The sequence below is a fragment of the Salvia splendens genome, chromosome 22 (genome assembly GCF_004379255.2).
Source record: "Salvia splendens isolate huo1 chromosome 22, SspV2, whole genome shotgun sequence".
NCBI classification, from domain to species: Eukaryota; Viridiplantae; Streptophyta; class Magnoliopsida; order Lamiales; family Lamiaceae; genus Salvia; species Salvia splendens.
The window spans coordinates 20,438,798-20,508,683 of NC_056053.1; the positions used below are offsets into that span (position 1 = coordinate 20,438,798).

Sequence of the window (69,886 nt, forward strand, 5' to 3'; positions counted from 1 at the left end):
AGACCTAACAGAATATGTACAAGACACTAACTGCACTAACTGCGTCCCCCCTCCCACTTCATTTATGCTTGTCCCCAAGCAATCCGTATGAAGTGGAAAGCAGGCCAGTTAGTGGCGACATGAAACGAACTCAACAAAACACAAACTTCTCAGCATGCCACTTAGACCAAGCATTGGGCTAAGTGGGAGAAGGAACAACATACAACACAAAACATGTTATGACATATAACCCCTTCTCACACTTAGACCAATGCTTGGTCTAAGTGGAAGGGTTCAACACATATATACAGAACCTAGCATGCTGGCAGGTAAAACAGAAATAAAATGAAAGAACTGTTAAATAAAAGAAAGAAAAAGTTACTTGGGTTTGATGGGAAATTTAATTCGGTGTCTGGCCCCCGTGGGAGCCAAACTTTGGTGGCACCGTCGGCTGGGTCACCTTTGCTTTCTTCCTGGCCGGCATCTCCGGCTTCTCTGGTCTGTCATCAGTAGGTCGGGGTATGGCTGTCCTCAGGATCACGGGTCTAGCGGAAGAGGGGGTGATGTGAGGCCTCGGGCCTTGTGATGGCTTCTGCGCGGATACACTTCCTGGACTTAGCGTTGTAATGTTGCCGCTAGACCCAGGAATAGTTTCTGATGCATCCGGGAACTTTTTGTGCAGCCATTTCAGCATGGTCGTCATCAAAGCAACACCCTCCGCCATCCTGTTGGTTTGCTCACTTGACGAAGCCACCCAATCGGTGATACGTCCCCTCAGGACTGCGGCCTCTTCCCTGCTTTTTCCGAATTCCCTTCGGATCTCAGTCATTTCCTTGCGTACCCCGTCGATTCCTTTCCTTACCTCCTCAACTTCTTTCTGAACTCCCTGAACCATCAGCCTGACTTCGTCCTCAGTGGCTTGATCCTTTACCTCCACACCATCGGGTTCCTGCTTGACTTGTGCCTCTGACTTACCGACCTCATAAAAACACACCTCCTTCCCTCGGGCGATCAGCAACCCCTTGTTGAAAAAAAAGTCGAAATTGAAGACTTCCGGGGCTGAGCACATCTTTACTACACGGCAGGCCTTGCTGATTTTAATTACAATGTTGCGCTGCAAATAGGCCCCGAGAAGATGGCACGTGTACAGATGCCTGGACGGGTTGGAGGTGACTTGATGGCAGGCTTGGGCTAACCAATAACCCAAATGAACTCGTACTCCTGTGGCCATGCACCACGTAAAGTATAGGTCGGCGGTCGTCAGGGCGTTGTTGGCAGTGCCCATCAAGTTGTAGCTAACAAAAGTTTGGGCGAATCGCAGGACCCGATTTTCTATATGGTGTGCCTTCGAAAAACTTGTTTTAAATTGACCCACTCTTGAGTGAGTCAAGAACTCCCACGCACCTTGTGCCTGAAATCCTGGCGTCAACTTCGGCGGACCAACCATTCTGTCGTTCCACAGGCCCTCATCATCTTCTGTTCTCGTTAGCAAGCCCATCCGCAGCGTCCACTCCCGGATACTCATCCTATGTTCTTCATTAAAAAGTCTGAAAGCTATGGAATCCGTATCCAAATCGGCGGTGGATTTGAACCGGAAGGTGGAAAAGAATTCACGGGCCGCGTCGACTGGAACTTCGAAAGTGCTGTGCTTTAGTAACCAATCAAAACCGATTGCATCTATATACCCCCTGAACTCATCGTTAGAGCTAATATGTTTGAGTTCCGCCGGGTGGTACATTTTTCCGGACTTCGCCACCTTTCCCTCAGCACTATTTTCCTTGTATATGGCCACACGTTTTGGATCGTAAAATCTTCTCATATCGTCTAGCAGCTCTTTTGTAATCCAAATCTCCGTCGGCTCAAAGTTCAGTACATCCTCGTCTTGCTCCTCCTCTGAATCACTGGACCTGGCAGGATTCTCGGGCTCTGTGGCGTATGGTACCTTGGCGGGTGGAGGAAGTGGGGATTCAGTAGATTTCCCCCTCTCCTTCTCGGTCGAGGAGGAAGCAATTTGTTTCCCTTTCCTCTTCTTAGCCCTCGCGCGGCGCCCCTCTTCGTCACTCTCCCGTCCACTCGGCCTGGGGGAGTCTTCCTGCGCAGACACGGCTGTCGCTAGGTCCAGCGTATCCTTTTCCTTTTGTTGGGCAGATACGTCAATGTCATCAAGAATACTCCGACGTGTCCGTCTCCTTGTTTCCCTTAGATTAAGCTGCAAATCGGCCTCCTCAGAGACCTCAGTTAAATCCACTATCATGTTGAGTCCTGCATCGACAGTTTCTTGAGCACCCTCAGAATCGAGTGCTCCACTTTCCTCTGCTAACAATGGGGTTGCCCCCGTGATATAAACAGGGGTTTCTAACCCCGTAAGATTTCCTTCAGGTTGGGCTTCAGTGCCCACAGATTTTTCGGGAGTCCTTCCCGCATCAACATCTTCCTCAGTAAATTGGGCTTCATCGCCCCCAACTACGTCTAGGGTTTCCTTTTCTACATCCTTCTCAGAATTTAGGGCTTCTCCGCCCACTTGAACATCATCATCATCAACAACGGCATCCCTCTCAACAGACGCCTCCAGAACAGGGGTTTCCCCCTCAACCCTACTAACAGTAATAGCGGTGTCCTCAACTACCGCAACAAGAGCATCTACCCCCCCAACAACACTCTCCACCAAATTCACAGCAGAAATATCAAGGTTTACTCCCTCTGAAACACCATCACCTCCAAACTTTAAAACAGGGGTTTCCTTCTGAGAATCAGAACCTAACCTGGGTTCACTTACGGCCAATAACGTCAGTCCCGCGGCCAGATCTGTCTCTACTTCGCGAATCTCCGCAATGGGTGATCCTGGAACGGCGGGCACTGCATCGTCCTCCGGACTGGTGGCGGTTTCTGGGACTGTGTCCTGGGCAGAGGTGGTTTCTTCTGGAATAATGGTAGCAGCCTCCGGTGCGGTTTCTTGTACAGCAGTGGGTGGTGTCTCGACAACCTCCGGTTGTGTCACGGTGGTTGTTGGAACGGCTGGCATGGGTTGTCCCATTGCAAACATCGCGAACGCTTGCATCGCTTTATCGGCCCCTCCGAACTTCTGAAATAGTTCATTCATGAACTCCGCCGCACTCTTCTCGGCGGATCCAGAAGCGCTGCTGGTTCCTTGTTGGTTATCCATGGTATTCTGCAGAAAATTTTGAAAAGAACTTGGGCGAAATTTTCAGATTAGGGTTAGAGAGAGATTGAAATTAGGGGTTTTTTATTTGGGAGAGAGAATATTTGGAGAGAGAATGAGTAATGAGAAAATAAGAAGGCCAAAACCGATCATAGTGTAGGCATTGGAGAGGACAGTTTCCTTTTGCAGGCGGGTGCAGGTGGTGACGCTAGCGACCGTACGCCTCCCCATAAAGTGCTCTTTGAAATCCGGACCGGTGCCAACTCCCTCCAAAACTCTTTTACCCCACAATTCCTTGCTCAAGTAAATTCCTTCTGCCAAAACACACTAAAAGAAAACATCAAACTAAAAAAACAAATATGAAATGCCAAACTCCCCGGGTCTAGGATATGACAGCATCAAAAACATTCCCGATGGGTCTGGTGTTTCGAAAATATTTTTGGAAGAATAAAATTTTTTATTTGTTTGGATTTTTCTTGATTTAAAGAAAGCAATTAAATATTTACAAAATTGTTGTCAAGTGTTCTCAAAATTTCCTGGATCAGGGTATGGTCAAACTTTTAATTACTAGACCCAGGAGATATTTTAAAAACACTTCCTTCCTAGACTGGTTAGGTGATATCAAAGAGTGCGCGTAGTGGCACTTCGTCCACTACACACAACTCTGAGCTATCCCTAAATACCTTTATCCTATGTCCATTGACAAGAAAATGTATGGAATTTGGTGCACTTCCCTGGATTTCAACTGCTCCGTTTGCTCGAAGTCCCATGATGATGTAAGGCCCAATCCATTTAGACTTTAACTTTCCAGGCATCAACTTGAGCTTGGATTGAAACAAAAGGACTTTCTGTCCTACCCTGAGTTCCTTGACCCGGAGATTTTTATCATGCCAAAGCTTAGTTTTTTCCTTATACCACATGGCAGATTCATAAGACTCAAGCCGTAACTCTTCCAGTTCCTGGAGCTGCATCTTCCTCTCTTCTTCACAAGCCTGCGGATTCATGTTGATCTCTTTGACCGCCCAGTATGCTCTGTGTTCGATTCCCACGGGTAAGTGGCACATTTTTCCGAATACCAACCTATATGGTGACATACCAATAGGTGTCTTATAAGCTGTCCTATAAGCCCATAATGCATCATCCAGTCTCTTACTCCAATCCTTCCTAGACGGGTTCACCGTTTTTTCGAGAATGGCCTTTATCTCCCTATTTGATATTTCTGCCTGGCCGTTGGACTGAGGATGATAAGGTGTAGACAACCTATGGTGGACTCCGTATTTCTTCATGAGAGCCTCTATTGTACGGTTCTTAAAATGGGTTCCTTGGTCTGAGATGACAGCCCTAGGGATCCCGTACCTGTTGAAAATGTTAGACCGCAGAAATTTGGCTACTTCCACAGCTTCGCAGGAGGTCGTAGCTTTTGCCTCTATCCATTTCGAAACGTAGTCCACCGCCACAAGTATGTATGTATTCCCATATGAAGATGGAAATGGACCCATAAAGTCCATACCCCAAACATCGAAAATCTCACAAACAATCACCGGAACTTGTGGCATTTCGTCCCTTCTAGAAATTCCTCCAATCTGCTGACACCTTTCGCAATTCTGGCAGAATTCGAATGCATCCTTATGTAATGTAGGCCAGTAGAAACCACTGTCTAGAACCTTCCTTGCAGTCTTCCTAGGTCCAAAGTGACCCCCACAAGCTAAAGCATGGCAATGATTCAGCACATCCCTTTGCTCCCACTCCGGAATGCATCTCCTAATTACCTGGTCAGCTCCCATTTTCCACAAATACGGATCGTCCCAAAAGTAGTATTTGGCTTCACTTTTTAATTTCATCTTCTGGGCCCGGGAAATTTCGTCGGAACTGGGCACTTCTCCAGTGACCAAGTAATTTGCTAGATCAGCGAACCATGGCTCTGCATTCGCCTGGCATTTCCTTTTTTCAGCATCTCCTGGACCTGTTGCTGCCATTACTTCTTCCCAATTGATAGGTCTAGGAGAATCGTTAAAATAATAAAGATGTTCTTCCGGGAACGCATCAGGTATTGCTTCATCCGTCTCACCTTGGTAAATGCGACTCAGGTGATCAGCCACCTTGTTCTCCGTCCCCTTTTTGTCTCTGACTTCCCAGTTAAACTCCTGTAACAGTAACACCCATCGGATCAACCTTGGCTTAGACTCCTTCTTTGCCAGTAAGTACTTTATCGCAGCGTGATCTGTGAAGACTATCACCCTCGACCCGAGCAGATATGGTCGGAATTTTTCAAAAGAGTACACGACTGCCAACATTTCCTTCTCCGTGGTGTCGTAATTTTTCTGGGCTTGATTTAGCGTTTTTGACGCATAGAAAATCACGTAACTTTTTCCGTCAACTCTTTGACCTAGCACCGCCCCTACTGCATAGTCACTCGCATCGCACATGATTTCAAACGGCAAACCCCAATCAGGTGCTCTGATGATGGGGGCAGATACTAATCTGTCCTTCAGCAGCTGAAAAGCCTTAATGCACCCCTCATTAAAAACAAACTCAACATCGTTATGCAACAGATGAGTGAGTGGCTGAGCAATTTTGGCAAAATCCTTTATAAATCTCCTGTAGAATCCTGCGTGACCTAGGAATCCCCTCACTTCCTTTTGATTTGTCGGGTGGGGCAGTTTTGATATCACGTCCACTTTTGCTTGGTCCACCTGTATGCCCCTTTCCGATACTACATGCCCCAGGACAATTCCTTCAGGGACCATGAAGTGGCATTTCTCGAAATTCAAAACCAAGTGCTTCTCTTGACATCTTCTCAGCACTACATCCAAGCTCGCCAGACATGAATCAAATGAATCCCCGTATACAGTGAAGTCGTCCATAAAGATCTCGATGCAATCTTCCAGCAGGTCTGAGAAAATACTCATCATACATCGTTGAAAAGTGCCTGGTGCATTGCAAAGGCCAAACGGCATTCTCCGATATGCATACGTTCCGAACGGACACGTGAAAGTTGTCTTCTCCTGGTCCTCGGGGTCCACGTAAATTTGGAAATACCCACTATATCCGTCCAAGAAACAGAAATATTGCTTGCCTGCTAATCTCTCCAGCATCTGGTCAATGAACGGAAGGGGAAAATGGTCTTTCTTGGTTGCCTCATTCAATTTTCTGTAGTCAATGCACATCCTCCAACCGGTGACTAGCCTGGTCGGTACCAACTCATTCTTGTCGTTCTTGACAACCTGGATTCCCGACTTTTTGGGTACCATGTGTACTGGGCTAACCCATTCACTGTCTGGTATGGAATAAATGATTCCTAGGGATAACAACTTCAATACCTCCTTCAATACATCTTCCCTCATATTGGGATTCAATTTGCGTTGAGGGTCTCTGCAGGGTTTCGCTCCTTCATTTAATCGAATGTGATGCATGCACAGATCAGGGCTAATCCCTACCAAGTCAGAAAGTGTCCAACCAATAGCGTTCTTGTTCCTTCGGATGACTTTCAGCAGCTCCTCTTCCTGTTCCTTGATCAAGTTGCTGTTGATAATCACCGGAAAAGTCTCATTCGTCTCAAGGTAAGCATACTTTAGGCCTGGCGGAAGTGTTTTCAACTCCTTCTTGGGAACATCTTTTTCCTGGGGCAGGGGGTTCTTTTCTGCTGCTCCAGTCGTCATCCCCTTAGTCGATCCAGGAAGACCTTCCTTGCTTGCCCCATAAAGTGTCTCCCTCGATCTGGCTAGCTCGGGCTTGGTGCAAAATTCCAGAATTGCTTCTGCTAGCTCTTCATCTGACAACTTGCTCGTATTCATTGCTTGGCACCAACTGGCCACCTCCCTATCAACAGCATGACTCATCTCTGAGTTCTCAATCTGTCCCTGCATTAATTCAGTCTCGAGGTATTCCTGGACCAAGGGGTTAATGATATCTACAGAATGCAAATTTTCAACATCAAGTGGCTTCTTCATTGCCTCATCTATGCTGAATGTATATTTATCCCCATTGTAATCGAGACAGATAGTACCATCAAAGACATCAATGATAGTCTTAGCAGTTCGCAGGAAAGGTCTCCCCAATAATACTCCGCCAGACTCTACAGACTCATTATCGCTCATCTTAATCACATGGAAGTCAGTCGGGTACAGGAAGTCGTGTACCTTGACTATTACGTTCTCGAGCACTCCTTCAGGGCAGATGCATGACCTGTCCGCCAATTGGATCACAACCTTCGTATCCACCATACCTACTCCCACTAACCTCTTGTATATGGACAGGGGTAACACATTTATGGATGCTCCCAAGTCACACATAGCATGCTCAATTTTTACATTGCCGATGGAAATAGGCAAGGTGAACATACCTGGGTCATTGCATTTCGAAGGCATCCTCCGCTTCTGAATTACCGCGGACACATTCTCGCCTATCAAGATTTTTCCACTAGGTCTAGCCTTCCCAGCTATAAACTCTTTGATGAACTTGCTGAAAACTGGCATTTTCAAAGCCTGTAAGAAGGGTAGATTTATCTCCAGTTTCCCGAAAATATCCATAAGATCCACTGGCTCATCCTTCTTTTTCTTTGCCTCTCCTCGGTTTGGGAAAGGTTTTGGTCGTTTCCCGGTTCCGGAACATTCACCTGCTGAAGATTCATCGACTCCTTTTTTCTCTACCAATTCCGGTTCTGGATCTAGGAAAAATGGTTCGATTGTCCTGGGCAGCCGTTTCTCTATATCTCCTGCCTGAAGTTCATCTCTAACTGCAGGGTTGCTTTCAACCGAGTTTCTTGATTCAGTGGTTTTTTCCTCTGTTTCCTTATCCTTAATGGGGGTCGTGACCTCTCTGTACCTCATGACCGGCCCTTCGTACTCCTTCCCAGATCTCAGTGTGATCTGGCTAATATTGGCTTTGTCAGGTGGTCTTACCGATGCAGGAATCTTGCCCTCGTTTCCCCGCATATCACTCAAGGAAGTAGCTATTTGAGACAACTGTTTGGCCAACATATCCATTGCCGCCTTCTGTTCTTGCTGCGCATCCTGAAGCTTGTGGACCACATCATTGTTCGACTGTAAATTGTTCTGAATGTGCTGCTGGGAACTAACGAGGTCGTGAACCATCTCATCAAGGTTCCTTGGTCTAGAGCTTGGCTGACTAGGGCCTGGCCCTATATTTTGGTTTGTTCCACTTCCTTGGCCTGGGCGAATGTGCCCTTGACCTCCTGGATTGTTGTTGAAATTACTTCCTTGACCTGGGTAAGGTGCTTGGAAATTCCTTTGATGTGGTGGTACATAAGAATTCCCTTGATAATTTTGATTCTTGTTTCCCCAGGTCGAGTGATCTCCTTGATTACGGTTGTTCCAATTTCCTTGCCCCTCATGATTTCTCCAGTTACCCTGCCTCTCGGGCTATGGTGCGGACTGTATACTCAGTTGGGGTGCTGGCTGGCTTTGCTCGTTTTCAGACCATCTAAAGTTCGGGTGATTCCTCCAGGGTGCATCTCTTTGTCTTCCTTGGTTCCAACTTCCATCAGGATTCCAACTTCCCATCGCGTTCGCCTGGGCCTGGTAATCACCTTCCTGAGGTCCGTAATATTGCTGGAGTTGATTATCTACTGGACCTAACAACTTAGCCGTTTCCTTTGGTGCGGCTGTATTAGTTTTTTCGATAGCATTCAGCAAGGCTTTCTCCAGCCTATCAATCCTTGCTTCAACTTTGTCATCCTCCTGCTCCCTCAATGCATTCACAGAGCCTCTTCTCACAGCATTCCTCGTACTGTCATACGCCTTCTTGGCGTCGATTAATCTTCCCAAAATCTCTCTTGCCTCACTTCCTCTCTTTCTTGTAAAATTCCCCCCGCTCGAGGAGTTCATCAAATCCTTAGACTCGGGAGTTGCCCCTTCATAAAACAGAGAGTAGGTCTCTGCCTCTATCATCCGATGATTCGGGCATGCGTCCAGCAATCCCTTGAACCTTGACCAGTATTGGCTCAATGACTCATCGTAATCCTGCTTGCATTCCACTATCTCCTTCTTCAGAGCGTTCGTCTTGTTGGATGGAAAGAAGTAATCTAGGAACTCCAATTTAAAGTCCCTCCAGGTGCGGATAGAATCCGGGGGTAATCTCAACAACCATGTATTTGCCTCCCCCTTTAGAGTGAAAGGAATCGCGCGCAAGCGATAGTCCTCCTCTGTCGCATCATTAGGCCTCTTTTGAATGCCACATAACTTGCTAAACTCGTTCAAAAACTCGTACGGGCATTCACTCCTTCGCCCAGAAAATGTTGGCAAGACACCTAACACATTCGTTTTGATCTCAATAGATCTCTGACGTGGGTTCATCACTATTGCGTGTGCTGGCTCTCCATCGAGATGAGCCGTTAGTGACCCTATTTCTGGATCTGGGTCCGCTACGTGTGCCATCTCAACTTCCTCTTCCTCCCCTGTTTCTGACTCTGTTTCCGATTCTGGTGGGGACTCCGGATCTGTTCGTCCTGAAGATTCCCAGGATTCGTCACTCAAAAACTCAGTCGGGAACGGATCTCCCGTCGTGAACCCTGATCTGGTAGTCACGGTGGAGGTTGTATCCTTGATCTTCCAAACGAACTGACCGTATTTCCAACCAGACGAGTTACTCCGGTGGAAGCTCCTGCTCATGTACTACAAAGAAAACGGAAAGAAAAAGTAAATTAAAATTATTCACACCAAAAACTCTAGGCACTAATACAAAGTACGCCATCCATCCCCGGCAACGGCGCCATTTGAAACGAGGATTTTTTAACACGTGTGCACAGAAATAGATCACTGCAAGCGCTTGGTCAAGACACCACGCTCCTTAAATCCACTAGAGCACAAGGTCTAGGAACTTAAGAGAACATAAAGTGCTTGGTCGTTGGACACACATCGACTCCCCTTCAAAAAAATATAAATCCCTCAACCCGAATACTATGAATTAGTATAGGGAAGTGGGGTCGATCCCACAGAGATGGACTCGCAAAGTAGTGCTCAGAGACTTTGGACAGACAAATGGCTGCTGCCACGCAACAAAAGGGTTGAGAATTTTAAACTAACTCTAGACCTAGGCAGAAAATGTAAATGCTAGACCTAGGACATGTTAAACTTGTAAATTCAGACTTCGACAACAAGAAACATAACCACTTCCTAGACAGTGTAAACAACTACCTAATCTAGCTAAACAGAATATGACTGAAAGTGGGGACCATAATTCCAAAAATGGCAAGTACGGAAAGAACTGCAGATTAACAAACTCTGACGCTAGCTCGCAGCAAAATGCATCCTCTCAACCGAATTAAACTTGCAGATGAACAAAACAGAGCAAAAAGCGAGATTCGAACAGAATATAGAGATTTGGTCGTCGTTATCTTGCTGCAACTCGGAAACACATCAGATCTGCGTACACTAGACGGAATGAAAGAAAAACACGTAAACTAAGCATGAAAATCAGATCGAAACTACTCAGATTCACGTCAGAATACTTGATCCACTCCGGATCCAAGACATCCGAACCCAACAACCAACAAATCCAGCAAATCCAACCAAAATTCTTCCACAATCCAACTCCAATCTCCCGGATCTGACCATTAACCTACAATAACTCAGTAAACAGCTGCGAAACGCATCCAACTCAGACAATTTAAAACTCCAAGATCTCAATAAGCGAAACGATCAAACCAGAAATCAACACAATCGCCATAACGGAAAATCAAACTTGCATTTAAACCAGAAACTATTCGGTGAAAACAGCGAACCGAGCTTCGAACAACGAAGCTCGGCAGAGTAAGTAAAATACGGAAAGCGGAAAATAAATTGTTTCTTCGCTCCTAACAAGAGCGGTGTTACACCATATCGAAGCTAAGATGAAACCCGAACGTGCGAACTGAGATCTCCTCAAACTAGTATCAAGTGTGTGTGTGGGAAAGTGAACTAAGCAACAGGCTGTGGTGAGGTCTCCCCCCGAGAAGATCCCTCCAGCTTGCATGCTTCTGCCTTTTATAGATGTGGACATAGCCCTTGAGTCTTCGTAGAAATCCCTATTCTACCCTTCAACTCTGGAGCTTCCTCCGTCGAGCAATTCTCTTCATAATCGTTCACTAAATCGCCAGTTCCTCGACCTTGTGATTTTTTGGTCTTCTTTCCTGGACCTGGCGAATTCCTTCACACACCTGGCTTAAAACGTGCGTTAGTCCTAGTAAAATCACGAATTAAATCCCTAGACCCATGCATGAAATTAGCCTTATCAGTTAACAATTTAAGAATTCACTCGTTGACACACAATTCTGATATTCAATTTATTAGTTTAGCTTAATGATTTTGCTTTTAAATCAATACTATATGAGAAAGAATTTAGTGATCAACCTCGAAAATCCCAACAGTTTAATTTAAAAATCCGATTAAAAATAAAAAAAAAATATTTTTCCACTTCTCAAAAAATTATATCCGTTTTCTACCTACTTTTAATTTATTTTTCAATTTTTTCCCCAAAAATACAAATTTACATCTATAAATACCCTCACTTCCACACCAAAAAATTCACACCACCAAACTACACAATTCTCATCTATATTCTCTCATTTCCATTCTCAATTCTCAATCTTTCTTTCACTCTTACAACAACACAATGTCCGGCTCCGGCGATCACCCATCCGGCTCCCATGGTTGGAACCCCGATTGGTTCGGTTCACAACCGTTTTCCAGTCCGGAAATGGAATATTCGGCCCCTCCTCAAACCCAAGGTTCGCAAGTTCCGGGTGGCTACCGGCCTTACCCGATCGACGACCAAGATGCCCCCGAAGGGCAATACGAGTGGACACCCGAGCCATCCGTGCCTAGAGCGGGAGGGAGCGGCCCCTCTTAAACTCCTCCTCTTCCTACTGGCGGTGTCCGCACCCCGTACACTCCGGGGGAGATGGAACAATTGTTCAAAACGTTCTTGTCAATCTCTGAAGATCCGGAGGTTGGCACGAACCAATCCGGTGACCATTATTGGTGGCACATCTGTCGCCGGTACAATCAAAGCCGGCCGGCTGGAACAATCGAGCGCAACAAGAGTATGGTGCGCAACGCCATATACAAAGCCAACGAAGAAATCTAAGAGTTCCAGGGGGATTACCTCCAGGAAGAGCGGTCGGCGGGGAGCGGCCATAGCGAGGTCGACATCATTTGTGCCGCGTTGGCGACCTACCAATCCATCAACTACAAGCCGTTCAAGTACCTCAACATTTGGCAGAAGACGCGGTCGCATCCGAAGTATAGGGGAGGCGTATCATCCTCCTCTAGCTCCTCCTCCAAACGGTCGAGGTCAGTATCCCTATCCGACGCCGGCTCCGAAGATGTGACTAGCCAACTTGCCGGAGCTAACTTGGGTAGCCCCGACACCGGCCCGAGCGGTTCCCAACGCCGGCCACAAGGAAGGAAGAAGGCGGCGGCCAACCGCCGTCGCGCCGCAACTCCATCTGCCCCCGCTCCCGCACCCTTTGTGCCACCTCAACCCCCCCTCCCACCAACTCGTTGTGGGGGATTTTGGCCCAACTCAATTTGGCCGATAGGTCAAATATGACCCCCGAGCAACTTCGATCGCATGTGGCGATGATACGGGGTCTCCAAAGAACGTTGGGGGTAGAGCCGGATGAATAGTATTCCACGGGGGTATTTTTAGGCTTAATTATGTAATTTTTATTTTTTTGGAGTTTCATTATGTAATTTTTAATTTTTAGGATTTTAATTATGTAATTTTTATTTTTTTGGAGTTTCATTATGTAATTTTTAATTTTTAGGATTTTAATTACGTAATTTTTAATTTTTAGGATTTTAATTATGTTAGTTTTATTTTTTTTTATAATTTGTAATATTATTTCGGGTAATTTTAATGTATTTTAATTTTGTGGAAACGTTTTTATTTAAATTGAATAATAGAATGGTGGGACCCTTGTGCTTGTCCTTGCGGAAGAGCACGGATGTGAGTGTTGTGCTCTTGCCTAAGAGCATAGAGTAAAAGTGGGGTCGGGCCCACATCCGTGCTCATTGGCAAGAGCACGGATGTGGATGCTCTAATTTGGGTTGCCGAATCCGATATACTACTATAATATTCTAGGCTGTTAAAATTATTATAAGGATATCTCAAATTAATCCCCTTCACTTTTTGATGTAAAAATATCTCTCCTGTTCAAATTGTAATCGGAAAATCTAATACTGTATTAATCCTTAAATAAATAATTAAATATACTACAATCTTTTGCATTTTATACGTATTACGTTTGTATAAAAATACAATACCCACTATAGTCTCTCAAATAGAGGTTTAGGGGTTTGAAACTTAGCTCAATCTTTGCATTTTGATGTACTATTTTATTTCACATTTATTTTCGAATTTTCCCATTTTTTTATAATTTGATAGAGTGAAGATGATTAGATGAAAGGAATTTAAGTACCACTATTAAAAACTCGATTAGAATTAGTAGAGTAATTTGAGCTATGGCCTTGCTGTTTGGGCTTAAATTATAAAAATACGACTTTGGGCCTGTATCGATTAGAAATCCAGTAGCCCATTATTCGGCCTTTTAATTTTAAGTCCTCACTCCTCTTGTTTTTGTCATAATTTGTTTATTTCAAAAGGATTTCGATACGTCATACGATTATGAAAAGACTTTTGTTCTCTGTATTCTGAAATATCAATTCCTCATATAACTAAACAATTGACCATTAAATAATGAAGTATTTATTTTGACGAATAAGAATAAAGTCTAGTGCCGCAAATTGTTTATAGCCTAATTAATAGTATATTTTTCTTTTTTCAGATGATTTTCTTTCCTTTTTATTTTTATCGATGCTTCTTCTCATTTGCATTTAATTACTATATCGAATAATACTATTAGAAACTTTATTAGTATATTAATCGACCTCAAACATAATTCTCGTAAAATGATAACGAAACTTTGTAAGAAGTTTGCATCTTACTTTTCAAAAATAACTATTTAAATATTACATATATTGCTAATTTTTAAGCACTCACCCATGTACACTTAATTTTTTTTATGTCAAAATATTGTATAATAACATAATCAAGTGTTGTTAGAGAGAGAGAGAGAATTGAAGGGATACATATTAATAAATATGAAAAAGTAAATAAAGGTAAGATAATGGAGAAAAATGAAGAAACTTTCCATTGTGAAGATTAGATGACACCCATATCCTGGGCTTTAAAGCAATTTTAAAAGAATAAAAACTCAAAGTAGGAGGGGGGAAAGATTGCTATGATATACATATTATATAGAAATGAGTAGATTGATGTTATCTCATATGCATTTTGTTAATTATTCATCTGATCATCAAGTGGCTGCTTACATAAACCATGGGACACCTGCTGAGGCCATTCAGCAATTTATCCTTTTCTAATTTCCACTTTACAAATTAAAAGTGGAAAACAGGATAAAATCAAATCTACTGTTCATCTATCTCCAATTATTTAGGGATAGAAAATTAATAAGCAATTTTTTACATGCATGCATGCACGTCCGTTTGGCTACCGCCATTTTGGCTCAATACAACTCTTAAATGAGAATCTTAACTCTTGCAAATAGATGATCAGTTTTATTTCTTTATTTATTTATTTATTATTTTTATATATTAGTAATGACTAAATTTTTGTGGGCATCTTATAATGTTAACTACGAGTCATTAGTACAGAGAAACAACCTAGCCTGAAAAAAAAAGAAAAAAAAAGAAAAAAAAACAACCTAAGCTTAATTAGTTTAATATAAATAGCTAAATAAGTACTACTATATAATAATTTAAACATCGATAGTAATAGCATATTAACCGAGAAAGCAGACGAAATAAAATTGTTCACTTGGATACTATTATATCCACTATAAAAAGGGAAATTAAAGATAGAAGCTGAAAAGCACAAGATAATGGCAAAACGTTAATTATGATGTCATTGTTTAGCTTTTATTTATTTTTTAATTAGCAATATATTCATTCTCTACTTCGTTGCGAGTGTGCTTTGAATATGCTCTTTCGTACTTTGTAATTTGATATAGTGCGCAAATCATTATTAAAAAATCACTGTTTAAGTAAATTAAATAGCCACACCAGTACCCTAATGTGCAACTAGATAGGGCTAATCGTTCTCATTAGGAATTAATTAATTAAATTTCTAAAGCACCCAAATGTGTCTATACTTAGAAATGAGCATCATTTTTTTTTTACCTTTGATAAGTGTTGCTTTTGTGAATTAGCTAATCTAGCTAATGGCCTAGCTACTAATTAATTCATGAGTAGAATGATATACGTACCCTATTAAGTGTAGTATTAGTTATTACACGAACAACCTAATTTTGAGTGTATAAAATACAAAATCCAGTAAAAGGCATGGTCACGAGAATGTCTACATGTCCAAAATCTAAAGAATAGACAAGAAAATTAATCTTGTTAAAAGTAGGAGGAACGAGATTATTGTTAATCGAGTAATAGTATGCTCGCCTTTTTAACAAAAAAGAAAAGGGAAAAAGTGTCAATTCTTTATTTCTCATCATAAGACATGATACACTTAATGAATTTCTCTTTTTTTCTTTTTTTTTTTAATTTTGAGGCCAATAGTTCACATATAACTTGAATACCAACTTTAATCATAAGATTAGACACAATGATAATGAACTACTACTAGCTAGTATTAAATACAAAGATTAGCTGAAGTGATATACTCAACAATAACAACAAAATATTAAAGATTGAGGCGCTTAATTATCATCCAATATACAAACATTGATTGATCAAATTACACATACAGATTGTGATGATGAACATTGAACATCCACAGTGATGTAGCTAGCTGCACTCACAAAGTCACAATTGCAGGAGAGATGGCAGAATTAGCAAAGCTTCATAACATTATTACATATGATATGCAATAAAACTCCTCTTGAGATCACACCTAAATCCACTTTTATTTATTTTTGATCATGTGACCCTTCAACTTCATCATTATGTATCTCACCATTCTTAGAAGCTTCTCGAATATTCTGTGAATCTAATGTTTCGTTAAATTTGATAATTTGCTCTTCAGTTTTTGGCTCCTCCAACACTACAATTTGAGTTAGCACGGTTTCTTGAAGCTTCTGCTTTATGTTCATTTTCTCCCCATTTTTGTACTTAAAGTAAAGCCCCATCTGAATCAACCCGAAGCTGAAACCAAGCACATTCGGAATCTACACACACACACACACACACACAAAAACAATTAATCATATTTTACATTTTAGAAAAATAAAACCCAATGTATATACATATATGAACTTACTGCAACGTTGTAATCTTTGATTAAAAGGCCATAGAAAAACCACATGACGGCGCTAAGTGTAAGGAATAGTGATAGTAGAAATGGCATGTATTCAACACTCTTAGTTTGTATCACCTTTCTCTGCAAACATCATTTTATACAAACTCATCAGATTAATTTTATAATTTCATATATATTACATATATATAGTAATTAACAATTGAATTTAATATGCTGACCAGAATGCACAATGGGGCAACGAACACACACAAGGAGAACACCAGACAGATCCAACCAACCACCATGGCACGTTGTGATGGCTTCACCAGAAAAATAGTCGACGCAACGATGAATCCAAATCCACAAATTATCAGAAGCACAATCATCTTTAGGGTTTGTACCTGCATTATGATTATAACCTTTTGGTTTAATTATCGGAGAGATTAGAAGAAAAAGATGTTTTGCAGTGTGTGTGTGCGCGCGGGTTAGAATTACGTACCCTGAGCTTCTTTGGGGCGTAGAAAAGATAGAAGCAAACGTAAATGGTCTCGATGAAACAGCCAAAGGCGTTGATGGTAAGGATAAGAGTGGCATTGGACGACTTGAGAAATGCGTAGAAAATCCAAAGCATTGAGCTAAACAATGCCACAACATAAGGAATAGATTGATATCCTTCGCTTGTTTTCTTCTTGTAGATTGCATAGAATGTTGGACTGTATCAATTCAACCATTAATCAATATTCAACATATTAATCATTCCCAAATAATAACAATTGTTGTCTATTAAACTTACATTGGAGAAAGAAACACCATGAATGACACAATGTTGCCTGCAAAATGTTATAAAGTGAAATAAATAATCCAATTAATTACACTTGATAGTACGTAGTAGTAGTAATAATAAATGTATGCATGTGTGTAAATTTAATGGCTTTTCAGACATAATAATTATATAAAATACAAAGGTTACTAGGTTTTTTACCAAGTAGTCCAAATGCCAAAGCCCATTGCCCTGAGAAATCTGCCATCTCTTTTCTAGAAATTTTTGGTATTGATTTCAAATTAAGCTCAAAACAGATTTTGAGTTTGCTTATCTTGTGGACATTACTGAATCCTTAGACAACCTATTTATATACATAGAAATCATGTTTTGATTTAATTTTAAAATAAAGAACTAGTGATATATTCTGTAGAGAAAAGCAGCTTTTTTGTGCAGATATTATAATTTTATCGTAACAATTAGATATTTAGATGAATCAAATTATAAAAGGGAATCTATCCTTGAATGTGTTCTCCGATTCAGCAAAAACCCAATCCTTAATTGTGAATTATATAAACTTAATAAAATTATAAAATCAGTAGTTATCAAGTGGTAGGCGTCGTTTTGCTACTAAATTTGAAGATCATCTAGTGTTACAGGAAGTTTGCTTTAAAGAAGTATATAAATATTACAGATATGGTTTAATATAAGCTAATCTTGTTATAGTGGTTTATGTCATTTGATTAGATTTTTTATTTAATTTTTGCTGGCACCTTTAATTTTTGGCAATTGAAATTCGTTTCTCAGTTTTTATTTAATTTTACATTCATCATATAGTAAACAAAACAAAATAACACATTCTTGCGTCTTGACCGTGGGGTGTCTAATTTTCCCATCCAAATGCTCCCACGATGTAAATTTCATTCTATACCAAACTTTGTAGTGAATATTGCATGTTTAAGTTTGTTGTCAACTCAAATTCAACATTACAATTGACTGATTATGCAATCGATTGTAAGAATCTAACTGATTAATTTTTGAATCACCCTAAAAAAATCTCAAACTAATTAGTGTTTTGGAAATACAATTGGCTTGCACCAACACAGATGATCCAAGAAAAAACAAATTACAATACTATGTCGAATACTTTTTAAATGAAACAATTTTATTTTTTTGGTCAGTGAATTGAAACTTTACCTGAATGAAAAAAATTCAGTGTTTCTTAATATGACCAGTCATTTTAACATTTATGTATGTGAACATTTTCAAATGAATAGTAAAATAAATATGTACCACTCCAGAAAAGAAAAAAAATGAGTAAAACATGTGCCAGTTAATAGGGTGGAAATTACCTCGTATTTTAAAAGTTCCAACATTTGTGATAGTGATGCATTATTTCTATTATAGCCAGTTCTTTTTTACTTTTTATTTTATTTACATTTTTAAATTTTTAGCATTTCCCACCTTCGAAAAACTCGATTTTAGCTTTCCTTAAGACTAATTTTCTGTCTCCACCCTGAACAGAAATAACAATAACCTATTTAATTAAATATTTAAATGTATATTAGACGGTTAATACTACTATAAATTGAAAATTACGTTTCGTTACAGCAGTTAGAGTAACTTAATGGGAGCAGTATTTAGTTTGTTAACTTCGTAAAAAGTAAGAACTTTCAGATCAAATCATGCTTTTTTTCTTTTGGCTCTGCCAATTTTATGGGTAGGTTAGCTATGGTTGCCACTGAGAATATATGTCAAAATATAAATATTGAGAAAATAAATTGCTAAAGAAATAAAAGGGAAAAATTTCCATTTTTGGATTTCTTATCAAAGGTTGGGAAAAAGTTGTGGGGCCCAATTCAATTCCAAATATACCCCTTAATAATTGGGGCATAAAGTTTGAATCCCAACCCCAAGGACTCCTTATGAGAGGATGTAAGGGCATGAATAACCTCGTCCCCATTTCCGACCCCAAATTCCCTCCACGTCATCATTCCCCTATAGTTGCGGTCCAGGCCCCAACTGCTCTAACCCTGCAAGCCGCAACTAATAAATGACACTATTCACAACTCCAACTTATTTTCCTCGTAAAATAGAATACGTTGAGCAATTATAACACGAGAAATTTATTTTTAATACAAAAATAATAAATTATAATTTAAAAAATATACAAAAAATTAGAGTATTAAAAAAAATGCAAAAAAAATAAAAAAATATTAAAATTCTGCAAAACACGTTCCCCCTCTCCATCTCCTTCTTCTTCCTCTTCCTTCCCTCTCTCCCCCTTCTTCTTCTTCTTAAAAATGCAAAAAAAAAATTAAAAAAATTAAAATTGATGAAAAAAAACGTCGCCCCTCTTCATCTCCTTCTTCCTCCTCTTCCTCCTTCTTCCCCCTCTCCCCCTTCTTCTTCTTCTTCTTCTTCTACTTAAAAATGCAAAAAAAAAATTTAAAATTAATGAACAGTAGCGGCCCGGCTCGTCGCCCCGGAAGCTCCAACGCGCGCCCAGGCCGGGCCGCGGGACGGTCACCAGGCCGGGAACGCGGCCCCGGGACCGGCCTGGGCAGTGACGCCTCCTCCTCCAACGCGCAGGACGGGCCAGGACTCTCGATTTGCAGCCCGGCTCGTCGCGTTATTCATGCTCTAAATCAAATACTTCTCTTATTCTATAATAGTGGAATCATTTGGTTATTTTAGTACGTTAGATAGTAGCATAGTACTCAGAAAAGGGGGAGGTTACCCTCCAAGCCCATGATGGGCATGATAAATGTTACTCTCACACTACATGCTACGAGACTCAAACCAACTGAGTACGCATCTAAATAATACTGGTGGCTGATAAAAGACGGTTTTTTCTTCAGCACTATGTTTCATAATTCGCAGGAATGGTCGTATTGTTTTACTGAATTTAAGCGAAAAAAAAGTAGAATAAACGATTTCCTTCCTTTTAAATTCATGTAATAGCATTATAGGGAACGCGAACTCAATAGTTTTATCACTTTATTTTATTAATTGCAATTTAAATATTAGAGTAAAGAACTCGCATGCTCAATTAATTGCAAACCAACAGTTTGTAAATTGGATGGAATTGTGGGTATTTACAATTTAGTTTAAAAGCGTAATAAAAATCTATTAAATCGTAATGATTTAGTTAATGGTTAAAGAAATATGGTTTGGTTTAAGTTATTAAAAAATAATTCACACATGTACAATTAAGTCTGTCACAACAAAGATAGACCTTCAATAACTCAAGCAAAGCTCACCTTATCAGTCATATCTTTTTGAGCTCTCAATCCTTCCCTCTCATCTAAATTTTTAGACGCTAAAGAAGTCACTTCTTCTTAAATTCTAACCGGGATTGATGTTTTGAAATGCAATTTTATTGCGAGATGTTTTGTATGGATCTTAATAAGATGGATCTTAATAAGACAGTTTCATGTGTTCCAGTTTTTTGAGGGTCTTATGTATTCATTTTTTTTATTACTAAAATGCTGGTAAATAAAAGAATATACTAATATGTTAACCGCGAACCAAATCGCAACAAAGTGTATTCATACAACTTAGTTTTGTTCCATTTTGAATACCGACTACTCCCTCCATCTCATTTAAGATAACTCACCATTTTCATAAATTAAATATATTAATCAATAACTCATAAAATCATATGCCGGCCAACTCACCATTTTAATGAATTAAACACATTAACCAATAACTCATAAAATCATGTGTCGGCCAAGGAATGTGTCATCTTAGCCGGGGATGGAGGGAGTATATATAATATATTAATATAGTACTACAATTCATTGATTTGCTAAAACTATTAAATACGACGATTAGGCTTGATACTAGCTATAGATCAAAATCAAACCCCAAATCAAACCAATTTTCCAATTCCTTGATTTTGATTATTTCATTTCCCGAGAAAAGTTAGGACAATCTGTAGCATTGCGACGCCTACACCACTATGGAATATAGTGTACAGTTTAATGTTATAGAAACTGATTAGATACCAAACAAATAATGTAAAGTACATTTGTAGGTATTTTAAAGAATACTTTATCCATTCAGGTATCTACAATCGACTCTATTATCTCATATTTGTCATGTTTTTGGCCCATATAGAGTATAGTGGAGTTTTAAATTTTAATTAAACAAGTACTATTGGCCTCCGTCAGGCCCCACTAATAATTCAATTTAGAAAATGATTTGCGCCAATCAATTTTTAGAGGTTTATTGCAGTAGCGGCGAATAATTATACAATATAACCAAGTCATTTTTTATCTTGTGAATATTCAGCCTAATTACATTTGGTTCATTTACGAAATTAACTCGTTAGAAATTTACAATTGACTAAATGTACTAGGCTGATGGATAGCTAGGAAAGAATGATTATAACATATATATACATTGAAATACTAAATCATCCTAAAAAGTAAAATGAGGAAGGATATTATGGTATAATAAGATTTCAGAAAAAATCCAGAGTTTGTAATCATGTTAATAGATTGAACTAATAGTGGAAGTAGCACATTATCTGTTAAATGGTGTGAATCACTATACTATTGTTTTTTTCGGTGCTATAAATCATTATACTCTACTAATTCTTTTGTGTGATTTTAAAATTTGATGCGAGTCCAAATTTCATTGATCAATAATACGATTCTCCAGAATTTGAGAAATAAAATGGAATTGTGGATAGTTTACAATAATAACTTTCTAAATCAAATTCTAAGCCAAAAAGAAAAGATAGCGTTTTGTGACAATAACTATTACTAACAATTTTCTAACTAGAGTTTCGATGAACAAAATCCAGCACATTGGGTAACACTAGAAATTTAACATCTAGAGCTCTATATCAATACCTACATATCACCCACCAGATTCCAGAAATGGACTTATTGTGCACGACATTTGGAACTCATGTCAAATTCCAAGAGAGTTCATTATTTTTATCTAGGATTAGAAATCAAAATTTTCCGTATAATTTTTGGGTTTATAGGAAATTAACCCCTTCTTTTCCCCTCCTTTTATGAATTATCTAAATGGTACATCCAAGTTCCAACATCTGCACAAGTTATAAATTTAAAAGAGATTTACATATTTTCATAATTTTGAGGGCACCAAAGTGAAGTGATTCCAGGGTGGGGGAAGGGGAATCGAAGTAGAAAAGAAGGCCAAGGTAGTTCAAGGTCGAGATAGTCTTGGCAAAGCAATTCATCTACTAATATAAAAAAATTTATAAATAAATATGAAGATGATTCTAACCTATATATTAAATTACTAATCCGTCCTTATAATTCAAAATAACTAAGAATATTATAGGTGTATTAACGTTTGTTGGAATACACTCATTTACAATAGCAATAATAGTAATAATTATTTTATACATATTGCTTTAATTTGTCTATGGGCTTTTGGTTGTATGAGTATAAGATATTCCATTAGTTAATTGACATACCTATAATAATATAAACAATTATGTTGAGTTGATTAGTCTTGATTTGCTGATGAGAAGCTTGTCTCAACGTATAAATTAGTGAGGGTGTATGTGTAAGGTAAGATCTTCAGTTATCCTAGGTTATTATACTCCCTCCGTCCCACGTTACGTGATGTGTTTTTTCGACACGTAATTTAAGAAAGTGGTGTTTAGTAAGTTAAATTAAGATAAAATAAAGTAGCGGAGAGAATAAAGTAATATAAAAAAGTAAAAGAAAGAATAAAATAAGTGAGATTTGATGTTTGTTTATAATTTAAAAGATAAATGACTCAAGTAATTTGAGACAACCTAAAAAGGAATATGACTAAAGTAACTTAGGGGATGGAGTATATATTATTTTTGTGATGTCGTTCTTATTTTTCCTTCTTTTTTCATTTTGGAAAAGTACTGGTGATCCAAATCAAAATTTCTACGTAGGGAATAATGTATTGTCTAGTTTTAATATACTAGGACATTATTTGTATATTGTAATTAATCAAAATTTAATTCATATCGGTTTCCTTTATTTTTTTTCCGTTTTGATAATTAAACAATCTTGATATTAGTATCCAATATTAATAAATATTTTAAAGTGTACCTAACAACAACAAGGTTCTATGGTGTAGTGGTTAGCACTCTGGACTTTGAATCCAGCGACCTGGGTTCGACTCCCGGTAGGACCTTAGTTCTATTTTTTTGGCTCCATTTTTATATTGTTTTTATTTGTGACATCCTTAAAAGACAAAAAGTGTCATGTAATTTCTTTAGATGAAATTAGCAGTTGCTAGTAAAATACATGATCCAATTATAAACACCAAATTAAATTCATGTGATGGAAGCATACCAAATAAATCAAGTAGAAATGGACAAGATTGATAAACAGTGGATGGAGGTATGGCTTAGATTTGTGAACCAAAATCATGTATACAAGAAACAAGAATTGATAATCCACATTTTTTGTCTAATAGTAGCATTCAATTCGAACCATAATCCATCCCCAGGAAAATAATACCTACAACTACAAGTTAGTGGTAGTCACTGATACAATCAAGGAAACTCAACTTGCTTTTCAATTTTCAATTTTTATAGTAATAAACAAAAATTGTCAATGGCAGAATAGAACCTTATAAGAAACATGCTCTTAAAAGAGACAGTAACTGAAGTATAACCATTTAAGGTACAGATCATCAAGATAAGTAACAAAAGGGCTCTTTTAAATCAAAATGAAAGATTAAACTAAATTTCACTGATGAAGACGCTTCATGATGACGAGACTCATATCCATGTAACGTTGAGCACAGTTTGTGAGACAATTAGCTTCACTGGAACTGAACTTGCTTCCGGGACTGCCTGTGATGCATTTGTCCCAGCAAGAAGATGTAAGCTTTGAGATCATCTCACTAATCATGGCCTTTTCTTTTTCTTGCTGAAAATATTCAATAACTGAGTTTAGATGGTCTGTGAAGCAATCAACAAATAGGTCAAATCAAGCAAGACTACTGTTATGCAAATTCTGGGGCACTTACTATATACTAAACCTTATTGCTACCATTACATAATCTTGAATGAATAACAAAGCAAGGCCTAACTGGTACGTACATGCAATTAAATTTTAAACACAGCTTTAAATAATGCAACCTTCCCACCGGCACCAAGAAGCCTGTCAAGAATCTAAGAATCATATGGCTGAAATATCTCACAATCATCCTTAGATACCAAACACCCAATCAATATAAATTAACTAATCGAAACTATGATATCTATTACATCCTCCATCCCGCATTTACTGTCACACTTGCGTTTCTGCACTCGTTTTGTAAAAATGATAATAAATAGTTAAAGTCGAGAAATAGTAAAATAAGAGAGAGAATAAGATAGAGAAGTTCTTTACATTATTCTCTTTTACTTTACTATTTTTCTACTTTAACTATTTACTATCATTTTTACAAAACGAGCGTAGAAATGCAAGTGTGACAGTTAATGCGGGACGGATGGAGTACTATTTGTATCATGTCTAGTCGAAAAATAACATAGCTACCAAACGATTTCCTAATGTGCAACCAAAAACTAGCGCTTACACGGTAGACCCAAACATTGAAACGCACTAAAATCTACCCAATCCTTGTGAAATCAAATCCTTCTCTTATCAAGACGTCAGATAACTGTTCCCTAAAAATGATTTTCAATGGAGTGGAACAGCTCCCGTTATACGAAACTTAAAATGAGATAGAACATTTGAATTTTAGCATTGGTGATTGAAAATGACGCGCATGGATATAGAACTGAAATTATTCAATAAATTAAGGACTTACAGCTAGAAGGTTCTGCAACTCGGGGGAATTCAATGCCGAAGGATCCATCGATAAATTACTCGAGTTTGTCCGTGGGAGAAGATGTAATTTTGGGAATTCGAAATGAAATCAAAACCCTAACAGAGCCTAAAACCCCTCTTCAACCAAACGTCAAAACTAAGAACTTGCTTAAGTAAAATGGGCTTGGGCCCATATATTATGCGGTATCACGCCCAAAGTTGGATTCGGTCCATAAGGATCAATTGTATATATGGACAACATTAGTTTACATTTCACTTGATAAAATAAAAATGTTTGAATTTGAAATTTAAGTTTTTATTTCAAACTTTATAATTTAAATAATTATTTTAAATTATACTCCGTCCATATTTATTAAATTAGGTACTACCTTCCAAACATACACAGCATATGTGCACACACATAATAGAAACACAAAAAAAAACATACATGAACACGCACGTATAACAGATTGCACACTCAATACATTCACAACACACGAAACACACTGCACACCGAATACACACACAGAAAATTTCAAAATATACGCAGAATTAATATAAAGTTACAAAATCTATATAAATTAAAAGTATAGTACTCTAGTACCACTAAGTATCGATTAAAAGTCCATTCCAAATATTTGTTAATTTTCTAATAATTAAACAAAGAATATGAAATAACAATACAATACAATACAAATATTTATTATTTTATTTAAAAATTATTATTTTTGCCATCTTGGTGTGTCCACATAAAGTGTAATGACAACACAATTCCAAATCAATTTTACCTAAGAGCACTTGTGCGTATTTTATAATAGTATGCATTATATTCTCTATAAATATAATTGCAAAAGACAGAATTGAGTAATAAATTTTAATGTTTTTATTTATTTATTTGGTATTTTATGTGTTTTATTTTTCAGCAATTGGTATTGATTAGTTTTGGGTTTGGATGGAGCAATTATGACGATGATGGACGATGAAAAGATTTTGATTGAGAAGTTTAATGGATCGAATTTTGATTTTTGAAAGAAGCTGATTAATGATTATCTTTACGGTAAAGACCTTTATCAATCCCTAAAAGAAAAATGGGAGAAGAATGATTCGATCAGGTGAATGAAAGTTGATGAGTGTAATACACTAATACTCATATCATTTTCCAAGAATGTAAGCTACCACACACATGATGGGAGATGTTGACAAATTTTGGGAAGATGTACCAAAAATCATCAACAACGAACACGATTCATCGCAACTATCGAGCAAATAATGTGGTCAATGGAGTGATACGAACCTTACTGATTCAACCGATAACATAGCAGGCGAGACGGAGAATGACAGCAGTTCGGAGGACATACCAGATGCAAGCGAGGCAGCGGACGAGCCCAACATGAGCAACGCCACTGCCACGCGAACATTGAGGCCGAGGGATAGTTTGAAGCCACCAAACAGATACAAGAACTGATGGCGCAGGAGTTTACTTAATTACTTATTTCCTTTTACTTTTGATTATTTAGAATATTTTGTTTTGAGACATTATTTTAATTCTGTTGTGTTGGGCCGAAAACTATAAGCCCCGTCCGGGTTTTCTTTGTGCTTCTTTCCCGAACGTCTAGGCTAGGTCGAACCGCCCTAGGGTCCTTAGTCATATAAATAAGGTATTTCATTGACCATAATTTTAATGAAATATTTTACCTAAACCTAACTTGTGCAACAAGAACAATTTTTACGCTCTCTCTTGCTGTCTCACGGAAAACGTCTGTGAACAGCAATATCGTGCTCTGTTCTTCGAGCATAGTCGGAGGATTGATCGCAAAACTCACGAGAAGTCAGTTAATCAGACACGTTGCGGAGAACGTCTGTAACATGGAGTAACATGTGAAGATAGTATTTAGCTAGTACAGATACTAATAGAGTCATTATTAGTACAATAAATTAACATACAAACTTGACAAATAAGTTTTGCTTAAATCAATTCAAATTTCAGTCACTCTGTCCTCATTAATGAACCAATATTCCATGAAGATGGAACTTGGACATGGATGGAATGTTTAAGAAGTTCTGACATAGTTAAATCCCACAAGTAAGAAAACATAGATAAAATCCTTACATAGATTAAATATTAAGAAATTTAGATATAAATTTGATTAAACTATTACATATCTACTTACTAATGTGCAATTCCAACACTTCTGCCTACATTTGATAAATTATTATAGTAATCAAAATGGGGCACCAATTTTGTAGTACCAAATAAACCACAAGCCATAAGCTATATGTTTGCTTTTGCGTCACCCGTGAGCTGACTTTATGACTTTTTTTAGGAACAATAGAAAATGTAGCAAACAAAAGTAACATCTTCTCAATGAAGCAAAGCACATATCCATTACCATTTCAATTTTCAAGTCAATTCCCCTCTTCAACTATTTCTGCTTTTTAGGTTTTCTTACTTTTTCACTATAAAAGTTTTAGCCTTTTATATATATATATATATATATATATATATATATATATATATATATATATATATATATATATATGTTTTCATTCAACTCCCATAATTTTCAAAATAAACCAACGAAATTAGACATAATATGTCCCTCTATTTAGTGGATCTCACGTTCTCACCTAATTAAAGAGGCACAACAGTGAACTTTAGATGTCAGATATCCATAATAATCAAAGTGATTGAAAATAAAGCTAATCATGTCAAATTATAACTCCACGCACTAGAACTAGCTAATTGTACTACTAGATTAAATACAATAATTATTTGGGAAAATTAATCATTCATAACAATTACTAATTAGTTTGTGTCTGCTATAACAAATTAAATAAATTATTCTGTAGTTTGTGTTTCTTTACGCTGATAAGTGCATGTTTGATGATGAAAATGTCATTTAAATTAAAACAAATTCATTTTATTAATATTTTTAAAAAATTCATCCATTTATTTTCCTCTTTTATATTCTCAAGTCAATAATTTATAGTGCTCCTCATTATTGTATCGTCAACCAGAGTGATTTAGTTTGAGTAATGATTATGCATTGCATTTATATGATAAAACCTCTATGTTTATTTTACCTAAAGTTTACTATATGTTAATTGCGTTCAATAGAAACACTAGTTTAGTAGCATTTCCAAAAACAATTAGGGAGTGGCTAATATTTATTATGAGTTGAATAGATTAAATAAGAATCTAACCTTATTAGTACTATTTGTATAAGCTAAGCAAACACACTTATTATACATGGAGTATTCTTCTTCACGAAGAAAATAACGTGGGAAATTATGGCGATTTAGATATGATATATATAGTCTAAACAACTTAAAGCACATTACACACAATCATTTCATATTTTAAATTCTCGAATATGTCATGCATTATAATGTTTATCACTTTTATAGGAATCATATAAAAACTTATGTATTGTTAGTATTATTATTATTGATTTTGAGTAATTGTACGTTACATAATAAATCAAGAATTAGAGAATATACCTTTTGAAGTAAGCAGAAATCTTAATAATCAAGCCAGCAGAAAATGAAAAGAAGGGAAAAACCGAAAAAGGGAGGGAACCGCATAATCTTTTACTTAAACACACAGCTGCCTAAAGAGAAAAAGAGCATAGAAGAAAAAGTTAGGCGCAGCAACTATAAATAACCCTCCATGCAATGCAAGTCAACTACTCTCACACACAATCTCCAAGCCATGGACAAATTCAACTTCATCAGAGATGGAGCAAGCAAGCTCCCTCCCGGCTTCCGCTTCCAGCCCACCGATCAAGAGATCGTCTTCCAGTACTTGGCCCGTAAAATCTTCTCCTCTCCTCTCCCTGCCTCTGTCATCCCTGAACTCGACGTCTTCGCTTTCCACCCCTCCAACCTACCAGGTTTCCATTTTTCACCACTTTTTTTATTATAAATAAATAAATAAAAAATTGAGCTTTTGAAGCTTATTGTGAATTTTCATGTGTAGGTGATTCGGAGAGGGATAGGTATTTCTTTGCGAGCATGGAGCTGGATCTTCGAAGCTGCGGTGGTAGAGGCTGCGGTGGTTTTTGGAAGGTGGCGGGTTTGGATAAACGGATCGTGTGCTCGAAAAGGACTCCTATAGTTGGGACCAGGAGGACCCTAGTGTTCTACCAGGGGAAGCATCCGGGAGCCATCCGTACGGATTGGTTCGTGCATGTGTACTGCATTGTCTTGTCCGAAAACATCGGATGTAATATCCTCCACAAGAGACTGTCTCAGGTGACCTATAATTATATGTTGTCTTAGAACCATACCAGTTTGCAAATACATTACTATCGGTTGGCATCGCATCGCAAAACATATCAGATTCTGACTTAATATCAGGAATTGATATGTTTTATAAGGTCAACTGATATTACTGTATCAATGAACTGATTCAGCATTCTAATTTTAACAAATTTCTCAATGGAACTACTCCCTAATCTGGATATTTTTGTAACATGTCTATCACTTGCTTGTGTTGCTGCAGGGTGGCCAGAAACAAATAGGGAAATGGGTTTTGTGCCATGTTTTCATGAAGAGAAGGAGTTTGAAAGATGATGGTTTGCAGCAGAGATGGGACCATTTTGAGATGAGTGATGCGGATTCGTGCTCGTCCTCTTCGTCGTCGTCCTCATCTGATTCGAGTGTTCTCAGTGAGGTCTCCTCAACTACTGTTGACCGTGAAACCACCCCTTGATGTTTAATGATCTAATTAGAATTTATTTATATTCATTGTATGCATCAAAAATTAATAAATAGATTTGCTCAGCATAGCTCCTTGTGTACTGTCCCAGTTTATGCTTCAATGAGACAAACAAAGTCAACTTGTACACGATCTAATTGCTTAAAAAGTTGGTAGATTTTGTGAAGAGAATAGTCAAATAGAGCGAGGTTGTATAAGCAGCAAGCAAAGCATATGCTTCTCTTGCTTTATTATGTAAAGAAAATCTCTTTTGAGAAGAACATGTGCTACTTTATTAGCAGAAACAGATTTTCTTTTGCTTTTTTTCCCTTTTTCAAAAAGGGAGTGGAGTTAGGCTAAAATGCAACACAAATTAACGCCATGCTTCTTGACATGAAGCATCACAACAAGTGATGCATCCTACACTCGTGGAGTTTTTAGGATCATAGTCTTTATATTTTTCAGACTTATCCATAAATATTTGTATCTAATTACCTTATATATTCTCCCACTTCCATAAAATATAAACATGCATGAATATACAATATAGTATAGTACTAGTATAATCATCAATGGTGGTGGAAATCACCTGATCAACACCAAACTATTACCAAACTATAGCTTCACATTCTCCCTCACAATGCTGCTTCCATCTCTCATCCTAATATCACTCTTATTTATTACTACCTCTGTTAGAACCGCGCCCGGTCCCGGGCCCGCGCCTGCCCTCGCCCTGGGGGGCGAGTGGCGCCTCCTGCACGAGAGCATCGGCATTTCAGCCATGCACATGCAGCTTCTCAAGAACAACAAAGTCGTCATGTTCGACCGGACCGACTTCGGCCCCTCCAACATCTCCCTCCCGAACGGAAGGTGCCGGGACGACCCCAACGACAAGGTGCTAACAACCGACTGCACCGCGCACTCCATCCTCTACGACGTCCATTCGAATTCATTCCGGGCGTTGACCATCCAGACCGACACGTGGTGCTCGTCGGGCGCGGTCCTAGCTAACGGAACGCTAGTCCAGACCGGCGGATTCAACGACGGCGACCACGCGGTGCGCGCGATAGCCGCATGCCACGTGGAGAGCTCCTGCGACTGGGCGGAATCCCCCACGCGCTGAGCGAGCGGCGCTGGTACGCGTCGAACCAGATCCTCCCTGATGGCCGCATCATCATCGTCGGCGGCAGAGCGCAGCACAATTACGAGTTCTACCCCGGCGATTCGAGATCGATTAAATTAGATTTTCTCCGGCAAACGAAAGATGGTTACGAGAACAATCTGTATCCGTTTCTGCACTTGCTTCCCGATGGAAACCTCTTCATCTTCGCCAACAGGCAATCGATCGTTTTGGATTACAAGCAGGATCGCGTGGTGAGGCAGCTTCCCGCCATCACTGGCGGAGATTCTAGAAACTACCCGAGCTCGGGATCGTGTTTTTGTTGCCTGTGGAAGAGAATATCACTCCGGTGGCGGCGCAGGTCATGATCTGCGGCGGCTCGTCGCACAACGCGTTCCAGCTGGCAGCGAAGGGGACGTTCCTCCGCGCTGCCACAACGTGCGGCCGCCTCAGGTAATAGAAATCCACGGGGTTCCGTCCTAAAACTAATTTATGACCCGGGATTCACATCAATAAATGACACATCTCACTTTCACTATTATTAGTAAGCGGACTATATATTCCACAAATTCATTATACTCGTAGTTATTACTCGCTCCATACCAGGGACGGATCCAGGAATATAAATGAACGGGGGCAAAATTATATGTATTGGATATTTGAGAATTTGAGAAGGGGCAAATATAAAGAAATTTCAAAAAAAAAAAATTACAAAATTGACAAAATAGCATATAGTAAAAATATTTGAGGAGGGGCATTTGCCCCACCTTATATTAAGGTGGATCCGTCCCTGCTCCATACCTAAAAATTTGTCATAAATTCTTTTTCCTTTTGTCCCACAAAATTTTTTAAATTTCACTTTTTATCATTTTTTTATAGTGAACCGCACATTCCATTAACTCATTTTCACTCACATTTAATACTCCCTCTGTCCCTGAATTTTGTCACATTTTTCCATTTCCGTCCGTCTGGCAAAATTTGTCACATTTCACTTTTTACCATTTTTTATAATGGACCCTACATTCCACTAACTTATTCTCACTCACATTTTATTATAAAACAAATACTCCCTTTAAAAGTAAGACTCACATCCTACCAACTTTTTCAACTAACTTTCCATTACATTTATTAAAACTCGTGCTCGGTCAAATTATGACAAAATTTGGGGGACGAAGGGTGTATAAAACTAATATTTAAAAGTAAGACTCGCATTCCACTAACTTTTTCAACCAACTTTCTATTACATTTTTTAAAACTCGTGTCCGGTCAAAATGTGACAAAAGGTAAAGAATAGTTGTAAAGTAAGTGGAACATGTCACTTTTTATATTGATTTTATAATAGAATGTGAGTGAAGTGGGTTAGTGGAATGTGAAATCTACTTACCATTAATGGTAAAAGTGAAATGTCTCTTATTGTGGGACGACCGAAATGATAAAATGTGACTTTTATTATGGGACGAAGGAGTACTATATAGTCTACATTCTACTAGTTTTTTCCACCCACTTTTTTCACAAAGTCAAACAATTTCTTAAAACTCACACTGGTCATATAAGGGACATTTAATAGTTACTCACAATTATTATAAAACTAATAATGTAAGACCAACATTCCATGACTTTTTTCATTCACTTTTTCTTCACAAAGTTAAACAAATGTTTAAACTGCATTGGTCAATATGAAATATTTAATGGGCATTGGATAGAGTATATATAATTCTTTTTAAGTCTCTTTTTACATCAGGGTGACCGACGACCAGCCGGTTTGGGGGATGGCGAAGATGCCGAGCGCGCGCGTGATGAGCGACATGCTTCTCCTCCCCAACGGCGACGTGATCATAATCAACGGCGCGAAATCGGGCGCGGAGGGGTGGGAAGCGGGGAGGAATCCGGTCACGACTCCGCACATCTACAGACCCGATGCTCCCGCCGATAAAAGATTCACATCCGCAGCGGCGTCGCCGCGGCCGCGGATGTACCACTCGACGACGATCCTCCTCGCCAACGGGAGGGTCCTGGTCGGCGGCAGCAATCCTCACATATACTAGGGTTTTTTCTTCTTTAGTTCTAGACCACAAATAACATTCCTTGAGTGTACTGGACTTTTTTTTATTCCGTCTTTGGGAGAGACGCATGACCCTCATGCGTCTTCTTTTAATGAAACGCATGACGGAGATGCGTCTTTTATAGAGACACATGAGGGATATGCGTCTCTCAAATTTTTCGATTTTTTTTTAACGACGCATGAGCATCATGCGTCACGGGCAAAGACGCATGAGCGTCATGCGTCACTATTTTATTAGGTGGCTGAGAATGGCTGAGAATGGAAGAGGGAAACGCAGGAGGTCACATCCGGCGGGGTCCGCAGCTCAGAGTAGCTTTTGCAATTGTCAATTTGTCATTATGTGGGTTCTTAGTCTATTATTACTAGTGAGTTCTACTATCTCAAACAATTACTTAATTTCATTTAAATCATAATTCATCTAATCAAATCAAATCAAATAATTGAAAATCACGATAAAAATGAACCTATTGTTTCAGATACAATACACAACCAATATTTTAAAATCCATTTGATAAATAATAGGGTCATTATTTATTAATTCGTCGAGTGGGGGACTATATTTTATTCTTAAATAGAGGATTGGAAACCAATAAATTGTGGGGTCTATGATTATCATTCCAACTGTTACAGTATTTTATGCATAATTTAAATATAAATATTTTTTAATTTATATTTTTTCTGTCCTAAGAGAATATACATTTTGGGTTCGACATGAGTTTTAATGCAAAATTGATAAAGTAAGAGAAATGTAAAGAAAAAAAAGTAATCAAAGTATTATTAATGGGGAAAAGGTTCACAAATTGTAAATTGTATAATTTTGTGGGGCGGCTTAAACAAAAAAATGTATATTATTGTGGGATAACATAAATAAAAGAATGCATATTCTTGTTAGGCCATCCACAATAGGCGCCCAGCGACCGCCCAGCTGAGCGCCGGCGCTGGGCGGTTCGCTGGGCGATCTATTGCAGCCGCCCAGCGGGCGATTGGAGAGAGAAACCGCGCAGCGCTGGGCGGTCGCGTGGCGCTGGGCGGTCGGCTGGGCGGTCCGTTCGGCGCTATTGCAGCGCCTGGATCGCCCAGCGCACCGCCTAGCGCGAAAATTAATTTTTTTTTTCCGAAACACTATATATACGCGCTTTGCTCGTCATTTTCATTCGCACCACTTGTTTTAACGAGTACTCTCTCTATCTTAATTTCTGTTCAAGATCAACAACGGGAAATGGATTTCAACAACGAGCCTAGTTCCGGGAGTAGCGGGTCACAAACTCCGACGATCCCTGTGGGAAGTGGATGGGGTCAGGTGCCCGGGTACTACAACATGTACCCGTGGCAGCAGATGATGCCCGGGGCCCCAATGGGGGGGAGTCCGCCGGGGGGGTTTTCGCCGATACCGGGGTGGGTACCCGGGATGCAGATGATGCCCGGGGGAGCATCGGCGACACAGTGGACTCCGGGGGTCGTACCGGCGACACAGTGGACTCCGGGGTTCGTACCGGCTACACAGGGGACTCCGGGGGTCGTACCGGCTACACAGGGGATTCCTGGGGGGTCCCCGGCGACGGCGGGGGATGTCTATCGCCCCAGTTTTGATTTTTCGACTGGGTCTTCGCACACATCGACCCAAACACCCTTGGGGTTTGATAGTTTCTCCTTAGATGAGTTGGGGTTTGATACTCTCGGAGCTCCGGAGACTCTAGTTCAAGGGGGGGTAGTGCCGGGGCGTGGCGCCCCAAAGAAGAAGGGCAAGAAGAAGGTCGGCGAGTCGTCGCAGCCGGGTGAGGAGGAGGTACGGAGGAGGTGGACGGACGACGAGAACGTCGCGCTCAGCAAGGCGTGGGTGAGTGTTTGCGACGATCCTCTCTTTTCGAACGAGCAAAGGATCGTCAACATGTGGGGCAAGATAGCAGCAGCCTACCAGAGATTTTGCCCGGAGGGGAGGCCCCGCAACGGGGAGGATTGCCGGAAGGGCTGGAACCGAATCAGGGCGGCGGTCTCCCGATTTTCGGGTTTGTACACCAACGCACTCCGCATGATGAGCAATGGCCAAACGGAGGATGACTGCAGGAGAATAGCGGAGAAAGCCTTCCCACTGAAGGGTTTATACAAGGACTTCACCTACTGGAACTGCTATCTTGTACTGAGCGAGTCCGAGAAGTTCCGAGTAGGTATCGTTTCTGGCTGGCCGAAGAAGCAACGACTGAACTACACCGGCGATTACAGCGGCAGCAGCGGAGGTTCCCACGACCTCCCCGAGACGACGCAGGAGTTCCCCACGCCGCGTTCGGTCGGTGGCCGACCTCGCCCGATTGGGCGCAAGCGCGCTCAGCAGGCGGCGAGAGGGAACGCCGGAGCTTCCCAGGAGGTCCAGTCGGCATCCCCCCTTGGCCAATCCACCCAGGAGCTCAAATTCTTCGCTCGCGCCCAAACGCTCGCTCAGTTGATCAAGACGATGGCCGAATGGCGGGTGGCGACGGATCCCGTGGAGAAGAGCGTGCTTCAAACCTTGCTCATGAGCCTGCAGGACGAGTTGGAGGCTATACGGAGGGAGACCGGTGGCGGCGGCAGCGGCGTAGGCGGCGGAGGCGACGGCGATGGTGGCGGCGGCGATGGTGGCGACGGAGGCGACGACGACGGAGACGAGGAGTGAATTGTCACTCTTTTTTATTAATGTATTTTTTTTAAATTAATGTACTTTTTTTAAATTATTGTACTTTTTTAAATTTTAATAGTATTATTAAACTTTTCCCGTATATGTCTCGTAAATTAAATTCCGTATATTGTGTGATTGTTAATTATGTCATTTTATATAATTGTTATTAGTGATGTGGCTATTGATGTGGCTGGGCTATTTATGATGTGGCTAGGCTATGGCTGGGCTATTTATGATGTGGCAGGAGGATTTTTAGTGCTGATGATGTGGCAGTGGCTGGGCTATGGCTGGGCTATTGCTGGGCTATTCCTATTGTGGATGGCCTTATAGGACTGAGTTATTACGATTGAATGAGAAATGGAAAAATATGAATTTATGAATTTATTAATCCAGTGTTTGTACAAGCAAGTGAAAATCTCGATTTTGGTGCTGGAAAAATAAGAATAGAATGAGGCAGATCATGATGAAAGCGGTGAGCTGCTTTGCAGTAATATTAAATTATAATAATTGTAATAAATAGTAGAATTAATAATGGAAATAATCTGACAATTGCAGAAAGCTACTCTGAGCTGGATGTGACCTCCCGTTTCCCTCTTCCATTCACAGCGACGCATGATGCTCATGCGTCTTTGCCCGTGACGCATGACGCTCATGCGTCGTTAAGAAAAAATTCGAAAAAATTGAGAGACGCATGTCCCTCATGCGTCTCTATAAAAGACGCATCTTCGTCATGCGTTTCATTAAAAGGAGACGCATGAGGGTCATGCGTCTCTCCCAAAGACGGAATAAAAAAAAAGTCCAGTACACTTAAGGAATGTTATTTGTGGTCTAGAACTAAAGAAGAAAAACCCCCATATACTACAACTTCACCGGCGTCGACTTCCCGACGGATCTCAGCCTGGAGGCGTTCTCGCCGCCGTACCTGTCGCCGGAGTTGGATCCGCTGAGGCCGCGGATCGTGAGAGTGAGCGGCGCGGTGGGATACAACACGTCGTTCACGGTGAGGTTTAGGGTGGCGGAGTTTTTGGAGGCGGAAGCTGTGTCGGTTAGGATAGTGGCGCCGCCGTTCAACACGCACTCTTCTCGATGAGTCAGAGGATGATGGTGTTGAGGGGGGTTGCGGTGTGGTGTTTAGGATTAGGGACGTATATGTTTGAGGCGTTGGGGCCGACGGCGCGAGAGATCGCGCCGCCGGGGTATTACGTGTTGTTTGTGGTGCATGCTCGAGTTCCGAGTTCCGGAATTTGGGTTCAGATTCAGTGATATATGTATGTATACTAATTTAATTGAAATTATATGTAGTATACAAATTCAACGATTTATTATAGTTTGCTTGAATGGGCTTCGGCGCTCGTGATTATCAGGTGAGATAGGTAACACGTGAGAGATGCTCCATGAACGACGAACATGAAGTATAAATTTAAAAATTACGTCACACTAAACTCTAAACTCGAACTCCAAACCTTTACTCTCAAACATCATCACTCTACCATTAGACAAATTCAAACTCAAACATTACTACTTTTATCGGTAGGCCAACTTAAACACACACAAATATGCTCTATTAATTACTCTCTTCGTCCGCCGTTTATAATCTCACTTGACTCAATACGAGTTCTATAAACCATGTATAATATGGAAACTAAATGCACCTAATATATGGAAGATTTCTTTATTTATTGACCTAAATTTCTTTTATTGAAATATTTTATGCACATAAATTTTATTTTCTTATTTTTAATTTTTTTAGTATACTATTGAAATATTAAATATTGGAATTAATTTATAAATATGCTAACAAGTGTAATTATATACTCCTATAATATTGAAACTAAATGCATCTAAAATACTTTTCGCATTTTTATGATTTTATTTCTTTAATTAAATATTTTGATGCATATTAAATTTATTTTCAGTAAAAATAAAATTAAAGTTATCTCCCACCTTTAATATTTTTCATTAACTTTTTATATGTTATTACAAATTAAGATTATTTAATCAATATACTAAAAAAGTTCAAATTATCACATTTTATCACTCTTCTATAGATTTTTCATCGAATGTCTTGCAACCAATCTCGACGAAAGTTCAGCAGGCGAGACAATTGTGAAAAATAAATTTTTTATTTTTAAAAACTTATAAATTAAATAGAAAATAACACAATACTTTGTGATTCGGGCATACATACATAGGGACAGAATCGTCATTTTGGTACAAGATAATAAAGAATCACCAACTTTCCTCAATACAAAATCACACTTACGCTATAGCGAGTGGTACTCTCTAATTTGAGGTGGAGCCGCCAAACGGAATTAAAGCATTTGTAGTAATAGCATCCTCATCCGTCCTCCTCTTACGACCGAGTACGGATATTGGCCCGAATCCACTTTTATTCTCTCCTCTCAAGCAAGAGCATAACATCACATCCATGCTCTTCCGCAAGGACAAGCTCAAGGTCCCACCATTCTATTATTCAATTTAAATAAAAACATTTCCACAAAATTAAAATGCATTAAAAATATTAAAAATACTATTACAAATTAAAAAAAATTAAAAATTACATAATTAAATTCATAAAATTTGAAAATATATATTTTTAAATTTTTGTTATTATTTTCGATTTTAAAAAAATGAATATCCAATGAAAATGTCGTTCGCCAATCAGAACGCGCTACGTCAGCGGCTCGCTAGCACGAACGTGCTTGATGCATCGAGCAGCGCCGCGCCAGCGGCAAGAGCACAATGGCGAGCAGGCGGTGCCACACCGCTACACGGACGGACGGGTGTCCACTCAACGCGGCGGATGCTCTAACTCAGGCTCTATCACAGAGGAAGGTATGCATAAATCTTCCCCGTTAAATCCCACCTTAAAACGCAGCTCACCAAACGGTTCAACTCTCTCTCGTTTTTTGTTTTGGTAAGCCTATATTTTTCAACATATTCGTTCAATTTTTTTCCTTGATTATCATTTACACTTGTTTCTGTACTGAATTTAGGTAGGCGGTATACTTTTTTTTAAAGATTGTTGGATTGTAAACGATTTCTGTGACGCGAGATTTGATCTGAGAGACGAGATTTTATTTGATTATGCATAAATGTAATTGGTCTAGGAGAGTGGATTTAAATGTATCTGCGTGTGTGTGTGATTGTGATCTGTTGTTTGTTTGATGTTAATCAGGGAGCTGTATAGAGAAGCCGATATGTTGGGAGTTTTGAGGAGAGAAGTTGCCTGCCAAGGCGCTCATGCTTGGGTAATTCCTTTTTTTTGTTTTGCCTTAGTTCATTTCCGCTTCTTGGTGGTTCATTCATTTGACTATTCACTACTCTTGACTTGATTCCGGATTTGTTTTTTGGTTTGGAAGGGTTTGGAGCAAGGACTTCGAGTGATTGCATCTAGGGCTCTCTCTTCTTCAGCAAAGGTGGTATAGCTATTTCCACCTTGTACTCAGTTGTACGTTTGTTGTAGCCACTGTGAAAGGAAACCTGATTAAATGACTATTGACTAATAGAATAGCCTTTTTTGTAAAGGATCCATAAAATTATTTGCCTTCCAATTTCCGTTGATGTATGGAATTATGTTTCCAGTGTTATTTCACTTTCTTATTTCATTCGGCCTGTGATTATGGTCTGTCTGATTCCATATTGTCTTGCCCAGCATATTCACTTTACTGACCAGTCATTTGTTGAGAGGTTTAATGTTTATGAGATGTATATTCATGTCAACTGATGTTGTTGCTATATTTTCTAGGCGATGACAGTTCGTGATGCTTTGAACTCGGCACTTGATGAAGAGATGTCAGCTGATCCCAAAGTCTTTGTAATGGGTGAAGAGGTATCATGGAACATTAAACCACTTCATTCATACATGATGCTTTACTTCAAAATTTGATATTTGTTACTTGTGTCACATTTTAAACTGAGCTATTGTTATATAGGTTGGCGAGTATCAGGGTGCATATAAGGTGAGATTTGGTTCACTGGGTGAAGCCTTCAAATGGAAATTACTACTATGTATTAGTACTAATTTTTATCCATTTGTTACTAGATTACGAAAGGGCTTCTTGACAAATATGGCCCAGAGAGGGTGCTGGATGCACCCATCACCGAGGTTGGCTCTTTTCCTGGGCACATGAGTTTTTTAAATTTGATTAAATTGAAAATATTTCTTAATTTCATAATTTACATAGGCTGGGTTTGCTGGAATTGGAGTTGGTGCAGCATATTATGGTCTAAGACCTGTAATTGAGTTCATGACATTCAACTTCTCAATGCAGGTTAGATTTCTCCTTATCACTATGTTTTAGCTTCACAAAATATGTATTTTTAGAATTAAGAATTTGCCTAAATATTTCCAAGGCCAGTTTCAAAATTATAACTGCCTCTTGTTGCAGTTTCTTCTACCACCGTCGTTAGGTATTGTAAGTCCTACAATGACATCCGATTGGTCAATAACACTAGATTAATAAGGTGTAATAATCTGGATACTCTGCCCTGTAATGTTAACTTTAAGATGTTTTTTAGCCATTTTCTTGTCATCGTGTTCTGGAGGATGGCAGTCTTTGGTTTTTGGAATATATTTTACTTTTTGTGTTTTGTTGCATTTGCACGTCAACTTTTGGAATGTAGTCTATGGTAGAAATTCCTTTTCTAGCATTTTCTCTTTAGGAGTCTTTGTTTGACATAATTATGAGATATTTGGTTGAAATATCAGAAGGAACATTAGATTATGAAAGAACAATAAAATTTGGGTCGTATCACTCTCCCCCTTCCAGAGGAAGGGGCTAATTTCTTATGTAGCATGAACTTGTTAGGAAGTGAGTTATCATAGAATCTTTTTAAAACTAACCACCAGACTCCTTACAATTCTAGAATTGGATGACCATTCAAGTCCATTTGGAATGGTTTTTAAACATGTTAATGGCTAGGCTACTACCATCATCTTTGAACAAACATAAGAGAATGAAGGCATATAACTTGATCATTCATGATATTATCGACAACATTAATAGGTTAGGGTCCCAAGGTATTGGATGTGGTTTTGTATAATGTTGCATTCTAACTTTGCTAGTCATACTTTTATGAATGTGTATAGATATATATATCTCCTCACCATCCCCATAGTGTATGAGACAAATATATGCATTTCAATCAGGGATATATTGTATTGCTGCAATTCTAACATATGTCTTTTCCATTCCTTTAAAATTTGAAAATAATTTTTTTAGACTTTCTCCAACTCCCCGCGTTGGTGGTGTTTTCTTTCTTTTAGCATTATGTTGCATTCTTACTTTGCTAGTCCAATTTTGACAACTACTGCATAAATTTTCATGGACTTTCTTCTCTCTCTCTTTTTCCTTTTTCTTTTGTGTGGTGTTGAGAGCAAGGTAAGGTTTCTGGATGTGTTTTAAGCTACAGTTCTACCTACACCTTGACATGAATCTCCTCCAAAAAGCATATGTAGATTCTTAAGCCTACATGCAACCAAATGTGCTAGGGCTGAGTGATGGAGGTAACTGACAAGTTCTTGCTGCAGGCCATTGATCACATTATCAATTCTGCTGCAAAATCAAATTACATGTCCTCTGGGCAAATATCAGTGCCCATAGTTTTCAGAGGCCCAGATGGTGCAGCTGCTGGTGTAGGTGCTCAACATTCTCAGGTACGGTAATACTTTATGATAGTTAGGAATTTGAAAATATTCTTCTAAGCTCCATTGGCTGATAGCTGCTAAGTTTAGGACTGACACTGTAAAGGGGCTAAGCATGTAGGCCATAGGACTTGCTGTAACACATTATTGCAAGTTTGCACCAACTAGATAGTCGATCGTGGGATGGTGTCCATTATTGACGTAACTTGATTTTATCTTTCATTAGTAGTGATAGTATAAACTTGGCAGAATAGCACAAAAACAGTCCAAATTTGTGAGATTTAAAAAAAAAATTACCTTCACCCATGAAAGGAAACCTGATACTTTGTTGGCAGAATAAGAAAAACTAAACCTTACACTGCCACTTATACACCCTTTCGATTTTTACAACTTAGTTAAATAGAAGTTTAATTAGTTTAAATTCTAGATAAGACATCATTTGCGCTCTTTGTACAATAGGAATTATTCATAGTCACGTGGTTACCTCCCCATAGAAAGATCATTTTTGCTGGAAGTTGAGCTTACACTGTGATTCCCAACTTATTGAATTCAATTATAAATAATTAATCTTGTGCTTCTGAGGTTGTAGTTTTTTTTTAAATTGTGTTTTTTTCCTTGTTTTCGCACTTGTGAGCTTATTTAAATATAAAATCATTTCCATATATGTAGCTATCTGTATTCATGATTGGGATTAACAGAAACATAACCAGCTGTTGGTCACTGGGCCACATATCCTAATCTGAGACATGTTGAAAGATCAGGATCTTTGTTGCCAAGGATGTTACATAAGGTGTTTTTAACTGAAATTCCAACCCTTAATGAGTTTTCTAACATGATTAAGAATTTGTTGTTGAATAGATTTCTTGTAATGTTTGAAAAAGGAAATTGTTACACAATATATGGAGTTAAAATTAGATATCAATATGTCTAGCAGTGCAAACTGAGTTGTATTCTTTGTAGTGCTATGCAGCGTGGTTTGGCGCATGCCCAGGTTTAAAGGTACTGACTCCTTATTCGTCAGAAGATGCTCGTGGTCTTCTTAAGGCTGCAATACGGGATCCAGATCCGGTTGTCTTCCTGGAAAATGAGTTGCTGTAAGCCCTAATACTTTGGTGCTATGATTTTGGTATGATCCTGAACTAATTTTTTTTTCTTGGTGACTATTTATGTACAGGTATGGTGAATCATTTCCTGTATCAGCTGAAGTCCTCGACTCCAGTTTCTGTCTTCCTATTGGGAAAGCCAAGGTACATTATGCCTCTATAAAATATCATGTGATTACTGTTTGCAGCTTAATGATTATCTATCCGAACTTATTTTTTGGCAGATAGAACGAGAAGGAAAGGATGTAACTATCACTGCTTTCTCGAAGATGGTTGGATATGCTCTTCAGGTATGTCATTATTTGTTAAATGCATCTTCAATGCTTAATTTTTTGGAATGTAAAATCCGGTCCCACTAAATAGATCAGTGTATAATTTCTTAACCCATTGGTTATACTCCTCTTACCCATTGGTTATACTCCTCTTAATCTAATATGCACAGGCTGGTGACATTCTCGCAAAAGAAGGAATCAGTGCTGAGGTAGCTAAAATCTTTCATTATGTATATCCCATTATACTTTCTTATGGAGAGTGAAGTTGGAATTACAATTATGTTTCCACTCCTTTTTCATGTGCAGGTGATAAATCTTCGCTCAATCCGCCCTCTTGATAGAGCTGCAATAAATGCTTCGGTTAGGAAAACAAACAGGCTGGTGACTGTTGAGGAAGGATTCCCTCAACATGGTGTTGGTGCTGAAATTTGGTATCTTATTGACTCTCTCTCTCTCTCTCTCTCAATTCATTTTCCTATCCCTATTAAATGGTAATGTTTATTTTATGATCCTGTTTTGGCTTTTCAGCGCGTCTGTTCTTGAAGATAGTTTTGAGTATCTTGATGCAGCTGTTGAGAGAATTTCAGGGGCTGATGTTCCCATGCCCTATGCTGCAAATCTTGAAAGAATGGCTGTCCCTCAGGTATGCCCATCTGCTTTGTCCTGCTTTAGTTGAGTTAATTTTATTGGTGGCATAGAGACTAAACTGGTCAAAATACTCTCAACCCATGATGATTCAAGACTCCAAATTTTAAAAAAATGGCTAGGAAAAAACTTGGAAATGTCAATGCTTTGTTTATGCCTATCCTTGTTGCAACTCCAATATTTATGGAGTATCTGATGTTGGGTGTGTTTGTCAGGTTGAGGACATTGTCCGCGCAGCAAAGAGAACTTGTTACAGATCAACTGCTTTGGCTGCAACTGCTTAGGCTAACAAGGTGGAATGCTTCCTTCCTTTACATATTCTTCCACCAACATTACATTTTTTTAGACCGTTCCTATCTAAAATAAGTTCATGTAATTCACATTACCATAGAGGAGCTCCTTACGCTTTTTTGCGGGCTTCTATTTCTTAATCTCTCCAAATGGGAAAGTAAACCTCAAAAAATCACATTGGACAAACACAAATTAAAGCAGCCGTTGCAATTAAGTGCAACACATCTGGAATTTTGAAGATGAAAATCATCAAGAAGAAACATTGTTGTCCACGTATATGAGCTACATAAATACAGAGGTAGTCTATAGCATGAATTCAGTCACAATATCAAAACTTTCAGGTATCAAAATACGCTGAAATAATTTGTGACTTCCTCTAAACTAGTCTACAAAGGATCTTCAACTTGATCAAGCGATCTTTGGAGGAGACCAATTTCCAGACATAAAGTCTCTATAGAAGCTTGACTTCTTTGACACAATAAAAAACACTGCAACCAACAAGAGGCATGACAGAAAGATAGAGCAAATCAAGATGAATTCAGATGTCAAGTAACATACATTGTCTTGTGAAAAGGACAAACCTGGAATTCCAGGCACAATAATATCAGAATTTCTCAGAACGTCATGTAGTGTTCTTCTCTCATTTACTTTGACCCATTTAGGTCTATTACCTGAAATTGATGAAGAATGAATGAACAATTGTGCCAAATACCTTTGGTGCAGCATGAAAGTTACCATTGTCAAGTGAAGGAAAAGCTCTTTGTTTAACAGTGAAGGCTAATAACCACTCTCGTCACAATAACAATTGCCACTTTCACAATAATCCAACTACGCATCAACTTATATTTACTAACACTGTTTGTTAAGATATAAAGCATACCACTTGAATAGGCAATGTGAGTAGCAGCATCAGTCTCTTCACCCCCACTCTTTTCCAGATGAGATGCAACAGTTCCTTGTAACAGATAATTTAGAGCTTCTTTTTTGGAGAAACTAACTCCAGAGTCAGCCTGTTGAATCAAGATTTTTCCCCCAAACAAATGACAAATGGGAAAATAGATGGGACATACAAATGAGAAGAAAGCTAACAAAATGAAAACATCATCCAGTAAAACTTTGAGATCTATCATACAAATTTATTTATTGCTCAACGCATTTTAAGAACAATTGATTTAGCTTACAATGACATGTGAAACCTTTTAGTTTAACTAAAAAACAGTTTGAACACTATTTGGCACTACTTTACTCAGGGGATGATGGGAATGGTGGCTCGGGGAAAGGGGAAGGGAATGGTGGTGGTTGCATGGTATCAAGGAATGGTTCCCTTACAGTGACTTTGATATTCCAAACGTGGGAAATCAGTCAAAATACTCATGAATGCATGAATTAATGTAATGTCTTTAAAGTTTAATGAGGGTATATTAGATATGACAGAAACCCTGCTGCTACAAAAAAAAAATCCATCTACGTGGAACATTTCTTACCTCATAGTACAGCTCAAGAGCATCCCGACTGTATGCATTATCTGGATCCCAGGGCAAAGGTGGACTACCCTCAGAGAACATGTTCGGAAGCTAAGGATTAAAAGATTTACTAATAATTGGATTCATTACAAGATACTGATAAGAAAATGACTATAGTTAGATTAACTGAAACTTTCACTAAAAAAGAAGCATATGAAAAGGATATCATATCAAGATGTTCAAAAAACATATCAGTCTCGCAGAAATCCTCAATGATGTCACTGGACATAACCTCTGCATAGAGAAGTACAACAGGCCAATGGAGAATTTTGTTATTGTCAAGCACTGGTTTTTTAATACCAGTGAGTTCCTGATACATTGCCTTTCCAAGTTTTATCTGCCTATCCTCCAAGACAGAGATGATATCCTGCATGTTTCCAACTTGAAAGATCAAAAACCGACTACTTTAGCACCCAAGTTATACCAAAAAAATACAAACTCAAAAACCTTAGCTGCTGCGACAGCTTTGGACACTTCAGCTTCATGTCGTTCATGTTCCAATTTCTTTGCATCGATTTGCTTGGCTAGCTTTTTCAGTTCTTCATTGTCTGGAGACTGTTGAAGCCCTTTTTCACAATATGATCTTGCTTCATAAAACAGATTGAGCGACAATGATGCTTTGACAGCCCTATAAAGAGCCTAAACTCCAACAGAGGAGTTAGTAACTGACTGAAGAGCGAAGTAGCTTTATATAACAAAATCAGAATGGAAGCACAACCTTAACATTTGTTGGACACAGCTTAATGGCCTCCTCAGCATCCTGGAGACTTCGTCTGTGATTTCCCAAGAGCAGATTCACATGCGCCCTGTTGGAATAAAGAATAGAGTTCTCGGGATCACTTAAGGCCTTCTGGTTAATGGCTCTAGTGTAGCAATCAATAGCATCTGAGTAATGATTCTTCCCCTTTTTCACATACTCATTTCCCTTTTCCTGAAACGACACAGCAAAATACACTGTTTTCCTTTCATCCTTCAACCTTCTTGAGTATAAACAGAAATATTCTCACAACTTATTAATCGATCATTCTTTCAAAACTAATTATAAACCGTAAAACAATAAAATAAAATCACAAACAATCAAATAGCGCCAATTATAGTATAGAACTGAACCGATGCAGTTTCCACCTTCCAATGCTCAAATCAGGCATAAATAGTTTAGAATTGTGAAGCAATTTCATGAAGAAACTACATTATTAACAAACGGAATAGAAAAATTGAGTAAAATAGAAATTGAAAATTGGAAGGAGAAAGAACCTTGAGCTCAATAGCAGCAGACTCTTTGAGCGCAGCGATAGCCTCAAGATCAATGATTTCGTCGTTGGTTATGGGTTCAGAGCCAGGTTCCATCAACAAAGCCATGGTCTCTCTTCTGTCAACCAAAATTTGAGTTGGAGTTTTCTGGAACAGGCAGAGTCAAGAAGCAGGCAGCAGCGGCAGTAATGATTTTGAACATTCATCGCTAATGGGCCTCTTGTTTGGGCTTCCTTTTTGGAAGAATTGAAGGCTTATTTCAGGCTTCACACGAGGCCCAATGTATTGATAGAATCATGGATGAGTGTGTATAACGGTTGGTTCTCTTTAATTGAGTCATTTTTCATGTGTTTTTTCCTAAACTTTCTAATATGGAAAGAAACTCTTTGTTTTATAGCTATATTAAGAAGTTGGTTTTGCATATAATAGTTGCAAAATCATAAGCCTTTTTTAATTTAAATTAAATTTATAACTCTTTGTTTTATAGCTATATTATGGAACATATCTATGTTCCATCATTAGTGATAGTACGTTAAGTCGTTAATCATTAGTGATAGTACGTTCATTAGTTCATATGATCGTACAACCAAATTATAGCATAGAAGAAATTATTTGTTGTCTTTAGTTTTTTGAATTGTTTTAATTTTAATTACTCTTTATTTTTTAACTACATTATATTTTTATTACTTTTCTAGTATTAAAACTAAAATATTATTATTAACTAATAATATGGTGGATTGACTTGTGACCAGAGAAGATTGAAATAAAACTAACTACTTTAGAAATGTTGTGGCTGAAATAAAAAAAATACTTACGTTACAACTAAAAATATTGGTTTTTGGTATACTCTTTCTGTCCCACAATAAGAGTTATATTTTGTCAGTTCCATAATAAGAGCATCAGCAATGGAGGCGTCAAAACCGTGACGCCGATTTTTCGCCGACGCCGGTTCTGACGCCGAACCATTGCGACCGGCGTCGGCGAAATCGGCGTCAATTTCGGCGTACCCATGCCGATTCGTGTGGTGACGCTGGTTCTAACGCCGATCCTCACGGCGCCATTGTAGGCCTCGGATCGGCGTCAGAATTTAATTTTTAATTTTTTTTTCGAAAACACTATATATACGCGCTTTGGACTTCATTTTCATTCGCACCACTAGTTTTAACGAGTACTCTCTCTATCTTTCTTTCTATACAAGATCAATAACGAGCAATGGAGAACAACTACGCAGGAACTCTAGTGACTCCCGGGGGATGGTCTCAGACTCCCCCGACTCCCGGGGTAGGGTCCCAGACTTCCCCGGCTCCTGGGGGAGGTGGTTGGCCTCCGATGACCGGGTACTACAACATGTACCCGTGGCAGCAGATGATGCCGGGGTGGGCACCTGGCATGCAGCCCCCTATGCAGATGATGCCGGGGTGGGAACCCGGCATGCAGGCACCGGCGCAGCAGATGATTCCACCGCCACAGGGGACGCCCGGGGGGGACAACGCCTATCGGCCGACTTTTGATTTTTCCACCGGTTCTTCGCACACATCGACCCCAACGGATGCACAATATACGGAGACCTTCTCCTTAGCGGACTTGGGTTTTGATATTAACGAGGTTCCGGAAACTCTCATTCAAAGCCAGGGAGTAGGGCGGGGTAAGAAGAAGGGCAAGGCCAAGAAGGTCGGCGAGTCGTCGCAGTCGGAGGAGGATAGCCGAGTCCGGAGGAAGTGGACGTACGCGGAGAACGTTGCGCTTGCCAAGGCGTGGGTGAGTGTCTGCGACGATCCTCTCGTTTCGAACAACCAGAGGATCATCAACTTGTGGGCCAAGATAGCCGAAGCCTACAGGGCATTTTGCCCTGAAGGGAGACCGCGCACCGGGGAGGAGTGCCGGAAGTGCTGGGACTGAATCAGGTCTGGCGTCTCTCGATTTTCGGGTTTGTACGCCAACGCCCTCCGCATGCAGACCAGTGGCCAAACAGAGGAAGACTGCAGGAGGATTGCGGAGAGAGCCTACCCCGATCCGCAGAAGAAGTACTATGAGTTCACCTACTGGAACTGCTACGTTGTGCTCAACGAGTCGGAGAAATTCCGGGCAGGTGTCGACGCTGGCTGGCCGAAGAAGCAGAAACTAAACTATACCGGAGATTATAGCGGCAGCAGCGGTGGTTCGACAGACCTCCCCGAGACGGCCCAGGAGGTCCCGACCCCTGGTTCGTTTGGTCGCCGACCTCGCCCGGTTGGCCAAAGGCGGGCGCAACAGGTTGCGAGGGCGGGCACCCCGAGTTCCCAGGGGATCCATTCGGCATCCCCCCTCGGCAGGTCTACCGAGGAGCTCAAATTCTTCGCGCGCCAACAAACGCGCGCTCAAATGGTGAAGACCTTAGCCGACTTCCAATCGGCGGTGGACCCCGAGGTGAAGGATTATCTTCGTGTATTGCTCCAGAGCCAGCGTGAAGAATTGGAGGCGATGAGGAGGGAGACCGGCGGGAATAGCCGCGGCGTAGGTGGCGACAGAGGCGGCGGCGACAACGGTGAAGAAGGGTTGGGCGACGACGGAGACGAGGACGACGGCGAGGAGTGATTTTTTTTTACTTTTTTAATTGTACTTTTTAATTTTTGTACTTTTTTTAAATTATTGTACTTTTTTTTAAAATTTAATGTACTTTTTAAATTTTAATAGTATTATTCGAAATTCTCATATTTGTCTCGTAAATTAAATTCCGTATGTTGATACGATTGTAAATTAAATTATATAATTGTTATTAGTGATGTAGATAGGTAGTGGGAAGGCTATGTGAGAGCCATTTGATGTCCAGTTGATGTGGCAATCTGATGTGGCAGGAGAATTTTAGTGCTGATGATGTGGCAGTGTGAAGGCTATGGGAGGTCCTAGATGATGTGGCAGTGTGAAGGCTATGGGAGGTCCTTGACCATTGTGGATGCTCTAAGAGTTATATTTCACTTTTACTATAAATGGTAAGTAGGTCTCACATTCCACCAACTTATTCTACTCACATTTTATTATAAAACTAAGTGTGACTCATATTCCACTAACTTATTTTACCAACATTTATTTATATTTCTTAAAACTTGTGTCATAACTTATTCTAAGACAATATTTTAGCAAATGGAAAAGGGCTATAAATTATTCCAGGACAGTATTTTAGCAAATGGAAAAGGGGCTATTAAATGAAGTCTGGTATCCAATTCCAAAAGATTAATAATATTGCAGTCTTAAAAGTAACAGACATGTCAAAATTTGCTTATTTTTCTCAATAAAACTTACTACAAATAAACTTGAGCTGCATTTAACCCCACTTCTCATCCTCCTTCTTTATCAACTTCCATCTCTAATACTGTACACAAAAATATGTCCTTTTTAAACATACCCCAATCTCTCTATGATTTGTTTTATACACCACAATCTCAATAAGTACAGTTGATAAGCAGAGTTGATTCTTGAGAACATGCTCACAGCTGTGTCGAAGCTGTTCATCTGCGGCCGAACCTGAATTCCATGGAACGAGCAACGGAGGACGGATAGAAGGCGTTCATGAAGCGATGAGAAGGAGCACCGTGAGGCTCTACTTCACCGTTCTTCCTCCTTGAAGAAGCACTCTTCGTTAATGACTTGGTATCAAAAGTCGAGGAAGTGACAGAAACATCATCAGCGAATGACATAGGGTGGCCGACTGCGCCATCCTGATGTGGTGGTGGGAACTTCTCGCTCTTGCTCTTCCCTTTCCCGTCCGACATCACTCTCAGCCTCTGCACGAGATTTAAAAAAGCTTCGTTACCCAAAAACGCGCCTTTTTCTCAAGAATATATATGAAATTAAGTTAAGAAACTGGTGACATACATTTAAATTCGTTTGGAGTTCAGCGTTGGCTTCGGGAGCTGGAATTGCACGAATTGCCTTGTTGTGCACTCGAGATCTTCTATGGCCATCGGCGATGTGAGATTTTCTACCTAAACCGCGTTGCCTGCTAAGATAGTGAAGAAAATGTAACAACTCAGAATACTGTTATTGATGTCAATTATATAAAAGAATGAAGAAAGTGACACACCTGTTGGCTGCTTCATCTCTCAATTTTAAATCCATTTCTTTGGTAGGAGGAAATTTTGGTAAACTTGATGGTTCACAGGCACACGGTTCAGTTGTAAAGAACTGGCAAAAACTCTCGAAATGGTCAGCAACGAAACGACTTTGAAGCAACGAGTTTACATTGGACACACGGTTACTTACCTTACTATTCAATGCTGCAGTAGCAGTGCCTCGTGCATGAGGGTCGATTGAAAGAAGAGTTCCTATTAGAGCAAGAGACGACGGTGGGAAATCCTTGAACGTCTCCTTAATGCAACATTTATACGGCTGCTGGGGTTTGTAAAGAGTCACGTTGGGCAACTTCGATTTCTTCCAGAATTCTTCGGGAGGAGAACCACATAACTTGAATATCTTGTGCAGCTGCTCGACCTAATTCGCAAAAGATTCCATAATCGAGGTTATAAAATTGTCCGATTTTTGTTAGACACGTAGGTGCGTACTATTTGAGAGCAGATAACCTAAACAAAATTACCTCGGTTCGTCCGCGCAGTATTGGCTTTCCAGAGAGAAGTTCCGCCAGAATACAGCCAGCGCTCCATAAATCGACACCGACACCATAGGAAGTGGCCCCTAGCAGCAGTTCAGGAGGGCGATACCAGAGGGTGACCACACGACTCGTCATTGGTTTCTTGCTTTCGGGATTGAAAAAAGTAGCAAGACCAAAATCGGCTATCTTTAGTATCCCTTCATTGTCAATAAGCAGATTAGAGCACTTGATATCACGATGCAAGACACCATTGCTGTGGCAATGCTCCAAACCGGATATCAGTTGCTTCATATAGCACTTGACCTGCACGACAAGAAGAGAATGATGAGGTAGCTATTACGATAATACATGAGTACTACACGACTCTGCTCAATGCAAGAGATAGATGACGATGAAATCAGATGATCACTACAGTTATAGTGTTAGCCAGTTGCTAGTAGGATAGAAATTAAGCTCCGAATTTTAGATTTTTTATGATCAGCTCCAAGACATCTTAGAATTGCAGAAACAGGAGAATAAGTACATACATAGCAACTCCTCAATACAAACAGAAACAGGGGAAAAGAATACTGTTAGATGCATCCCCTCTGCCCATAGGCTCCCATCCCCCCGCCTTATAAATAGCGAGAAGAAAGAAACGAAAGATCCAACTACCAAACGTAGTTAAACCTACTGTGTAAAAACCAATCAGAAACTTCATTGTTGATAAACATGGGCCTTTGTTGTTTGTGTACAAAGATGAAGCTAATTCTACCATCGGCATCCAAAACGAACAAATAAAAGATAACTGTTGCTACTATATATCTAAAAAAGTGAAAAACTTGCATAATTCAAGGAAAGGTTTTAACAAAAGCTTTAACACTCCAAACACTGATTGAACATATCAAGTAGATAAAACTCCCCAAGAAAACAGATAAGATTACTTTCTTTAATACTTACTGACCTGTGCCTCGGTGAAGTTGGAAGATTGAACAGCAGCAAGGCCAGAAAGATCATGCTCCATGTACTCAAACACGAGGTAGAGGCTGCTTGACATCCGCGAAATAACAAGGCCTTCGAGCTTGATCACATTCGGATGATTTAGTCGCCGCAACACAAGTATCTCTCTTGCCATGAACCTCACAGCTTCCGGCTCAAAGTTATCGAACCTCACCTTCTTCAACGCCACCACCTTCCCCGTCATCAAATCCCTAGCCTTATACACATTGCTATACGTCCCTTGCCCAATCTGTCCACCATTCATTCCCCCATCCCAAAAATTCAGAATTTTTTCAAAAATCATCACATTACTACTCTACACTCTATTACAATCATTATCAGTTTATATCACTTTCTACCATGCACAAACAGCATATCTTCTAGACTAATAAGCAAGAAAGAGAATGCTTACAACGCTTGTACCTACCGCATAGAAAGTAGTACATAATGCGAAAGCATGATAAAAGTAGGACCTTTACAATCAGTGAATCAGCAAAGGGTGACTGATTAACTAAACAACAAACAAATTAACGCCGTGAATTGACGGAATTTATAAGTACCTTTGCAAGTTTTTTGAAGGAGTTAGCCCGCCGCGGCTCCCACCCCTTGATCTCGTCGCCGGCGACGGCGACGAGCCACGGCGGCCACGCTTCCGCTCCGGCGCCTATTCTCAGCCTGAATTCCGGCACATTCCGCCGTCCCCCCTCAGCCTCGTTGATGACGGCGGCGGCCGATTCCGTTGCCCGCCGTTGATTGCTTTCCCGCTTCCGGCGAGTGCCTCTTTTTCCAAGAACACACCCCATGAAATCGAGCAACCTCTCTCACCCAGTTTCTGAAATGTCAACCTCCCATTGCTTCTGTTCAAAATTGTGAAAAAGAAGTGATCTTTTTTGGATGGAATGAGTAGCAACGCATTTATTGCTTCGTCAGCGAGTTGGTGTGAGTGATTAACTGATGGAGAAAATGAGGTCCCGGGTTTAATGGAGGATTAAAATCATGTAATCTACAATTTCTTCAAGGAGAAAAAACGTGAAAAGCTGCGGATTTTCGAATTGGAGAAAATCAAATTCAAGCAAGAAAAAAATGGAAAAAGAAATATGAGTGTATGCTTGTCTGTAAATTTGTTATTCAGGTACAAAGAATAAAAATAATTAATGAATCTATATATTGACCCAGAAATACTATAAATAAATAAGATCTGGCATAATTAAAGAATTTGGCCCTTTTCTTCTGCTTGGAAATATAAGCTGCTGGCGTAAGTATAGTATTTTATTTTATATTCTAATAGGGAAATAAAAAAAATTTATTCTTTAATATTAAGATATTTAAAAATAAATCCAAACCTCCAACGTCTTTGTGTTTTCTGCTTTTTCTAAATACAACAACACTACAGGACTAAATATTTTTCTCTTGTACTACAAAATTCAACTAGTCTGATTCAATTCTCGTGAAAGAATAATAGAATAAATACCTAGAATAGTGATGTTATGAATATTTTTCAAAGATAAAATTAAAAAGTCCAATTCGTAGACTTTTTCAATTTCCCTCGTCCTTTTCATTCCTTACTTTTTTTTCTCGTAATTCAACTAAACATTTCTGTATTGTTGGGGTTTAAAAAATAGTTAGTTAGCTTCTGTTAGTTATATATTCAGCTTTAATCTTGGAGATTATTGTTAAGATTAATGCATTCAAGTGGTGTCCTTCCTTTCAATCCCAAATCAATTAAGTTTTTTGTCCCCAAACTATAATGTAATCTAGAAAAAAATGGATTTTGAGGTGATTTTAGAATAAAGATTATCGAACTAAGAACTTTTTTTTGGTATCGTGTGAAAGGGAAACACGCCAATAGCATTGACATTTTTTTTCTCTTTAAACATACCTCCCAAAATTGAATCTGATATGTTATCGAGCACCAATTTTTATGACGAGAGTAGTCTCATTTCAACCCTAATTTATTGAAATCTTGATAATTACGAGTACTAATTAGTAATTATAACTTAATATAATAATTAGAAATTTCATAATTTAAATTTCTTAATTAAATAAACCAAATTATTAAATTACATAATGGTTAGCTTATGTTAATTATATACTGCTATTTCAGATTATGTTAATTGTATATTTCAGGTTAATTATATTTTACATTTCACTTCCAAATAAATTATTTTGGCTCTCATATCATCCAGTTCCAATTTCTTTAATGGGAGCAATCCTATTTAATTGAATTATATATTTTATTATATCATGAATGATGGATCCTACCATCACTTATCATTGCAGCAAAAAAAGGCGATTCTGTCGCCTTGGCGGCTCCCACACTCCGGCCCGACATCATCCCCACACTCCGGTCCGACATCATGTGAGGGGGTTCAATCAGGGTACGCAGTAGCCCGTTAAGGGGGAGGCCTTAACCCACTGGCTGCCAGAAGCTCATCTCCCAAGGCCTCACACTTGTGCCTGAGAGATGGAAGCAACTACACGACAGCAGTGAGATTCGAACTCAGGCTCATTGCAGCAAGATCTGCCCCTCCGCTGCCAACTGCGCTATGCCTCTGCGGGCAACCATCACTTATCATGTTTTTGTGTGTGTAAAAGGAGATGAAGTAGGAAATGTCATAGGTGATCTCAGTTACTATGAGCTAAGTATTACGCAATCTTAAAATATGTGTCAAATAATACTTCAAACTTTACTTGATGTTGATTCGGAAAGTTCACAAAGGCCGATCGATATCCTTTAAGAGATTACTTTTCTCTGTTCATCTATTGCACCAAATCAAAGTAATTCCCTCAAATTTTCAATTTAATATACTTATTCTTTATTGAATTGTCAATACTCTGATTTTTCGTTACAACTATACTCTTAAATTCGATCTTCGAGCTCAAGGTGACATCTAGTGGTACAAACTTTAGTTTATAAAAAGCGAGGTCTACTAATTAATCCTAATAAAAAAACTCCTAGCTAAATCCAAACTAAAACGAATTAAATGAATTTTTTTATTAAATATAGCTAGCTAGCTAGGAGTATCATATAGTCCAATTATACTTCAAATTTGAAAAAATTGAATATCCATTTTTAAGCATGGTAGGTTGTGTGCATATTAATTGTCCAAAGCATGAGCTAGGGTTGGGACAATGTGACTTCAAAGACATTCCATCCCATTCACCCTTACACTTCAAGTGTTATTTTCATTCACTACTCAATCATATAGTATTAATAATCACTCTCATTTATAACATCACCATGCATTACATTCTCTCCAATTGTTACAAAAACAAAGATATCATGTCTCCTAATAAACTCAATTCTCTAGCCATTCTCTTTGGCCTTATTGCAGCCTTAGTATCCACAAATTTGTTGACCCCAAACATTACGAAGCACCTGATCAATTTTGTCCCTTCGTCTCTTTGCTCCATACCATTTCTCGTCACTTCTTTAATTAGGCGCAGCCATCGCCACGGCCACCATCATCATACAGACGAAGACAAGCCCGGAAACAAGACCAACATATGTGACAATTTCCCGCCCGATTTCCCCCCTCCCGACACCAACACGACGTCGTCTTTCTGCGTGGATCGAAACGGATGCTGCAATTTTACCACCGTCCAAGCGGCAGTGGACGCAGTTGGTGTCATGAGCCCCAAAAGGAACATAATATGGATTAACAATGGGGTTTACTTGTAAGCCTATAAATCAATAATCCATTTTCTTTTTTTTTCCATGATATGGTCATGATTAATTATTTTCAAATAAATTCAGTGAGAAAGTAACAATTCCAAAAACAAAACCTAACATCACATTTCAAGGGCAAGGCTATACGTCAACCGCAATCGTGTGGAACGACACTGCCAACTCCGCACATGGCACCTTCTACAGTGGCTCAGTTCAGATCTTTGCCACCAACTTTATCGCGAAAAATATCAGTTTCATGGTAAATATATAAACGAATACTAGTAATAGTTATCCAAATTACCAAAATTTATCAATTTCTAGTAAATGTTATAGATTTAAAAATATACTAATATTAAATCAACTAAGTTTCAAATTTTCTTAATTGTTTATACTTGCGTAAAACGATGTCAATATGTATAATTTTTTTTTCTTTTCATTTTTATTATCTTTTAATAAAATAACATCGTTTTGAGCATCAAGAGACATTATTTTGAAAAAACTTCAGAATGCGGCTCCAATGCCCGAGCCAGGAGCAGTCGGAGCGCAAGCAGTGGCCATCAGAATCGCGGGAGACCAAGCGGCCTTCTGGGGGTGCGGATTCTTCGGAGCCCAGGACACCCTCCACGACGACAGGGGCCACCATTACTTCCGAGACTGCTACGTCCAAGGCTCGATCGACTTCATCTTCGGCAACGCCAAATCCATGTATCAGAACTGCCGCTTAGTCTCGATTGCGAGCCCGGTCGCAGAGGGCACGAAAGGGATAAACGGAGCCGTGACGGCGCAGGGCCGCGCCTCCAAGGACGTGAACAGCGGTTTTGCGTTTGTCAACCGCAGCATCGGCGGCACGGGCAGGATCTGGCTCGGACGGGCCTGGCGCCCGTTCTCCACCGTCGTCTTCGCCTTCACGGCGATGTCAGATATCATCGCGCCGGAGGGGTGGAACGATTTCAACGACCCTGCTAGAGATCAGTTAGTCCCAATATTATTCACAAGTTTTTTTTTTTTTTAGTTTGTGGAAATGTTTTTTTTAGGAGTATATTCTATGGAGAGTACAATTGCACGGGCGATGGAGCGAATGCGGCGGCGAGAGCGATTTATGTGCAGAGGCTTAATGACACACAAGCGTCGCCATTTCTAAATGTTTCCTTCATTGATGCTGATCAATGGTTGCAACCCTTTACATCTTAATTATGTGTATATACATGATGCTAATATATTTAATTATGCAAAACTTACAATGTAAAAATTCTTTGATTCATCTGAGATTCATATTTGTCTCCATAAATCAAGAATATTCAAAAACTGATTTTTATCATTCTTTGTTTTTGGATAAAATTAAAGGTCGATTTTGTTCAATCGTTTGGAGTGTTTACTCAAAATTAAATGTCTCGCTTTGAGAAAATTACTAGTACTAACATTTAGTATTCATCGTTTCAATTTTTAGAAGAAAATATACTGCAAATATTTTTGATGATCGAATATGGGAGTGACAACTGAAATTACAAGTTGATTGAGTAATCGATGTGTAATTTTGTGTAATTAATGTGTACTTTGGGCAATCGATGTGTAATTTATGTTATCATGTCGATGTCCAACTAGCCGAAAATTTAACTCGGGACATTTTATTCCAAAAATGAAACGATGGTTATCATATCAAGTGGTGAGACATTTTCGGATAAACGCCTCAAATAATGAAACAAAATCGACCTTTTACCTTTTTTTCATCTTTGTTTGGCTCCAATTCAAGTGTTTGGCATAATTTAAAATATAATGAAAAAATAAGACTTATGTTCCATTCATTTTCTTTCAATTTTCTTACATATGTTTTACATACCAAGAGAGCATTATTATGAAAAGGTGTCATCTGCATATTATATTATATTATATATTATATCACGTACAGAAGATCGACCCTCTCATGTGATGTGGTGATATGCATTTCATTGAGAAGGCTAATCATTTTAGCAACTATACTAATTAAGCGTCAATAGAGATCAAGTACCACTAATCATATCAGCGGGGTTGGTCATATATAATTACTATCAAATTGAACACTTTATAATGATTTATTTTATTACAATAAACTAGTAATAATCTGGGATCAAAATTATGATGATGATTGTCCCGACAATTATTTTTCTTGGTAATTAATACGAACCATACACTGGAAAGATATAAATTAAAGAAAGTCGCCCCAAAAGAATATTGAGAAATACTAGTGGACAGCATTTGATTTTACACAATTCTTAAACATTGAAATAGTCAAGATTTTTCCATGCGCCGGAGAAACGAAGCATATAATTGTGAATTTTGTCTCAACATTGGAAGGATAGAATAATATATTTCATTCATCCCAAAAAATAGATATTTTTGAGATGATACGAATTTTAATATAGTATTAGTAGAGTTAGTAGAGTAAAAGAAATATAGAAAAAAAATGTTATAAAAAATGAGACTCACCTTATTAAAAAAAAGTTACTAAAAATATAAATGAATTATTTTTATAGAGAATGTCTATTTTTATGAAATGGAAAAAGTATATGGATAGACGAGTATTACTAATTGACTGTAGAAAGCTTTAATTGATGTAATGCCAGTTTAAATTAAGTGAAACTATTTTTTTTTTTTTGTGCTAAAAGTGAAACTATATTTAAAGTCTACGTCAAAATAGACTTTCTATTGATAAATAATAGTACATGGAAGTGAGAGATCGTCGTCAAGACAGTTAAAAATTTGAAGTCTCATAATAATGGTAGTGACCAAGTCAATTATGTTAATTGTCTGCATACTCATACATTTTTAATTTACCTGAACATATATTAACTAATCATCAAATTAAACAACTCCCACCATCTAAAAAATATTGCCCCATTGTTTTTTTTGGAACCAATATTGCCCCCCCATTGTTAACTTGTTGGAAATTGAGTGCTTATTTTTCTATGTTTTTAATGCTCTAACTATGTTGATTTTGTAGAGAACAAATGTTTGTTAGTTCATTAATGCTTTGAAGTGTTTTATCTCGTGCAATGATAGTGTTGGAGAGAAGATCCTCAAGAATCAAGGACCCGATTCCCTGCAATCACAATTAAATGAGGAGATTAGGAATTAAATTAATTGATTTTTACCTTGTATAGAAGATTAAATTTGGGAGAATGATCTTACACTGGTTTGTAATCTTTAGCCTATAAAGAGGCGTGTAGAATGTACTCTTTAGTGTGAATGAGAAAAACCTATTCCAAAAACCTACTTTTATCATGGCATCAAGAGCAGGTTCGAACTAGGGCTCAGAATATAGCTTCATCACTGCCCGTTCCATACCAAACTCGGCCAATTCACCAAAATCAGAGAGCAAATCTCAACCACAACAGAGTCTCATCAACAACCGCCTCCAAGTGTCTCTCCTCAACCGATATCCGAGGCACCTGAGGTAATTCCTGATACACCTCAAGAAAGTATCTCTATTACTGATCCTACTGATGCAGAGATTATAGACTCAGCCTTGGATGAAAACACGGGTCGATATATACTTCCACCACGAAGTACTCGTGGAGTACCACCAAAGCGGTTCTCACCCGAAAAGATCGGGAGGAAAAGCCAGTATGCGGTGGCAAACTTTGTGAAGGGAAATCTAACCAAGATGGCTAGGGCATTTGAGGCTGCCCTTTACGAGGAAGAGGAGATTCCCTATACAGCCGAAGAAGCAATGCAGGTTAAACATTGGAGAGACGCAATGACCGTAGAAATGAATGCTCTATTAAAGAACAAGACCTGGGAAGTCAGTGACTTGCCAAAAGGAGCATCAACTGTGGGATGTAGGTGGGTATTTACAATCAAGAGGAGACCCGATGGCTCTATTGACCGATATAAGGTGAGGCTAGTGGCAAAAGGATATACGCAGACTTACGGCATCGACTATGCAGAAACCTTCTCACCAGTTGCCAAGATTAATACAGTAAGAGTACTTTTCTCGATAGCAGCTAATCGAGATTGGCCCCTGCATCAGTTCGACGTCACCAATGCTTTCCTACACGGAGAGTTATCCAAACCTGTCTATATGGTTCCCCCACCTGGGTTTAGCGGAGACTTCCAAAGCGGAGACGTCTGCAAGCTCAAGAAAACGTTGTATGGACTCAAACAATCTCCTAGAGCATGGTTCGGGAGGTTCACTGAGGTGATGAAGAAATATGACTACCACCAAAGCAACTCAGATCACACCCTGTTCCTGAAAAAGAGGAATGGTAAGATTACATGTCTCATCATTTATGTTGATGCTATGATTATTACAGGAGATGATGAGGAAGAGATAGGCCAGCTGAAGAAGAATCTGTCCAAGGAATTCGAGATGAAGGATCTTGGTCACTTGAAGTACTTCTTAGGAATAGAGGTACTTAGATCAAAACAAGGAATTTTTATCAATCAGAGGAAGTACGTGCTTGACATCCTAGCAGAGACGGGGATGATGGACTGCAAGCCAGTAGACACTCCAATGGTCCAAAATCATGGACTTCAGATTCGGGAAGGAGCCAAATTGGCGGACAGGGGGAGATATCAGCGATTGGTCGGAAAACTCATCTATCTATCACACACCAGACCAGATCTTGCTTACGCCGTTGGGATTGTAAGTCAGTTTATGCATGCCCCCCAAGAAGAACACTGGGAGGCAGTGTTAAGAATAGTGCGGTACTTGAAAGGAACACCGGGACATGGAGTATTGTTCAAGAAACACGGGCACTTAGAGATCCATGGCTACACGGATGCAGATTGGGCAGGAAATCCAAATGACAGAAAATCGACTGCGGGATATTTTACCTTTGTGGGAGGTAATTTGGTGACATGGAGGAGTAAGAAGCAGAAGGTGGTGGCATTATCAAGTGCCGAGGCAGAATTTCGGGGGATAAAGAGTGGATTGACTGAAGTATTGTGGCTCAGAAGACTTATGACCGAACTCGACCTCAAGTCCGTCCAACCATGTCGCCTACTGTGTGACAACAAGGCTGCTATTAGCATATCCGAAAATCCAGTGCAACACGACCGAACCAAACATGTTGAGGTAGATCGACACTTTATAAAGGATACAATTGATGCAAAAGTGGTGGAGTTACCATACGTCAAGTCAGAGGATCAACTAGCGGACATCCTAACAAAAGCAGTGAGTTCACACTCGTTTCGAAGTGTACTAGACAAGTTAAGTATTGGGGATCCCATTACTTAACTTGAGGGGGAGTGTTGGAGAGAAGATCCTCAAGAATCAAGGACCCGATTCCCTGCAATCACAATTAAATGAGGAGATTAGGAATTAAATTAATTGATTTTTACCTTGTATAGAAGATTAAATTTGGGAGAATGATCTTACACTGGTTTGTAATCTTTAGCCTATAAAGAGGCGTGTAGAATGTACTCTTTAGTGTGAATGAGAAAAACATATTCCAAAAACCTACTTTTATCAGATAGTATTCACTATTTTTTTGAATTTGTAGATACTACTATGAATTAGGTGACTTGCTTAACAAAAGTTTTAGTCGGTCTCGTAAGCAAAACGGATTCAAAATCAAAACACGCAAGAAGAAGAAGAGAAATACAAATAGGCACATGCAGAAAAAACGACCTAGAAAATGGTCATCGTCTTAGGCCAAAAAACAATGACCTTATCATCTATTGATCGTCATTTCATGTGCGTAGGTCTGCTGAATAGTGAGTTGTGAATAGTGATTATTCATCCTTATTAATATGGTTTTACTAAGATTGAAACGGGCTCTGATGATTAGGGTTGGAACGGTACGGTATACTGCGCCGAAATGGTTATACCGCATACCGTACCGTACCGTGCGGTATGACCAAAAACCATACCTTTACCGTACCGCTTTTGTCAGTATACCGCAATTGTGGTACACCGAAAAGTCGGTATACCAAAATTTAGATATCGTTACTGTACCGCTTTTGTCGGTATACCGTACCGTGATTTCGGTATACCGCGGTATATACAAAATGCATACATTTACCGTACCTAAAACTGTCGGTACGGTATACCAAAAATTCGGTATTTTCAGTATTTTTTCGGTGCGGTATTTCGGTATATTTTCCCAACCCTAGTGATGATTGCAATTGGGTTACAAATTGGACAAAACTTTGGGCCATCAAAATTTCCAAGTTCATTATAGAAGGAAGATTGATGGTCTTTAAATCTTTCTCTTTTTTTTATCTTAACCATGCAAATTTAATTTAATTAAATAATTTTGTTTTAGTTATACACAAAACAATAATTTTAATCTATATAACCGCTGAAAAGTGTAAATAAATGTCGGTAAATATAAAACTGTAATTAAATTATCCAACAAACAAATAACCAACAATTATCAACAAAAAAAACCGTTATCCCACTAAACCGCCTAAACTTGAGATCTCTCATTCTCGTCTTCTAAAAAACAAAAACATTTGAAATTAAAAATATGGTCAACCGTAGTCATGTGCAATGATACACTTGTAAAGGAATAAAGAACAATATAGATATTTGAATTAATGTCCATACCAAAAAAATCATTTGATTTATCCCAAGCAGCATGTAACAATCAGAGACACCACATGTGATTGAAACAAATACGAAAAAGTGTACTTGTATAATTAATAGTATTAGGGTAAGTATCATAAAATTAAGACTTTATTGGCCCAAGTGTCAGAGCTAAATATGGGTTGTTTCATCCAAACAAGTGAAAGAAAGAGGTTGAAAACTTGAGAAAAATGTTTCAAAATTTATGCTCGTTTGCCTACAGATTTCTATTTACTATCACATGTGAGGTATATTATGATTGATGATCAGTGATTAGAAAAATCTTCCTGATAATTACTTTATTTAAGTTGTATATATCATATTATAATTAATTCCAGATTAATATACTAAGTATATTTCAAGGAATTTTAAATATTTACCCAATAACCAAATAACAAAACTCACTAGACCACTTCAGGCCAACAGAATTGTTTCCACTTTTTTGTTACGAAAGAGTTACCTTTATTTAATGTATTTTTTTAAGTCGATCACTTTAAAATATTTCACCGTTTCATTAATTAACGCTATTTTTATATAGTTTTTACTCAGTCTCTTAAATTTTCTCACATTTCATTTTTCACTCATTTTGAAAAAATAATAATAAATAGTTAAAGTGTAGAAGGAGTAAAGTAAGAAATAGAATAATTTCATTTTTTTCACTCATTTTGAAAAAATGATAATAAATAGTTAAAGTGTAGAAAGAGTAAAGTAAAAGATAGAATAATATAGGGATTAGTCTCCTCTACATTATTCTCTCTCTTACTTTACTCACTCTCCACTTTAACTATTTATTTGTAGTATCATTTTTTCAAACGAGTGCAATAAATGAAATGTGGACAGAGTATTTTTTAGTATAGTCAACTTCTTAGGGGATAATATTTTAATATAACTAGGGTTTACTATTATCTTTATTTTTTAAAAAATTAGCTAATCGTTTTATTTATAATATAATTAAGATATATGATCAGGGTTCCTATTCTTGTAATTGGATTTATAGTTTCTTTGGTTTCCACCAGTAATTCAGGAACAAAAGAAATTAAAAGAAACAAATTGAGCAAAAACGTCATAGTAATTTTCGAAAGAAATGTGCGTAAGCGTAACATGCGTTGCCCCCTTCGAGCTAGGTTATCATACCTTGATCCCCCAAAAATTAGTAAATTAAATCAATTGTTTCGTTTTTATCACCAAATCAAATTTCCAAAATGATTATTATATCAAGCCTAGAGCCTTCTTAGTAGCTCAAAATACATAGGTGATACATTTGAGGCTAGCTAATTTTGATTCGAAGAAATGGAATTTCAATTGATGATTTTTTTGTTGTCGAAGTGAGAATAGAATTATCATCCGTCAACATGAAATTAAAGCTTAACTATCCTTTAATATTATCAACGATCGAATCAAGTACAGCCCTCTTTTTCAACATGAAATGAAAAAAGCTAAAATGATGATGAGATGAAATCGAATATCTATTTTTTATTACTACATTTTTTTTTATTGGTATGTATATTAGAGAACTTTACACAAGGTAAAATGATTTGAGTGTACACTTCACATATACACAACCTTACACACTCACGTAAGGTATCTCGAACAACCATACTTAGGGCATCCACTACGTTGTTTCCCCACCGTTCCTTAAACTACTATTTGTGGGCCTCACTGTACTTTTTAACTTCATTCCTTAACTAAGGAATGGAACCTGCAACCCTCCGTTCCTTATCCTTTCTTAACCGTTCCTTAAATTACTATTCATTCAATTTCATTTTTTATTTTTATTTCCAACTCAATTCAATTAAAACAAACACACTTCATTAAAAAACACACAACATAAAAAAAATTACAACTTAAAATTCTAAAAAATAAAAAACACACAATTAAAATCCTAAAAAATTAAACGTTGCCTAATTTAAAATACAAATTTAAAGAAAATAAAAAAACTACTCCGACGGCGCATCATCCCCCGAAGGCGGTCGAGGTGGAGGGGGAGTCGGAAGGCCAAGTTGTGCTGCCATATGCACAATTCCGTTCCACCAGGCCGCGTATTGGGAGGGCGAGAAGCGGGAAGTGTCCGCCATTGTGGCGGTCATGTACACCGCCATAAGGGTGTCTGAGCCTCCCCCGAGCCCGCCTGGCTTGATTCGCCTCGGCTCTTCCTCGCTGTATCCGCCTTCGTCCCTTGCGGCCGACGACGCCCACGGCTGGATCCCCCCGTCATCGCCGGCCGTACCCGCAAACTCCGAAGGTGCACCCTCTTGTCCGTCGCTGCCCTCACCGGTGTCACCAGACGAGTATTGGCCACTCGCCGTGTGCTTCGTGCGCTTCGAGGTTGAGCCCGAGCTGGAGCGGACACCGCCGGCCCACCGTTCCTCGTCCTTGACAGCCTGCCAAACATCAACAAATCTGAATTGTTTGCCGGTGTCCTGGTTGTAGACGCGCAAAACCGCCCTCAGAATGTCGGCTCCCGAAGCTCCGCTTTGGTAGTGCGCCTCTTCGGTCGAGTAGATGCCGCAGAATTTTTTGACCTGTTTGTCGACTCGGCCAAAGTGAGAGCGGAGCATTGTATATGTGCGCTTCCGGGAGCCTTTCGGCTTAATCTGGTGGTAGACCTCGGTGACCTTTTCCCATAAGCGCTTGTGGGCTTGTTGATTCCCGACGATGGGATCATACGAGACGGTGATCTAGGCGTTGTACACCTCCATCGTCTCGTTGTTGCTGTATGGATGCCGGCCTAGATCCTCCTCTTCTTCCTCCTCCTCCTTCTCGCCCGCCTCCAACTCCGCCCTGGAGCTTCCACCGCCTCGGCCTCCTCCTCCTCGCCCACCTCGGCCTCCTCCCAGACTAGGTTCAACGGGGAAATCCTCCCGAATCTGGGATAATCCCTGCGAATACCGCGGGGCGGAGGGTCGAGCGTATGCATCCAAGTCGAAAGTGGGTGGTTGGTACCCACCCGGCATCGCCGAACCCGCCGTGCCCGGCGTCGACGTACTGGAACCACCAAGTGTATTGTACATGGTCCCCTGAAGAGGTTACGAGGTGCGTAGGTGTCGTTCAAGTGAGGATATATCCTACTGGCAGGATAAAGATCCTAACTAAGCCTAGACCTCGTCTTCAAAGATTCCTCAACCCACTTCTACTGATCAGTATAGTGGAGGTAAGGGTCGAATCCCACAGAGATGGTGCGTTTAAACTACTGCGGTGATGTTTTGGAGGGTTGGTTAGCTACCACGCTCGGGTTGAGTTTCTACCTAGGCGAGTAATTAAAGGGTGGCGTCCTACTGACTAGGATGGGGGAGCAGATCATGGAATGCAACTGTGTACGTGGAAATGAGGGGACATGGTGTAACAGAAATTGTTTGGAAAGGACGGTATTTCTATTTTTGGCTAAACAGAATATTCAGAGTGTAGTGGAGGTAGTGGTGACTAGGCTGACAGATCTGCAGGTACAACCAGAGGTGAAGGACAAAAGAAAGCAAAAGTAAATAAAAGTAAGGTGGTCCCCAATCTGGATGTAGACATCGTCTTCTCCAACAACACAACTTAAACTCAGATAACAATTCCAGATCCAACCCGGCAAACGCAGATTAACAACTCGCGAACACAGATCTAAAACTAAGAAATCAAATCTGAAATCAAACGCTGAAACTGGACTACTGCATGCTGGTCAACATGAAAGATCGATTCAGAAAATAAAACGAAGCCTTGCATGCAACGATCTACTTCCAGATCAAATAGTACATGTTTACCTATCCTAAAGAAATTTGTTACGTAACAGAATTTAGAGATTTAGCACTTAAAACACCGAGATATCTTAGATCTAAGCTAACTAGACAAGGAAAGAAAAGAACACTACAATGAACGAAACGGAAATCAACTTCATAGCATTAACACGTTCAGATATCCAAGCAAGCATTTCAAAACAACAAAATCCCAAAATGTAACAGAAATCCAACGTAAAGACGGAGAACTAATTAAACTACGAAAGCAATTTAAAGATTGTTTGCCACTCCGGGCGATAAAATCTCTGACTGGAACTACGATCTAGCTAACTGGAACGGACGATGACTGGAACTCGGGAACATTCTGAACGTCAGGTGATCATGGCTCGGCGAGGCAAGAAGTGGACACGGCTGAAAGACTGAAATTACCGAGAGAACTCTCTACCTAAAGATGATGGTGAATTGAAGTCTATCCCCCCCCGGCTGCTCCTTCTCTCTCCAACTTGGCTACCTTTTATAGGGAGGCTACCCTTGATTTTAGGGTAAATCCTCGCTGCAATTTGACTTCTTTGCCCTTAATTGTGGGTAATCCGTCCCAGCTATCCGTCTTCTTCATCTCAAGCCGTTTCAGCACGTATACGGATCAGTATGAGACCATGCTGGCGCTTTTTCTACCCGAACACTCCGGAACTTCCCTACTGGTCAGAACACTTATCCTGCACACTTTGAGCAACTGCTTTGCAAATATAATCATTTAAACCTGTCATACTGACCAGTAACCGAGGCCTAGAATACGACTTATCAAACTGCTCACACTTACCACATGCTTGCCCTCAAGCGTGAAGAACAAACAAAAAGCAATAAGTCGCATTCTAGCCTGGTTACTTCCCTGCCCGACTCTACCTAAAACTGGACTCTAGACTACAACGACGAAGAAGAAAGAAAACACAAACACAAACACAGAAATACATAAAACACTAACAGATTGGGCTACATTTTCAACCATCCCTCCCCTCGGGATCAGGTGCAATCCGGCCTTAGACAGCCTTGAACTTCTGCCGCCCCCCTCTTTCTCTCCCAGTCAGTACATCTGCTTGTCAAGATCGCCCACACTCTCGGTCAACCACTAGGTTCACTCAGTCACTCGCACCTCACCAGGAACGTTAGGACTGAATTCTCTCATCATGCTCAACCACAATTGCTTTGGACTTAGATCTCACGTGCAGCTACTGAAGGACTTTAAGGCTTGTAACGGGGCTGTTGGGTTGTAGTGTTTTGGGTAGATGTTCCTAAGGCTCTAAGGTTCAAAAACTTCTATTTAATTTATGAAGGGGGATTGTGTGCATCAGGCTTCTGATCAGTTGCTTTTCTTAGCTGGTGCTTCTGGCTTGAGTTTCCAACTGGTTAGTAGGCTTCTTGTGGCTTCGCCACCCTTATTCCTTCATTTTTTTGTGTGGTCAAATCTCTGACCATTTTCTTCTTTTCTTTCTTTCTTCCTCTTTTTTTTTTTTTTTCCGTGGCTTTGCCACCCTTATCCCTTCCTTTTTTTGGACCTGGAATGTCTCCCTGGTCGATTTTCTTCTAACTTTCCTGCCCAGCTGGTTTCTGCTTTTTTCACACTTCTTCCTAGCCAGTAAGCTCCATTTGTTTCATGCCTTACACACAGTCCCAGGGGCTAGGGGTGTTTATCTGGGTATAAAAGGTTAAGAAAAAAGGGTTCTAAAGGTGGTGGTTTTCTTTTTATTTTTTTTTATTTTTTTTTATTTTTTTATGGGGGGGGTTCCTACTGCCTTCAGTATTTGCCACCCGTGATCACTTCACCCTAGGCAAATTGTGGTAGCCTCCCTTTTCTTTAAGTGTATGTGGAAAGTGGTTCCACTTTAAGGCTTATAACTCACATTTTAGAGGGCTTTCGTGTTTGGCTCTAAGTGTGGGCTTTTCTCTCATACTCACATCATCCATACTGGTCAGGAGGTACTAAGGAGAGTGGTTTCGGTTTTCCAGCTTGTCTTATCTCCCTCAATTCCCTTCACCTCCAGCTCAGGACGGTTGAGTTTTAAGCCCAAATCAGCACACAACATAAAAAAACTAGACCTAAAAAACACAAAACGAGCACAAACACAGAACACACATATATACATCATACTGGCCATTACGTCCCCCCTCCTACTTCACAAGTGTCTGCCCCAGATAAGGCTGTGAAGTGGAAAAAAAAGTACTGGCCAGTATGGTAGACACACAGACAACAAAATAACAAACCAAAAATAACAACTCAAACAGAAACTTCTCACACTTAGGCTATGGAATAGGCTAAGTGGGAGAGGTTTGAACACCGGACAAAATCCACTAAACAAAGAAACACGTATATACAAAAGAAACACAGAAAACATGCTACCAAGAAACAAACCCTAACTTCTCACACTTAGACTATGGAATAGGCTAAGTGTTATGAAGTGGGGTTTGCTCGCAAACACAGATTATACTACCTAACCGAATACCACAACATAACAAAAATACGAAAAGTTAAAAAAGCTTAAAAAACTAACTTGGTCAGTAGGGGGGGGTCTATCGAAGTCGCCTGCTCCTTCGTGGGGCAGGTGGTGCAGGTTGTTCCTTCGGGTTGTCCTCTTCCGTTCCAGTTTCATTTTCCTTCGCCGGCTCCTCGGCTCTTGCCGGCACCTCGGCGTCCGCTGTCTCTTGCTCATCTTCTACTCCGGTCTCTTGGATATGTGGTTCATCAGTCCGGCCACCATGGCCACTCGGTCCTGCAGCTTGCTCCTTCCTCAGGTAGGTCATTTCTTCTAAGATGTTATCCATACTGGTTAACATTCTGTTCATTGCTTTTTGCATCTTGGAGTTTTCCTCCCCGAGATCTGATACGATAGCTTCCATGGCCGCCTGCCTCTGATGCATCATATCCTGCTCTGCAGAGCCCTTCAACATCCTTTCCACAACTCCTGCCAGCTTGATCACCTCTGCCTTCAATTGCTGATTCTCCTCTGCCATTTCAGTGACTGTCCTTCCTAGAGCGGCTTGCTTCTGAGTCAGTATTCTCTGCTCCGCAGACTCCTTCAATACCTGTTCCATTGCTGACGCTAAACGAATCATCTCTTCCCTCATCTGTCTATTTTCCTCAGCCATCTTTTCCACAGATTGTTCAATTCTGTCTCGCCTCTGGTCATGTCCTGGTGCTTCCTGAGCTGTTGTTATCCGAGCAGTGGGTATTGCCTCTTCTCCCATCGCATAAAAGTAGGGCACGCCCTGCCTCATGTACACCGTGTTCGTTCGGACGAACAGAGGGATGTCGAACAATCCTGGGGCGCTCACCATCGTTAGTGGGGTTAGGTCTTCGTCCTCCGAAACGGTGATGTTGTTCCTCATGAAGATTCCCAATATATGGCAGAGGGAAATATTCCGTGCTGGGTGAGTTGCGACGAGGTGACATGTGTATGCAGTCCAGAACCCTAAGTGCAGCTTCTTGCCCTTTTTTGCACACCATATAAGGTACAACTCCGTCATTGATGTCCGGACTGCCGAATTAGACTGCCCCAAAAGATTGTAGTCTAAAAAAAGTTGAACCAGGCGTAAAACGGGGTCGCTAAGGTGGATCGATCGGGAGATCGTGGATTGGAACTGCCCTGCTCCGGGGTGAGTAAGTTCCTCCCAAGCCGACTGGGGCTCAAATTCCACATGCCGGCGGGGAATCCCCCGCTCCCTGTTTCTCCATTCAAGTCCTATTGCCTCCTCCAAACTGCATATACCCAACCTCACAGTCCACTCAATCAGATTCATCCTAATTTCTCCTCCAAATACCCTGAAGCTAACACACTCTATATCCAAATCAGTTGTGACTTCGAATCGAAAAGTTGCGAAAAACTCCTTGGCCAAATCGACCGGGACACTTAACTTCTCATTCCTCAACAACCATTCAAAACCCAACTCATGCAAAAGGGCTAGAAACGATTCACTAATTTGCATCTCATCTAAGGATGGGAGATGAATTACCTTTCCACACTTAACCTTCTTGCCTTTTGCGTTCTTTGTGCGGTAAACTGACTGGAGCTTCTTGTCGTCAAACAACTTCATCTCTTCCACAACGTCATCCGTGAGTTCCACCGTCCAACGCTTATACCGGAGTGGTTCGGCAGGTGGATGCAACAGTTCTCGATGAT

The 69,886-nt window shown here is 39.5% G+C and overlaps 7 protein-coding genes, 1 non-coding gene and 1 pseudogene across 9 annotated transcripts; 5 read left to right on the forward strand and 4 right to left on the reverse strand.

The window, feature by feature from the left end:
- Positions 1–15,967: 15,967 nt before the first annotated feature.
- Positions 15,968–17,485, reverse strand: LOC121786510 (bidirectional sugar transporter SWEET13-like). The gene is made up of 6 exons (XM_042185146.1): positions 17,391–17,485; positions 17,202–17,238; positions 16,908–17,121; positions 16,648–16,809; positions 16,430–16,549; positions 15,968–16,337 (listed from the first exon to the last, which is right to left on the reverse strand). Exons 1-6 carry the CDS (start codon positions 17,434–17,436, stop codon positions 16,080–16,082), a joined length of 837 nt encoding a protein of 278 aa, XP_042041080.1. The 5' UTR covers positions 17,437–17,485; the 3' UTR covers positions 15,968–16,079.
- Positions 17,486–23,255: 5,770 nt separating this feature from the next.
- TRNAQ-UUG lies at positions 23,256–23,327 on the forward strand. The gene has a single exon. It is a non-coding gene; the product is annotated as a tRNA-Gln (tRNA).
- Positions 23,328–23,688: 361 nt separating this feature from the next.
- Positions 23,689–25,147, reverse strand: LOC121786285 (mitochondrial import inner membrane translocase subunit TIM8-like). Its single transcript, XM_042184889.1, has 2 exons — positions 24,957–25,147; positions 23,689–24,070 (listed from the first exon to the last, which is right to left on the reverse strand). Exons 1-2 carry the CDS (start codon positions 25,002–25,004, stop codon positions 23,888–23,890), a joined length of 231 nt encoding a protein of 76 aa, XP_042040823.1. The 5' UTR covers positions 25,005–25,147; the 3' UTR covers positions 23,689–23,887.
- Positions 25,148–28,644: 3,497 nt separating this feature from the next.
- Positions 28,645–29,868, forward strand: LOC121785990 (NAC domain-containing protein 83-like). Its single transcript, XM_042184493.1, has 3 exons — positions 28,645–28,848; positions 28,935–29,209; positions 29,460–29,868. Exons 1-3 carry the CDS (start codon positions 28,668–28,670, stop codon positions 29,667–29,669), a joined length of 666 nt encoding a protein of 221 aa, XP_042040427.1. The 5' UTR covers positions 28,645–28,667; the 3' UTR covers positions 29,670–29,868.
- A 280-nt stretch (positions 29,869–30,148) lies between these two features.
- On the forward strand, positions 30,149–36,749 carry LOC121785989 (annotated as a pseudogene).
- Positions 36,750–38,185: 1,436 nt separating this feature from the next.
- Positions 38,186–43,584, forward strand: LOC121787154 (pyruvate dehydrogenase E1 component subunit beta-1, mitochondrial-like). Its single transcript, XM_042185810.1, has 15 exons — positions 38,186–38,403; positions 38,665–38,737; positions 38,849–38,905; positions 39,235–39,318; positions 39,422–39,448; positions 39,532–39,594; positions 39,674–39,760; positions 41,020–41,145; positions 42,094–42,227; positions 42,308–42,380; positions 42,461–42,526; positions 42,679–42,717; positions 42,815–42,939; positions 43,037–43,151; positions 43,369–43,584. The coding sequence occupies exons 1-15, from the start codon at positions 38,192–38,194 to the stop codon at positions 43,435–43,437; spliced, it is 1,350 nt and encodes a 449-aa protein (XP_042041744.1). The 5' UTR covers positions 38,186–38,191; the 3' UTR covers positions 43,438–43,584.
- Positions 43,585–43,636: 52 nt separating this feature from the next.
- LOC121787155 (tetratricopeptide repeat protein 4 homolog) lies at positions 43,637–46,537 on the reverse strand. Its single transcript, XM_042185811.1, has 8 exons — positions 46,222–46,537; positions 45,686–45,898; positions 45,415–45,606; positions 45,134–45,334; positions 44,929–45,009; positions 44,325–44,454; positions 44,026–44,115; positions 43,637–43,932 (listed from the first exon to the last, which is right to left on the reverse strand). Exons 1-8 carry the CDS (start codon positions 46,324–46,326, stop codon positions 43,853–43,855), a joined length of 1,092 nt encoding a protein of 363 aa, XP_042041745.1. The 5' UTR covers positions 46,327–46,537; the 3' UTR covers positions 43,637–43,852.
- A 2,924-nt stretch (positions 46,538–49,461) lies between these two features.
- On the reverse strand, positions 49,462–52,899 carry LOC121787153 (probable serine/threonine-protein kinase At1g54610). Of its 2 annotated transcripts, none has more exons than XM_042185809.1 (7): positions 52,342–52,899; positions 51,747–52,031; positions 50,789–51,106; positions 50,458–50,685; positions 50,279–50,379; positions 50,071–50,194; positions 49,462–49,979 (listed from the first exon to the last, which is right to left on the reverse strand). In XM_042185809.1, exons 1-7 carry the CDS (start codon positions 52,582–52,584, stop codon positions 49,704–49,706), a joined length of 1,575 nt encoding a protein of 524 aa, XP_042041743.1. In that variant the 5' UTR covers positions 52,585–52,899; the 3' UTR covers positions 49,462–49,703. The 2 variants fall into 2 exon arrangements, with proteins under 2 accessions (XP_042041743.1, XP_042041742.1); XM_042185808.1 differs by having other exon boundaries at positions 50,071–50,197.
- A 2,155-nt stretch (positions 52,900–55,054) lies between these two features.
- Positions 55,055–56,648, forward strand: LOC121786518 (probable pectinesterase 8). The gene is made up of 4 exons (XM_042185151.1): positions 55,055–55,459; positions 55,539–55,710; positions 55,957–56,423; positions 56,486–56,648. Exons 1-4 carry the CDS (start codon positions 55,065–55,067, stop codon positions 56,640–56,642), a joined length of 1,191 nt encoding a protein of 396 aa, XP_042041085.1. The 5' UTR covers positions 55,055–55,064; the 3' UTR covers positions 56,643–56,648.
- Positions 56,649–69,886: the final 13,238 nt, after the last annotated feature.

What these genes read in the sequence shown, in the direction of transcription:
- LOC121785990 (XM_042184493.1), top strand. Translation starts at nt 28,668, where the DNA reads ATGGACAAATTCAACTTCATCAGAGATGGAGCAAGCAAGCTCCCTCCC. An exon ending in CCACCCCTCCAACCTACCAG is followed by an intron (nt 28,849 to 28,934) that starts GTTTCCATTTTT and finishes TTTCATGTGTAG; the next exon opens with GTGATTCGGAGAGGGATAGG. An exon ending in TCCACAAGAGACTGTCTCAG is followed by an intron (nt 29,210 to 29,459) that starts GTGACCTATAAT and finishes GTGTTGCTGCAG; the next exon opens with GGTGGCCAGAAACAAATAGG.
- LOC121786518 (XM_042185151.1), top strand. Translation starts at nt 55,065, where the DNA reads ATGTCTCCTAATAAACTCAATTCTCTAGCCATTCTCTTTGGCCTTATT. An exon ending in CGAAAAATATCAGTTTCATG is followed by an intron (nt 55,711 to 55,956) that starts GTAAATATATAA and finishes AAAAAACTTCAG; the next exon opens with AATGCGGCTCCAATGCCCGA. An exon ending in AACGACCCTGCTAGAGATCA is followed by an intron (nt 56,424 to 56,485) that starts GTTAGTCCCAAT and finishes TGTTTTTTTTAG; the next exon opens with GAGTATATTCTATGGAGAGT.
- LOC121786510 (XM_042185146.1), bottom strand. Translation starts at nt 17,436, where the DNA reads ATGGCAGATTTCTCAGGGCAATGGGCTTTGGCATTTGGACTACTTG. An exon ending in TTTGGCATTTGGACTACTTG is followed by an intron (nt 17,239 to 17,390) that starts GTAAAAAACCTA and finishes AACATTTTGCAG; the next exon opens with GCAACATTGTGTCATTCATG. An exon ending in ATGGTGTTTCTTTCTCCAAT is followed by an intron (nt 17,122 to 17,201) that starts GTAAGTTTAATA and finishes GAATTGATACAG; the next exon opens with TCCAACATTCTATGCAATCT.
- LOC121787153 (XM_042185808.1), bottom strand. Translation starts at nt 52,584, where the DNA reads ATGGGGTGTGTTCTTGGAAAAAGAGGCACTCGCCGGAAGCGGGAAAGC. An exon ending in CCTTCAAAAAACTTGCAAAG is followed by an intron (nt 52,032 to 52,341) that starts GTACTTATAAAT and finishes AATGGTGGACAG; the next exon opens with ATTGGGCAAGGGACGTATAG. An exon ending in CCAACTTCACCGAGGCACAG is followed by an intron (nt 51,107 to 51,746) that starts GTCAGTAAGTAT and finishes CTTGTCGTGCAG; the next exon opens with GTCAAGTGCTATATGAAGCA.
- LOC121787155 (XM_042185811.1), bottom strand. Translation starts at nt 46,326, where the DNA reads ATGGCTTTGTTGATGGAACCTGGCTCTGAACCCATAACCAACGACGAA. An exon ending in CTCTTGAGCTGTACTATGAG is followed by an intron (nt 44,455 to 44,928) that starts GTAAGAAATGTT and finishes TTGATTCAACAG; the next exon opens with GCTGACTCTGGAGTTAGTTT. An exon ending in TCACATTGCCTATTCAAGTG is followed by an intron (nt 44,116 to 44,324) that starts GTATGCTTTATA and finishes CATCAATTTCAG; the next exon opens with GTAATAGACCTAAATGGGTC.
- LOC121787154 (XM_042185810.1), top strand. Translation starts at nt 38,192, where the DNA reads ATGCATCGAGCAGCGCCGCGCCAGCGGCAAGAGCACAATGGCGAGCAG. An exon ending in CTCTCTCTTCTTCAGCAAAG is followed by an intron (nt 38,906 to 39,234) that starts GTGGTATAGCTA and finishes TATATTTTCTAG; the next exon opens with GCGATGACAGTTCGTGATGC. An exon ending in AGTATCAGGGTGCATATAAG is followed by an intron (nt 39,449 to 39,531) that starts GTGAGATTTGGT and finishes ATTTGTTACTAG; the next exon opens with ATTACGAAAGGGCTTCTTGA.
- LOC121786285 (XM_042184889.1), bottom strand. Translation starts at nt 25,004, where the DNA reads ATGGATCCTTCGGCATTGAATTCCCCCGAGTTGCAGAACCTTCTAGCT. An exon ending in AGTTGCAGAACCTTCTAGCT is followed by an intron (nt 24,071 to 24,956) that starts GTAAGTCCTTAA and finishes GAATATTTTCAG; the next exon opens with CAAGAAAAAGAAAAGGCCAT.